We start from the raw sequence: 72,089 nt of genomic DNA on the forward strand, positions 1-72,089 counted from the left end.
CAACAGGGAACACATATTTTAATTCACATTTTATGATAAGGAACAAAAAATGAGAACCATTACATTTCTAACCACCTTTATCAAAAAAAAGTTTAATATTATCTTTGAATTGACCCTACTCAAGTGGGTTGGCCTAGTGGGTATAACTTAAGATTTAGGGATATGCTCTTTTCAGGTTTTAAGTTCAACATTCACTAATCTTAATAAGTTTCTTGACGTCAGTTCATACAGGGCCAAATACCCAAATACTCGATAAAAAAAAAACAACAAAAAAAAAAAAACAGAAGAATTGACCCAACTCAATCATAATCCAATCGAGATGAAACTTCATAGTCCTCCCTCATGCCTCGCAAGCCCAAATATTATCAGTCCTCACCAAATTCAAATTAAAGCAAGGAAAATGCCTGGTAGCTCGAAGCTACCAGGCTCGAAATGGCTCGAGAGGAAGAGGGGGAGAGGGAGAGAGAGAGAAAGAGAGGGAGAGGAGAAAGAGAAGGGAGAGAGAGGAAGAAGGTCGGCGTCGCAGCTCCCCGCCCCGCCGTCGTCGCAGCTCCCGCCGCCGCCTCTACTTCCTCCTCCGTCGCAGCCCTGCCTCCGTCGCAGCCCAGCCTCCCCTCCTCCTCAAACCGGTTTTTATGGCCCCCTCCCCTCCCTCCTCCTCCTCCTCCTCCTCCTCCTCCCTTCTTCTTCTTCTCCCTTCTTCTTCTTCTTCGTTCTGCAAAACCAGGGAAAAAAAAAAAATCCAAAATCGACACCAAAACGACGTCGTTTTGGTGTCGAGCCGCGTTTCGAGCCGCGACATTCGAGCTACATAGCATGATCGTTAAAGCAAGGGCCATTTAAAGCTGTCTACTCTTCCGGAGGAAAAACTTCTCAGAGTATCTTCTTGACATTATTGTTTACATGATTTTTATAAGAGCAATAATACATTTCTTAATTTTGAAATTTTAATTGAGTTTTAATGATATGACAGAGAAAAAAAAAATCAAAATATCACATCAATAGGTGGGACCCACCTCTCAGAGCTCCTTTATTTAAGAGCTCTCTAACATTTTTGTTTTTATAAATAAAAAAAGTGAAATATTATTTATATCTTAATTACTTAATAAAATTAAGGGTGATCATTGATTCAATAATTAAACATTGGCCTAATAATCTTGAGATTATGAGTTCAAGTCTTGGGGCTATCACTTTGTGCATTATATCAAAATGTTAGGTGTGTACTTAATTTTTTCCCTTCCAAACACACATTAATGTATACTGATTGGGCATTATTTTTTAGTTACTTAATAAAATTCAATCAAAATATTTCACTTATAAACTTTTTCACTACGTAATTAACTTGAAATATTATATAAAAAGTAATGTGCAACTTTTATTGTCTTTTTTTAAAACATAAAAAGTTGCACTTCTTATATATATGTAATTATTTTTTATTTTTAAAACTGATTTATAATTTTTCCAAGCTTGAAACCAGGTGGGGCAGAAGACATAGGCCACACCACTCATCAGATTCAATACGCGGTTGGAACCAATGTCTTAGTGGGTGAAGTGGGTCACCCTCCATGACAACGATCAGTAACTGCTAGTCCTCTCAATTTTGGAACATGTTTTCTTTGCTCCCATAATTTGCACTAGTATTCTATAAAAAGTAAATGCTTTTAAAAATGAACTTTTTTACAAGCAAAATGACTCTATAAACATGGAATTTAAATTAATGAATATCTTACTTTTAATAATTGTCACATTATTATGGATCAAAACCCTATATAAATTTTTTTATTTATACAGTACTACTCTTTTTACAAATTAATATTACATTAAATTGTTTCTACTCTACAAACTTGCTATTACATGGTAAAGCGTTCGTTAAAAAAAAGAAGAAAGTTTGTTTTGTCTACCTCTTTCCATGTTCTAAACGCGAAGAACAATATAGAAACAAAAAAATATACAGTATAGAATTTATATACATATATGATAAGAATGCATTTGAATTTGTCATTTTAAAAATAATGTCCATTAAAATGACGTTTAATTATAGAAATGTCATTGCCAAATTATTTTGGTGACAAATTTTATCTAAAGATTTTATACGAATAGCATTTTTCAAATGGAAATTCTTTAATAGAAAAATGAATCAAGCATAGCATTAACATTGCATTAATCTTTTGTATTTTGATTGAATGTGTAACCAACTGAGCTCATACACTCCTATCTAGATGTCTAGGCATCAATTCTTGCTAATTTCTTTTTTTCCATTATGAGACTCTTTGTTGTATTGTATATTTCTTTCTTATTATCAACTCTTTATTATAGGCTGTCATTGTTTTTTAGTGATTGAATTCATATTGTTAAGGGAAAACTACACATAGGTGAGAGTAGGGAAAAAAAATTACTAACAGATGAAAGATGAAAGGGTGCAACTTGCACTCACATAACCTTTCATTTATACCTTACCATAAACACATTTACACCCTTATATATTTATATTTTTTTTTTCCTTCTCCCATTTGTATGTAATTCTCCTGTTATAAATAATCTCCAATAAATAAATAAATAAACTCTTAATAAAGTGTGTATCCCATTCAAAATAAACATAGTCATGTATTGAATTATGTGCACTTTACTGAAATTATTTTGCCTAATTGCATTCACACATTGAACTGTCAATAGTTCTGTCTATCTGTCACTGGCATATGTGGCATAATGACTGTTTAGTTCCTTGCGATGTGGGGTGCAATGTTGTTAATATCAACGCATATTTAGCCTTCATTTGGATTTGGATGTGGGTTGGGTTTTTAATTTTTTGATTATTTTAATATAAGATTAAAAAATTTTATTTGGAATATTTTTTTTTTTTGACTTTTGTAAGAAAAAAAAATGAAATGATTATGGTTTAGATGTAATATTTTATCTTATTTACTTTTTAGTTTATTTTGTCTTCTTATAACTAAAATAGCCAAAAAAAAGCTGATAATTATATTTACACACCATCAAATCTTTTAGTACACATCATTTTCTCAATACACACCACACACATTTTTAATTTTTTAATTTCTTCTTACTTCACACCATCAATTTTCAAAAAATCCTAAATTACCCTCATCTTCTTCAACTCTGCATCCCAAACCCTAACCTAACACTAACCCTAACCATCACCGTTGGCCACCACTTCCTCTCCAACGGCCTATCCTTCTCGTACCAACAAACGCCGGCTGCCACCCTTCCTTAGCCCATCACTTCTGACAACCCCCTTAAGCCTCATTACCTTTCGACGAATCTCCATTACCACTGCTACTCTTCGTTGTTGCCCTCTCTCCCAACCCTGCTGTTCATCGCCATCATTCTCCTCACCACCGCCAACCTTCGTCTCTTGATCCCTAACTACAATCACCGTACCCAACCACCTAGACAATGGCGACTCCATTATCGTGAACAACCAGCTTCCTCATCACTATCGCGATTTATCTCCCCACCTCCTCCATCGCAACCCAACTCTTGTCCACCGCATGTAGAGAGAGAGAGAGAGAGAGAGAGAGAGAAGGCGAGGGTTTTCAGATCTTGGACGAAGGTGCGAGTTGCAGCGGCGACGGCGGAGAAGGGAGGCGTGAGTTGCAGAGACAAAGGCAACAAAGATGAAGGCTGTAAGAAGAAGAAGAAGAAAAGAGAGAGAGAGAGAGAGAGAGAGAGCAGTTGGTGCGACTGGGCTGGGAAAGGTGCTGACGGTGGCTGGTTGATGGTGTGGCTAGATGGGAGTCTGCTGGTGGATTTGATTTTAGGGTTTTTGTCCAAATTGGTAATTTCATTTAAGGACACAATGATAATTAAAAAAAATTAGACAATGATGTGTACTGAGAATAATGATGGTGTGGAAATAGAATTACCCAAAAAAAGCCCATGCCAAACATAGCCTTAGACGTGGTGAAGACGAGATCTCTGTTGGGTGTCTTATATCAATGTCAATTCGGAAAATGTTTGGAACCTCTATAAAGAAAGACCCCCCATGACTCCCATTGATATATTGACCATTGATGTATTTGAATTTTTTTTTTCTATCTCTGATAGTGACATGAATAATCTAGATTATTACTCCCGGAATATTGACACGTGGTGCTCCATAAAATTTTGATTGGTGGAGAAACGCAATGGCTCACGATTTATGTTGGGGATGGGGGAATAACATGGGGCCAACTAATTGGTGATTGGTTTGGAGTATGAACACGTAGTGTTCCGGGAGTATTGAATAATTTCCCATTATTTTGAGGGTTGTGAGGATTGTGTTTTGTGGGGTCTCTATCATTATTTATGTCAATTCTAACCATATTTGCATCCACAATAAAGAGACAACCACACACTTGGAGAGTCTTATTGGAGGTAAATCTTTGCTTTGTTTGTGGGGCAAAATCAAATACATAATTGAAGAAACAGAAGGCAAAGCTGTGTTGTGATTCATTCAGCTAACTTTCTTTCATCATCTGCAATTCCAACCGATCTTTCAATAACACCCCCACTACTATATGCAATGCTGGAGTTAATTGATTGTGACTATCCATTTTCTTATTTCAATTTCAGCTATCGAATTAGTCCTTTGTTATAAATATTGTCATCAAATTAAAACCACACCAATAAATCCAGAAGTATCAAGTCACTATCTTGTGTGGTGTTACTGATTAATTATACAATGCAAACGAAATTACATACACAAGTCTTGTGTATGGAAAATTTCCACACATTTAATTATCTTAGTGCACACACTTAATGAAATATTATTTTAATGGCAATTATACCTTAAATTAAAATGACTATGATGGACATCCACTAGCACCGATAATATTATATGAAAATATTATCTTTACACAATTTAAAAACAAAAAAATTCTTAATATACATCTTTTGAGTAAAAAAAACTAAAACCTAGCTTTTCTATTGTGATCACTTTGCTTGCTACATGATCTATACTCCTCTATTGTTTGCAAAGCAATAATCTCATAACAATTCTCATATTTCTTTAATCTCTAGATTTATACTCTATTAGCGATGAAAATGTTAGTTTTTTCGTATAATTTTTTTTTTCTCCAGTCAGACAACTAGTGTCGAATTATTTCATTATATTTAGACATCAATTGCCGAATTATTTTATTATATTGGACATCAACTGCTGAAATTTTTTTTTATTTTTTTTTCAGAACAAAATTTTTGAACTAATCACTTTTATTCGGAAGTTAAGTTTCGAATTAAATATATAATTTCAAAAAACCAGTGCCAAAATCCCCAAACCAAAAAACATAAAAAAAAAAATTAAAATGGGAGTTTTATGATAATGGAGTGCACAAAGATCTGAAAATGGTAAATGCAATAACAAAATGGTAAATGTAATAACAAAATGGAAAGATGTCTCATTTTCAACAATATTTTAGAGGGTTTTCAATGATATTTTTAATGGAAGTTCAATAGAGTCTTCAATGGAAGATTTTGTCTTCACTTCACTTCATACTGTGATCTTAAATGGTCCTCACGTGGGTCTACAAATCTAAAAGTAAGGTCACTCAACAGGTGTGTGTGGAAATAAGGATCGAGTGGTGTGTGTATAATGATTATGAGTGAAGGGTATAATTGTAATTTTTAGTGTGTAGATTGAGAAAATTAATTAATAATCAAATTAATAAGTGTGTGTATTGAGAGAAGATGTACACTAAGATAATTAAGTGTGTAGAAATAGAATTTTCCGTTGTCTATTACTAACTGTCATAATACCCTATAATATTTACCATTATATCTATTATATAAATAAAAAATTTATACATAATTATATAATTTATTGGAGATCTTTTAATTCAAAACAAAATACTGTTGAATGGCATTGTCACATCATTATCAATTTTTTTGTATAAATTTTACATATGAATAGAACTTTTCTTAGGCCATATTTATTTGAACAAATTGAATAAGGGAGATTGTAATGCAACAGACTATTAGTCCTGGAATAAATAGTCACTAGACTATTAACTGAAAATGATATGTATCCTATGTTTGAAAAAAAAAAATGTTTACAAAAATGAAATGGATAAATGTTATATATTTGAGGCTCAATTTCATCATTTAACTATTTAATCCGAATGTTGGCTAAATTCGCCCATTTCTATTTTCACACTCCGACATGAGATTGAGTTATTCCACATATAGGGTGTGTTTCATTGGGGAAATAAGGAGGAGACTATCCACTCTTGGAATTATAATTCAGGAGAAGCTTTTTACCCGGCGTTTGTTTTTTTTTTTAATCTGCCGAACACAGAGTCCGGCCGGACTCCTTATCCCCCATATGGGGGATTATACTATCCTGGAGGGGGGGGGGGGGAAGGGGGGATTATTTTCATAGAATAATTTATTGTTGGGATTATTTGGTGAAATGACCATTTTGACCCTCTACTATTTAATTATGTATTATATTTAGTAAAATTCAATAAAATTAAAACGTCTCAATTTAAAAATAAAATAATTTTATTTAACTTTTTATTGATGTTTTATTTATTTAATTTTTTTAAATATTTTTTTATAGATATTTTATTGATGTTTGATTTTAAAATTTTGTTTATATTTTATTTAATTTCATTATTTAAATTTTAATAGATGTTTTATTTAATTATCATTATTTTTAAAAATTATTTAAAATTTTAATTAAAAAAATAACATATATTTTTATTGATATTTATTTTATTTAATTTTTTTTAAATTTTTTTATTTAATTGTGTAGAAAATAAAATAAAATAAATTTTTATTTAATCTAGCTAAAAATAACTAAAATATTAAATATATGTTTAATATTGCTATTACTTAGTAAACAATTGAAAAAGGATAAAATAGTCTTTTACTCATTTATCCTATCTAGTCTGTCCAACCAAATATTGGATTCACTAAAAATAATCATTTTCAGACATCTAATCCCATGAAAAAACAAACACAGGATACACATCTAATACAACCAAATAGTTCGAGGGATTCACAGTCCTAGGATTCAAGTCCGATAGATTCTAATCCCCCCTTGTCCAGTGCGTCCAATCAAACACACCCATAGAGGACTATTAGTCTGACCTTCACATTTCTAATAAAATATTGGACTATTTATTTTGTTGTAGATGGAGTCTAATCCCATCAAACAAACATCTCCTTAGTGTAAATGAATAACATATGTAGTGTTTGGTTTACTTTTCAAATCATGATTTGGATGAAATATGTTAACCAAACATATTTTTAAAATACAACTCAAAATTACTCTAAAAACTTATCTCTTCTCTTTCTTTCTTTTTTTTTGAGAGTTTTTTTGATAAATTCACTTTTTAAGAGTTTTATTCCATCCAACCTATATTCTTTTTGACTATTCCATTAGGTCCTATTTGAGATAAGAAGACCAAAATACCCTTTTCATCTACTTATGTTCCATTTAGTTCACATTATTTTCTTATGTTTCAATAAGTCCTATGGATGACATAATTACCAAAATACTCCTAATGTGAATGTTCACACCATCAATGTGAATGTTCATATCACCAATGTGTAGGGGCCCGGCCTATGTCGATCCTCGTGGGTGCCCGAAAAAATTTGAGTCGGGCCGGGACGGGCCCGGCCCGTTGACAATGTGAATATTCACATTGGCATGTTAACATTCACATTAATAGGAGTGTAAAATTGGCCCGCGTCCCGTGGCGGCGCGAAACCCGCCCGCGGCTCGGGGTGGACCCGGTCCGGCCCGTTGACAATGTGAATATTCACATTGACATGTTAACATTCACATTGATAAGAGTACAAAATTAGCCCACGGCTCGGGTCGGGCCCGGCCCGGCCCGGCCCGTTGACAATGTGAATATTCACATTGACATGTTAACATTCACATTGATAGGAGCGTAAAATTAGCCTGCGCCTCGTGGCTGCCCGAAACCCGCCCACGGCCCGTGGATGGGTTGGGGTGGGCTCGGTTCGACCTGTTGACAATGTGAATATTCACATTGACATGTTAACATTCACATTGATAAGAGTATAAAATTGGCCAGCGGCCCAGGGCTGGCCCGACCCGGTCCGTTGATAATGTGAATATTCACATTAACTTATTAACATTCACATTGATAAGAATGTAAAATTGGCCCGCAGCCCGTGGGCGGCCCGAAGCCCGACCGCAGCCCGAGGCGGGCTTGGCCCGACCCGTGACAATGTGAATATTCACATTAACATGTTAACATTAACATTGATAGAAGTGTAAAATTTGCCCGCTGCCCGAAGCTTGCCCGCGGCCCGAGGTAGGCCCAGTCCGGCCCGTTAACAATGTGAATATTCACATGACATGTTAATATGTACATTGATAGGAATGTAGAATTGGCCCGCGGCCTGTGGGCTGCTCGAAGTCGGCCTACGGCCCGGGGCAGGCTCGTTTGGGTCCGAGCCCAGGGCCTAGGCCATCACTTTGAACCCTGGCCCAGCTATCAGCCCGCTTAAGGCCCATTCAAGGCTCGGTCCGAGGCCCAGCCCAGCCCGCCAGAGGCGCAATGTCTTTTTTTGTGAAAAATAATAAAATTCTGGTAGAAAAAATTAAAAAGAATTAAAAAAAAATGGCTAGACCCGCCCAAGCCCGACCTAAGCTCGATCCATTGGCCTGTCCAAAGCCCGAATACCCTTGTGCCAGGGCTAGGGCCTGGGCCTAATTTTTTGGCCCGTGGGCCGGGCCGGATTTTTTCGGACACCCACGAGGCTCGATATGGGCCGGCCCGGGCCTCTACGCATTGATGATATGAACATTCACATTATAGGTATTTTGGTAATTATGTCTCCCATATGACTTATTGAAACATAAGAAAATAATGTGGACTAAATAGAATATAAGTAGATGAAAATGATATTTTAGTCTTCTTACCTCAAATAGGACTTAATGGAATAATCAAAAAGAACGTAGGCTGCCCGAAGCCCGCCTGTGGCTCGGGAAAGGCTCGTTTGGGCCCAAGCTCGAGCCTAGTCCGAGACCCTAGGCCAGGGCCTGGGCATCACTTTGAAGCCCGGCCCGGCCCATCGGCCCGATTAAGGCCCATTCAAGGCTCGGTCCGAGGCCCTGCCCGCGCCGAGGCCTAGTGTCTTTTTTTGTAGAAAATAATAAAATTTTGGTAAAAAGAATTAAAAAAAAATGGCCAGGCCCGCCTAAGCCCGACCCAAGCCTAAGGCTAGGCCCAGGCCCATTGGCCCGACCCGAGGCTCAACCCACCGGCTCGGGCTCGGACCCAAACGAGCCTGCCCCGGGCCGTGGACAGGCTTCAGGCAGCTCACGGGCCACGGGCCAATTCTACATTCCTATCAATGTGCAAGTTAACATGTCAATGTGAATATTCACATTGTCAACGGGCCGGGCCGGGCCTACCCGGGGCCGTGGGCAAGCTTCGGGCAGCGAGTAAATTTTACACTCTTATCAATGTTAATGTTAACATGTCAATGTGAATATTCACAATGTCACAGGTCAGGCTGCGGTCGGGCTTCGGGCCGTCCACGGGCTGCGGGCCAATTTTACACTCTTATCAATGTGAATGTTAACATATCAATGTGAATATTCACATTGTCAACGGGCCGGGTCGGGCCCGCCCTGGGCCGCTGGCCAATTTTATACTCTTATCAATGTGAATGTTAAAATGTCAATGTGAATATTCACATTGTTAACAAGCTGGGTCGGGCCGGCCACGGGCCGTGGGCAAGTTTCAGGCAGCCACGGGGCGTGGGCTAATTTTACACTCCTATCAATGTGAATGTTAACATGTCAATGTGAACATTTACATTGTCAACGGGCCGAGCCAGGCCCGCCCCAGGTCGCGGGAGGGCTTTTGGCCGCCCATGGGCCGCGGGCCAATTTTATACTCTTATCAATGTGAATGTTAACATGTCAATGTGAATATTCACATTGTCAACGGGCCGGACCGGGACTGCTCCGGGCCGTCCATGGGCTGCCGGCGGGTTTCGCGCCGCGACGGGACGCGGGCTAATTTTACACTCCTATTAATGTGAATGTTAACATGCCAATGTGAATATTCACATTGTCAACGGGCTGGGCCCGCCCCAGCTTGCGGGCGGGTTTCGGGCCGCCCACGGCCTAATTTTACATTCCTACCAATGTGAATTTTAAAATATGAATGTTCACATCATAAAATTGCTAACCGTTCAAAAAATATTTATAAGGGTATCAAAATTAAATATAAGGGCATAAGTGTCTAAGAAAATAGTATGAATCAAGAAAAAAAACTTTATGGAATAAAACTATACATACATGGCACTAAATGGGTTAAAAAATTCCTTTATGGACTTCTTGGGTTAAAACACTTCCAAATGGGATTTATCAATAAAAATCCCTTTTATTTATTTATTTTTTTGTATTATTATTAATCAATCACTTTTTTTCTCTCATCTCTCCTCTTTTCGAGAAATTATTGGTTGGTTTTGGAGCATTACTCCACACTATTCATTAGGAGATAAGTGTCCTGTTGTCTTTAGGAGACAACATTGTGGTGGGTTCCACTGATTCAACCAATAACAATCAAGTTGGAGCACCACCTTAGCTTGCCCTAAAAGCAAACAATAATTTTCCCCTCTCTCCTCTCACATTCTCTGATATTTTATATATCGATTAATCCAAAAAAAAAATACAAATCATCCCAAAATTATTTTTAAAACTCATAACCAAACTATATATGTATTTTTTTTTTTCATATCATGATTCAAAAATTCAAAACTCAAAACACAATTTTATACTTAAATCATTATTTTAAAATTAAACCAAATGGACCCTAATATTGCTCTTAATTTTCGAAAATGGTGTGGGTCCACACCATGGTGATAGTAAAATTTGTCATCTTTGCATGCACACAAAATAACTCTTCACACCGAATCACAACTTCAGTGCATACCTTAAATAAATGATCAAATATTCTACATAATGTAAAGTCCATACTACATGAATTAACAAATATTTTACATAATATTTTATTTTATAATTTATTTGAAGTCTCTAGCATTTAAAAATGGTTGAGTTTTTCTCATGTTGAGATTTCAAAGAGAACTTGAGGGACCCATAAGGCCTATTATGAGTTTTGTTTTAATGATTCGAACTATTTATTTTGTAAGGCCCTAAATGTATATCATTCATAAAAAAAATTAGGTCAATCTGATAATCGTAACTTTTTCATTTTACAGCATTTGTCTCTATAAAAATGGATTTCAAAAATATATTTGTCATTTATTTTTTCGGAGACAAATACAATAAAATTAAACAGTTATAATTATTAGATTAAACTAATTTTTTTATGAATAATATACATTGAGGATCCTATAAAATGAATGGTTTGGATTATTGAAACATGACTCGTAATAAGCTCTATAAACCCTTCAAGTTCTCAACATGAGAGAAACTCAACCCTTTTAAAAAAATATTAAAAAAACATTTTAAACAATTTTCAAATAAATTTTACTAATTTAAAAATAATTATTTTTTCACCAATTTTCCAAACAAGATGGACTATTATTGACTTTTTAAATCATGTCATTGGATCTAGCTTTCAAGTGTAATGATAAACAAATAAAAAAGTTAAGCACACGATTTATACGGATCATGTGATTGAATCTTGTTTCCAAGAGTAAAACTTCTTGCATACGTGCAACCCCAGGAGTACACATTATAAGAGTCAGGATCCTCCCCTTGCACTCTCTCTTGGCACTCCGTTCTTGTAGGGTTTTTGGGCTCACTTTTAGGTTTAATTTCGATAATTCGAACCGTCATATTTTAAGATTTATTCAGTATATCATACCTGTAAAAAATTAAATTAATCGGATATCAAAAAGCATGTGTTTAGAAAAATCGAACTAAAAATTATTTTTTTAAAGAATTTAATAAACAGTTTTTCGAACACATACTTTCTGATATCCGATCAACTTGATTTTTTACAGGTATGATATACTAAATAAATCTTAAAATGTGAACGGTTCGGATTATCAAAATTAGGCCTAAAAATGGGTCCGAAGGCTTTGCAAGGAGAGAGTGCAAGGAAAGGATCCCAATTCACATTATAAGGCTTCGGTATATAGGGTTTCAGTTCAAATAGTTACAAAAAAGATAAAATAAAAATCTTAATTTAATAAGATAAAATATTAAATTTAAATTATAATTATTTATTTTTTTTATAAAAGTTGAAAAAGTCAAAAAGTCTATCACAAATAAAAAATTTTAAGTTTAAGCTAAAATAATTTAAAAATTTAAAAATTAACCCACATTTTAAACGAAGGCTAAAAGGTAAAAATTTTTTGGTAGCATAATCGATCAAGCGGGTAATTTTTTCCCGATTACGGACCCCATACTACTCCATAAACTGAAAATTCATAACCCCAATTGCTATGGGAATACCATTTGTTGGCTTATGCCGATTCAAACAGCCTCGATTAATTCTATCTTTCTTAACAGAAAAGTTAAAATTTGTACAAATGAGACACTTCGTTATTTCAAAATTGTCGACAAAACTTTTCAATGATTTTTTTTTTATTTTTGGGACAACTTTCGAATGATTTTTTTTTTTTTAATTTTTATAATTAAAATCTGAACAAAGCTTTCAAAAGGATATAGCAACAGTTAAAACAAAAGGATAAATTAAACTAGTAGTTCATATTTTAGTCCCTATAATTTAAATCGATTTAATTTTAAATCTTACAATACTGAATTAACTTACTAAATTGATCGAGTTTATACTTTTACTTCAAAAATTATAACATATGTGAGAGGGTAATTTTTCGTAAAAATTGGGCCGAGCTATGTGATAGGCTTCGTGGCCCAAAGTGCCAAGGACTTGGTGAAAAGGCCGCAAGGTTACTCCGGCCCAGGAGAGGTATGGTTACTCCGGCCCAGGAGAGACAGGGTTACTCCGGCCGAGGAGAGGCAAAGCTACTCCGGCATAAGAGGGACAAAGTTACTTCGGCACAGTGACTGTAGAGGTACTTCGGTCCGAAAGCAACTTGGAGTTGTGCCGGTCTTGGGGTTATACCGGTCGAAAGTCGCTGGTTCGGTCTAAAACCGTACTATGGGTTCTACATGGAAAGCCGAGATAAGAAAGGGAAGACAAAAGAACCGAACTATGAATGAGTTCGGTCCACTCGGAGGCTTAGTATAGCCAAGTTTTATTTCGGTCAAATGGTGGTTCGGCCATGGAGGAAACCATCCCACTTGGTTTAAGCAGTGGGGGAGGGTGTAAAAGGATAAGCATTATCCTTAGGAGTATGAATCCTAGGAGGACACTGCATGGAGAAATACAAGTCCTACTAGGATTATGCCACTCAAAATCTATAAAAGCTCACAAGCACCACCTTGGAGGAGGTAATTTTTTAACACAATTCTTCCTGAGAACATAGAGCTTTGTCTATTTGTCAAGCTTACTGACTTAGGCATCGGAGAGGTTTCCGGCACACACCCGCCGGCTAGCTCACGTTTGTGTTTTCAGGTGATAAAGCGACGTCGTACGGAGGAGCGTGGACTTGGTCAACAGGATTATACGAGGAGAATTATTTCCTCCCCGTACAATTGGCGCCGTCCGTGGGAAGAACAGACAAGAACAAAAACCTCTTGACTAAGCTTCTCCTTTTTTTCAAATCAATGGCACACATTGAAGAACTACAGCAGTCCGCCATCGACGGGCTAACTCCAGACGGAGGCGCAAGGCGAGAAGGATTACCCTCTGTCCCTCCTATGGCAGATCTGGAGCCCCAACAACATAATTCCAGGAGGAGTGGCAGGGGAAGGCGGAATAGCAGCCCTCGTCGCTCTCAAAGTCCTGACAGGCAAAGGAGGAGGATTGATCCTCAAGCCCTGGAAGATCGCGTGAAGGAACAAGATGAACTAATTCGAAAGATGGCGGCGGACATGGAGGCTTTGAAACGCCAGATGAAGACTAAAGATGTGGCGACAGGAGAGGGGCGCAGGCACAAGATGCCCCCTCGCCACTCAAAAAATCATAGTAGGAATACTACACCCTCCCAAGGAAGGAGCAGAAGCCTCAGGACAGGCGACACTCATTCCTTATCTTCCAGAACTCGTCACTCCAGGTCTGAGAGGACGAGATCCGAAAGATCATAAACTGAAGGAAGCACGTATTGGCCTTCACATTCACACCAAACCAGATCTAGACAAACAGAGCTGCCCAGGTCATCTGACTTACGAACCGTGCTCGAAGAAAAAGCACGAAGCAAGGAGGATGCCAGGGCAAGGGATCCACACCGAGTTTCGGCCTTACAACGGTTGGCTCCTCGGACGCATGGAAGCGTCGAGGTTGGAATGCCAATACCGCGACCGGCCTACGAACCAACGGACAAGGCATTGGCAAGACTACAGACTTCGCCGTTTGTCCCAGCGATCGAAAACGCGCCTCTACCATCAGGCTTCCTTCAGCCGAAATTCAATACATATGAAGGGAAGACGGACCCGTATTCACACCTAAGCCACTTTCGCCAAGTCATGGCTGTGTACAGGCGAAACGAGGCCTTAATGTGCATACTCTTCCCGTCAAGTCTTGGCGACCTAGGCTTGACTTGGTTCGAAAAGCTCCCAGAGGGCAGCATAGCCTCCTGGGCCCAATTGGCAGAAGCGTTCGTAACGAGGTTTCGGACAAATATTAAGACACCGGTGGAGATAGACCAGTTACTCTCCATCGACATGGGTGAGAAAGAGACCCTCAGATCTTACAACAGTCGCTACTGGGAGACATTCAACTAGATTGGAGACTGCCCCACCAATCTAGCCATTGCGCAATATAAAAGAGGCCTACTAGTAGGGAACAGACTGAGGGATTCGATTACCATGACGCCACCCCTCACCATGGAGGCCCTGATGGAAAGAGTGCATCAGCACATCAGGGTAGAAGAGGATGGCGCACGTGCAAAAGCAAAATCTAGTACAACCACAGTACCAGAAAAGAAGACCTCAGCAAAGGTCAATACAGTAGATCGGCAGAATAGAAACGGGCGTGGCAGACGAGATAACGGAGAAGACCCAGACAAAAGATGGTTGAGAATCCGCACTGCCATAACAACGGTGTTCAAAAAGCCAATATATCGGATTCTGAGCGAAATAAAAGATGAGCCTTTCGTCAAGTGGCCAGCCAAGCTAGGGGAAGCTCAGAAAGATTACGACGACAGATCACGGTGCACCTTCCACAAAGAAAAGGGGCACCGAACTGAGAATTGCACACCACTGAGACAGCACTTGGAAGAATTGGTGGCAGCAGGCCACTTGGACAAATACATTGATGGAGGAGCGCAACCGGCCCCCCAAGATCATAATGACCATCCCAACAGAATACCAATCGATGCACCACCTCAAGGCATTATCAATGTAATTCATGGAGTTTTTGAACCTGAGCGCGTATGCGAGCTCAGAGGTTCAATTAAGAAGGCTGAGCACTTTAGGGAAGTATTAAGTGCCCAACCTGCTATCAAGAAGGGGAAAACAGAGGCAACAAACGTCATGTCTTTTTCAGATAAGGACCTGGATCGAATATACTGTCCTCACAATGATGCTCTGGTTGTCACTCTCCGAGTCAAAGATTTTGACGTCAAGCGGATTCTGATTGACCAGGGCAGTTCATGTGAGATCATGTACTACGACACATTTAAACAACTGAAGCTACAAGACAAAGACTTGGTGCCTGCAGTTTCTCCCCTGATTGGATTCAACTCCATGCCAGAATGGCCTGTCGGCAAAATAATTCTTCCAGTCAGAGCAGGGAGTGTAACAAAACAAGTGGAGTTCTGGGTATTGAAGGTCCCCTCCACATACAACATCATCTTGGGCAGAACATGGCTGCATGCCATGCGTTCGGTAGCGTCATCATACCATCAGGTAATGCGGTTCCCCAATGACACCGGTATAATTGAAGAAGTCTATGGCGATCAGATCATGTCAAAACAATGCTTCGCCACAGCGAATGGAAGCCGAGCTGCCAAAGGATACGTTCATTCGGTGGAAGAACCAGAGAGTAATGAACTATTCGCGGACGTCGGCAAAGAGGCTGATCAGAAAGCGGTGGAGGACTTGGTGGAGGTAAAAATAGATGAGAAGAACCCGGATAAGTTCTTCTTGCTTGGCTCATCGTTGTCCAGCACTGAGAGATTAGAGGTCTTGGAATTCTTGACCTCTAATATCGAAGTGTTTGCCTGGACACCTTACGACATGCCAGGCATTGATCCAAACTTCATCAGTCACCAACTCAATGTCCACCCATCCGCCAGACCTGTCATTCAACGCATACGCAGATCGGCACTCCACCACGCCGAAATAGTGGCAGAAGAGGTAGGCAACCTGCTAGAGGCAGGAGCAATAACGGAAGTGCACTACCCAAGATGGATCTCCAACACAGTCGTAGTGCCAAAAAAGAATGGTAAATGGCGTGTCTGCGTCGACTACAAAACAGTCAACAAGGTGTGCCCAAAAGATAACTTTCCTCTACCAATGATAGATCAACTGGTGGACCTAACGGCAGGGCATAACCGACTTAGCTTCCTGGATGCATACAGAGGCTACCACCAGATCGCCATGCATGAACCAGACCAGGAGGTCACATCCTTCACAACACCAAGGGGGTTATATTGCTACAAGGTCATGCCCTTTGGCCTAAAGAACGCAGGGGCGACATTCCAAAGGATGGTCACCAAGATGTTCGAACCATTGTTAGGCAGAACAATGGAGGCTTACATCGACGACATGGTGGTCAAAAGAAAGGATGAGAATGACCATCTTAAAGACCTAGACGAGATGTTCCAGATCCTGAAGAAACACAAGTTGCGCCTCAATGCGTCCAAATGCGCATTCGGAGTTGGATCTGGCAAATTCTTGGGCTTCCTGGTGACCAACCGAGGTATAGAAGCAGACCCCTCTCAGATCAAAGCAATCCAGGAGTTGGAGAGACCAAACTCAGTCAAAGAAGTGCAGCATCTCACTGGTATGGCGGCTGCACTCAACCGGTTCATAAGCAGGTCATCAGACAGACTACGACCATTCTTCCAAGCTTTAAAGGCCAAGTTTGAGTGGGATGAAGAATGCGACCGAGCTCTGGAAAGCTTGAAGGAGTACATGTCTTCCCCACCACTACTTGTTACTCCAGTACTTGGTGAAGAACTCTTTTTGTACCTGGCAGTCTCTCAGCACGCAGTCAGCGCAGTGTTGGTTCGTGCAGAAGGAATACAACACTTGCCCATCTTTTATGCCAGCAAGACATTATTGGGAGCCGAAACAAGGTACTTGCCCCTGGAGAAACTGGCATTAGCATTAATGATGGCATCCAGAAAGTTGGCGCACTACTTTCACGGCCACACCATAGTCGTCCTCACAGCCTTTCCATTAAAAGCTCTGTTCGAAAGGGCGAACTTCAGTGGGCGAATTTTAAAGTGGGCAGTAGAGTTGGGACAATTCGACATCAAGTTCCAATCCAAGACCACAATAAAAGCCCAATCTTTGGCAGACTTCGTCGCAGAGTTTACTCTTGGAAGTCATCATATCTGCCCAGTCGACCTAACTGACACAACCGAACTAGGGACGGAAGTTGACGTCGGAATAACGCAACCCCTAGTGGAAGGCAGTCAACCAAGCACCAAGGCAGACCATACTAAGGACAACAAGGGAGAGACAAACAAAGGCTCACTAGCAGTTCAAACAGAGGACAAAGGACAGACAGCCAACATGGACCTTGAAGAAAACACCATTCTTGACTTCACGACATCATCTGATCCTTCCACTTGCTGGAAACTATTCGTTGGAGAGATGTGGAAGCTCTTTGTGGATGGAGCATCCAACCGACATGGTGCAGGGCTTGGCATAGTCCTCATCTCTCCAGACGGCCTGGTTATAGAGCAAGCAATCAACCTTGGCTTCCCAGCATCCAACAATGAAGCGGAGTATGAGGCGCTTCTCGCAGGACTCAAGTCAGCACACTTCATGAAAGCAACCGAACTAATGGTATACAGTGACTCTCTGTTGGTGGTAAACCAAATTTCTGGCGAATACGAAGTAAAGGACGACAGAATGGCCAAGTACCAAGAGTTAGTCAGAACAGAGATCAAGAAGTTTGATGTGGTAAGGATAGAACAAATTGGCAGGGAGGAAAACAGCCGAGCGGACGAGCTAGCAGGCCTTGCCTCAATGGCAGATACATCAATCCCTCATCCATTACTCATCGACTTCTTACCAAGACCAAGCATAGAAGACCCCGAAGTAGAAGAAGTATGTTGCACAGAATTAGGCCCTTCTTGGATGGATCCCATCATCCTATTCCTAAAAGACGGCATCCTACCAGAAGAGAAAAAAGAAGCCAACAGAATAAGGGCAAAGTCGCAGCGATTTTGGCTATCTCCATCTTTGGCATTATACAAGAAGTCGTTCTCTGGGCCTTACCTCAAGTGCGTTCATCCCAGCAAAGTAGAATCATTCCTGTTCGAAATACACGAAGGGGTGTATGGAAGTCATCAAGGGGGAAGGTCGCTCGCCTACAGGGCTATTTCGCAAGGATATTGGTGGCCATATATGCAAGCAGACTCAGAGAAATATGTGAAGAAGTGTGAAAAATGCCAGAAATTCGCACACCAAATACATCAACCAGCAAGAGAACTCCTACCCTTAACTAGCCTATGGCCTTTCGCAATGTGGGGCTTGGACATAGTAGGACCACTTCCAACAGCACCCGGCGGCAGAAAATTCTTTCTCGCAGCAACAGACTACTTCACAAAGTGGGTGGAAGCAGAAGCATTGGCATCAATCAAAGAAAAAGATGTGAAGAAGTTTGTTTGGCAGAATATCATCACTCGGTTTGGCATACCAAAAGCACTAATCTCAGACAATGGTACTCAGTTCGACGGCAGAATCTTCAGAAGCTTTTGTGAAGAGTACAAGATAGAGTTCTACAATTCCACACCGGCATATCCTCAAGCAAATGGGCAAGCTGAAGCATCAAATAAAGTCGTCTTGGATGGACTAAAGGAAAGGCTAGAGAAAGCAAAAGGCAAGTGGGCAGATGAACTTCCTCACGTCTTATGGGCTTACCGCACCACGCCCCGGCGATCAACTGGAGAAACACCATTCTCCTTAGCTTATGGAATGGAAGCGGTGATCCCACTAGAAGTTGGCCTCCCCACAATTCGAAGCGAAAATTTTGATCCAAACTTAAATGGAGAAGTCATAGCCTTAGAACTCGACCTTGCAGAAGAAAGAAGAGAAAGAGCACTAGTCCACATCGCCTCATACCAACGAGAGTTAATCCGAAAATACAGCAAAAAGGTTCATCCAAGACAATTCAAGATTGGGGATTGGGTACTACGCAAAGTAATGGGAAACACCTTGATCCCAGGAGACGGCAAGTTAGGCCCAAATTGGGAAGGTCCTTATAAGGTGGTTGGGTTAGCCGGCAAAGGGGCATACCACCTAGAAGACAAGGATGGCAAGGCAATCCCTAGGCCATGGAATACAGCCAATCTCAAGTTATTTTACTTTTAGCTTTTCTTCTTCAAACATGTGTAATTTCTTTTTCCTTCAATAAAACAAGCAATTCTTTTTCAGCACAAGTTATTTTTTGTAAGAGTTAAACTTTAGTAAAGATTAAGTATATTGCGAGCATTCTATTCTAAGTTAGCGGGAAAAACTAACTTAGAGGTTGGCTGGATTAAACCAACACCCTTCCTAAGCCCAGGATAAGGATCCAGGCTGCAGGACATTTGGTCGGAATAACCAAATACTATAAGTTAGCTGGAAAAACTAACTTCGATGGTTGGCTGGAATAAACCAACTCTTGTTACTCTTCAGCCGAAGTAAGTGCAAGGCTGAAGAGTGGTTGGCTGGAATAAACCAACTCTTGTTACTCTTCAGCCGAAGTAAGTGCATGGCTGAAGAGTGGTTGGCTGGAATAAACCAACTCTTGTTACTCTTCAGCCGAAGTAAGTGTATGGCTGAAGAGTGGTTGGCTGGAATAAACCAACTCTTGTTACTCTGCAGCCGAAGTAAGTGTATGGCTGAAGAGTGGTTGGCTGGAATAAACCAACTCTTGTTACTCTTCAGCAGAAGTAAGTGCAAGGCTGAAGAGTGGTTGGCTGGAATAAACCAACTCTTGTTACTCTTCAGCCGAAGTAAGTGCATGGCTGAAGAGTGGTTGGCTGGAATAAACCAACTCTTGTTACTCTTCAGCCGAAGTAAGTGTATGGCTGAAGAGTGGTTGGCTGGAATAAACCAACTCTTGTTACTCTTCAGCCGAAGTAAGTGTATGGCTGAAGAGTGGTTGGCTGGAATAAACCAACTCGTGTTACTCTTCAGCCGAAGTAAGTGCATGGCTGAAGAGTGGTTGGCTGGAATAAACCAACACTTTGTACTCCTCAGCCGAAGTAAGTGTATGGCTGAAGAGTGGTTGGCTGGAATAAACCAACTCTTGTTACTCTTCAGCCGAAGTAAGTGTATGGCTGAAGAGTGGTTGGCTGAAATAAACCAACTCATGTTACTCTTCAGCCGAAGTAAGTGCATGGCTGAAGAGTGGTTGGCTGGAATAAACCAACACTTTGTACTCCTCAGCCGAAGTAATCATATCGGCTAAGGAGTGGTTGGCTGGCAAGTATAGTTTAACCATCTAAAACCGAAATAACAGTTGGAGTAACTGAAGCATTACAAAGTACAGGCAAACCCATCAGAACCGGAACAAGAATTGAAGCAAAATTTTTCATTCATTGAAACTATTACAAAGGATGTTCATAGTTCGGTTACAACGACAAACAGCAACAAAGAAAAAATACACAATCAGGAAAAAAGTTCTTTAATTTCGACGTCAAAAGCCGCGTCGCCAGCAACTTGGAGACCGGTTGCAAGAGGAAGTTCACTCTCGGTTGCCAGAATGCTTTCGGCTGGAACCACGGTTTCATTTGGCTGTTCGATAGGTAGGTCATCCACCATGGGCTCCAACCGAAGTGACGGGTCTGCACTTACAACCGGAATGTCTTCGGGAGCAGAGGAGTCATCAGAGTCTGAGTCCTCCAGAAACTCTTGTTGCAAGGCGTCTGCATACTCCGCAAGGGACTTCGGTATAAAGTAAGCTGGAGGGTCGAAGACCTCGGTCTGTTGATCATGACCGAGCTTCTCCATAGCCGCCCTCCAGCCGCACTTAAAGAACATGTCACGACCCAAACCCGGCCCTATGGGTTTAGCACCGTAACCGGCCAGTAATTCGAGATTACCGAAGGCCTGCCTAACAGTAATCCAGTAAAACAGAGTACAGGGCCTGACGGAAGCCAATACAGTAAATAAACAATGTCCAATGAGCTGTGACAGTCTACACATACAAGTACAATCATTCAGAACAGGGATCTAATCCCTAATAAACGGTACAGTAATAGTCTATACAGTCTATACAGTAAACAAAACAGTTACAAGGACAGACGGGGAATATTAAAACACCCCAAAGCCGAAGCTTGAACGGCTTAGAACCTCACAGTGAGGCACAGTGGTTGGCTGACAAAACAAAAGCTTGCCTGACGCTCCTAGCAGCGGTCCAGTGCCTGAACACCTACATATATATATGAGCAGTGAGCTAAAGCCCAGTGAATAACATAATGCGTAAAGAGGTTTAGGATGAATGTCTTTTCAAAATTTAAACAGTTCATTGATTCAGTATGTCGGTCAGTCAGTTTGTGGCTCATATTGATGCCGTAACAGTCATTTAGAAATCATAGTAATCGTACGTGGCACATCCGTTAGCAGTACTAGTAGCAGTGTCAGTACAGTAGCAGTAACGGTAACAATAAAGCAGCAGTAACAGTAACAGTACAGTAGCAGTAACAGTAACAGTAACAGTACAAGCAGTACAGTAACATTTCAGAAAACAGTACAGTTCTTATGGATTCAAGAGGTGTCTCGCACAGACTCTAGAGGTGGCTCACTCTGTAGCACTTAGTTCCGTGCAGCACTTTGCTCCAAGTTTCACAGATTATAACAGTCATATGTGGTACATCCAATAGCTAAACAGTACAGTAGGTCTTAACAGACCAGGTCTTAATAGACCAAACAGTGAATGATGGCCATCATATCAGTAAACAGTAGTGGTTCCAACATGGGAACCGACAGAGATCTCTGTAACAGTAACAGTAAGCAGTAGTTGCTAAGGATGCCACAATACAGTTCAGAATATAGGTCATACATTCATTCATTCAGTTAACAATAACAGTTCAGAAACAGTTCAGTTTAATTGTTCAGAAGATAATCATTTTGAACATATCTTTACACAAATGTTACTCACAGAGTTCTGGGCTATAGTAAGCTAGAGCGTCTCCTCAGAAGTCAACCCTACACAGTCAACAGATCGAACACACACTAAGCTACACAGTTGGGAAAGATAATAACTTAACCCCTAATTTGCCTTGGTGTGCTCTACATCTATATTCTCATTAAGATGTCTTAAACTAGGCCTAGGAATGCCTAGAATGGGATGAGGATGCAAAGATGCACTCAGAAAACATTTTTAGAAAATCAGAGGTCCCGCTCGAGTGTGGATTTCCCCGCTCGAGCGGACATGCTGACAAAGGTCTACGCTCGAGCGTACATTACTCCGCTCGAGCGGACTGTAAAACAGTGCAAGATGCTGGGAGCTCGAATTCCACGCTCGAGCGGCACTTCCCCCGCTCGAGCGGAAGTGCGAAATCTGGAAAACCCAGATTGCACCTCCAAGCTCAAAACCAAGTTCAAAAGCATCAAAACTCGACCTCTTGGGCTAAATTTCCAGAAAACATTTGTAAACTCATAGTTAAACATGATTCAAAACTCAATTTGAGAAATCAAAGCCCAAGGGTGTTTCATTCAATCCCAATTTCAAACCAATTTTCAAGAACAATCCTCAAACATGACATGCATGATCTTAAGTCATTTTCAAAGCTTTAATGCTGTTTCAAAAGAGCTCAAACCTTCAAAACAAGATGAACTCATGGAGTATGACCAAAAGATGGACATGCATGTGACAATTTGCCATGAATTCAACTCAAAATCCAACAATATTAACATGCATGCATGAAATGAGCTTCAAATCATCAACAATGAACCAAAACATGACTTAGTTCTACAATGAAGCGTGAATCATGCAAGAACTAGCTTAGTGGCAACAATAAGAAGATGAGTTTCCTACCTTAGTCTTGTATTCAAGGTCAAGGAGCTCAAATAAGAAATCTACACTTCAATAATTCTTCAACTTCCAAGCAATTCACGAGGTAGAACTCAATCTCTCTCCCTCTCCCTCTCTTGGTCGGTTAAGTACAAGAAATGAGCTGAGCAAATGTTTGATCTAAGTGTAATGAGGCTCAAATATGTTATATTGAGTGGGCCACTAAGTGTGGCAATTTGGTAATTAAGTCCAACTCTTTAATTAGCTTATTTTAATATAATTTAATCATACCTAATCAGTTTTTCAGGTAAATACACCATAAAATCACATTAATCATGACGATCATAAAACATTAATCGGTTTCTAATTCGGCCGCCGATAAGGCCTTCAATTAGCAGTTTAAACATATAAGCATGAACAGATAATCATACAGTCAAACAGATAGAATGCAATTTAACTAACATATATTCAATCAATTCGGTTTCCAATTTCAGTCAGTCAGTTCAGTACTTTTACCAGTCCAATTATCAGTCATAATCAATTCAGTTTAACGGTAATCAGTGTTTATCGGTAAACAGTAACGAGGGTTGTTACAGAACAGCTCCTTCGCGGCGTCGCATTGTTTGACATAGGCGTCTTCTGCCTCCTTGTAACCTCGCTTGTACCCCTCCTTTTCGGCTGCCTCCACGCTCTTTTTTAGTTCGCTTATTTCGGTGTCTTTTCTCTTCTCAAGCTTCACCAACTCCCGCAGATATTTGTCTTTCATAGCGATGGCCGCTTTCTGCCTCTCCGCTTCAGCCGAGCTAACCAGATCGGCAAGTCGACCGTTCTCTGCTTGAAGCTCGGTCATTTTCCTTTCGGCCTCCTCTAGTTCGGCCGCCTTTGCCTCGGCTTCCGCCATTGCTTGCCTTGTGGTTTTTCGGAGTTCTTGGACTTTCTTGTAAGTGATGTTGTTCTTCTGTAAGGCCTGACAAAACAAAGACTTCTCTTAAGCCGAAGTAAAGGTTGGAAAATTCAAACAAGAAAAAATGGACAGTTACTTACCAAAATCATGGACTTGGATGCAGACCGAATGGACTTCATTTCGGTGTTCAATTGCTTTAAGTGGTGCTCCATGTCCTTGGGGAGGCACACACTTTTGGCCAGATTAAAAGCCAATTGGTGATCTTTTTCAGCCACGACCGAGTCAGTAGCTTTGATGTCTCGGTCGTTGAAGGTCAGCAGCGGAGCCCACTTCGGAGATTCAGCTCGGTCAGTTTGCTCCGGTTGGGGGGAAGGTTGAGGACTTTGGGGGATGGATTCAACCTCATCGACAAGTTGCTGTTTGGTCGATGTAGATCGGGCGCGTTTGGAAGGGCGAGATGAAGAAGGCCGTTGAGAAGGGAGGGCCACAACGGCAGGCTGCGCCTCAATAGTTGGTGGTACTTCGGCTCTGGTTGTTGCGGTCAGAAGGGCCCTAACCCTGCTTTTCTTTGCCATCTCTTCTTCAGCAGTTAATGGGACAAGTCATATTTCGGGTAAGGTTGGGTAAGGTTCTGGTGCTTCCTCGAGAAGGAAATCGGTCACTCGAGCCTTCCGACGACCGCTATATCGGTAGGTCGGTTCAAAGTTTAGAAGTTTGGCCCAACTCCTTTCTTTACACCGTAGTGCGGCTCGCAAAATCGCAAGGTTGGGATAGCTGTATAGGGAACGGAGGTGGGCGAAATCTGCAAAAAGAGAAGTGTTAGTTCAGCTAATAGACTAAAAAAATCGAAATAACATACAAGGAAGAAGACCGAAGTTAAATTACCGGGCTCTCCATTTTTCCAATTTATAGGTCGGCCAGGAATTTGGGCTTGAAAATCCTCAAAGTTCCCAGAGACCCAGAAAAAATCATCGTCGTTAAGATCTTTGTCCGGTGTGTTTTTAACTATCTTCTCTCGGCGGCGGCGAATCCTAAGGTAATAGACCCACCCAGCATCTTTTGAGCCGATGGAGTATTGATGGAATATTTCGGCCAGGCCAAGGTTTAATCCGGTTTGGTGGTTCAGTGCGGCTATCCCCATTATAATACGGTATGTATTGGTGGACAGTTGGGTGGGGCATAATCTAGTCTGCCTAAGGAATTCGTAGATCAACGGTTGGACAGGAAACCGTAGTCCGGTTTCTATTATGGATTGAAGGGTAAAAGGGACGAAGCCTTCATTTTCCCAAGGAATAACATCTTTTTTGGCCAACGTCAGATGGACGTCATCAGGAATCTGGTAATCTTTCCTAAATTCGGCCATGCCACCAGGGGTCTCAACTAGATACCTATACTTACCCATCTGATGTATAATTTACTTATAATTTATATCGGTGCAAAAATCGTGCTCAGTAGCTCGGTTGAGCGCACGCAGGAGTGCCTGGGTAACCTAAGTCTGCAAAGTAGAAAACAGAGGGGGTTAAAGCACTGATCATTGGACCGTGCTACAATTTAAAAGCAAGGTATAAGAGCCCTACTTCGGCCTCAAGAAAAACTGGTTCTATCTCGGTTCATCAAAAGGTTTTGTAGCTCGGTTTAAGCAGTTTGCTCGTTAGATCGGTTTATCGTCTAGGGACAGCTTTCTGAGTTCGGTCTAAAAGACTAAGAAAGCTAGTTTGGCCCCAAGGCCTAAATCGGTTGTAGTATGAATAAAGTTACTTCGGTTAAGCCTCTAGGGGCAGCTTTCTGAGTTCGGTTAGGAATTAAGAAAGCTGGCTTGGCCCCAAAGGCTTAGCTCGGTTGAAGACTAAGGTTCTTAGGTCAATGTCTTCAGACTTCGTTCGGTGATCTTATTTCGGCTAAAGTGAATCAGAAGGTTATTTTTTGAAGCTACTGTCATTTCTACAAGTTCTAGTTCGGCTATTGACTGAAGTAATTTACCTATTTGGACAAACAGTACCCTAGATCGGTCGCTACATTATTCTGGATCTAAGGCTAGTTTTTTACAGAAGTTCATACACACATGAACTCTGCTACTATTTCTTCGCGAAAGTATAAAAGCAAAGCAACAAATGGAGAAAAGTGTTTGCAAAAAGCATACAAAACAAAAACAGATGATAAAACAGGCAAAAGAGCAAGAAGGATAGGCTTGCTTACCCGAGTAAGAGAGAAGCTAAGAGATGGAGGCAATGGCAGCAATGGAGGCACGAACACAGCAAGCTCAAAACTCAGGGGCTCAGGAAACAAGGGAGAAGAGAAGGTGAAGAGAATGGGTGAATGGTTCAAAAAAGAGAAGAGTGTTTTGTGAGATAAGAGAGAGAGAAAAGGCGGGAACTGTACAAAATTTCTGTAGGGCGGCGTGACGGTTGGCCACAGCTTATCAGAGCTTGCCACGTGTCACTGGAATGGGAAGCGTTACAGACGCTATGATTGAAGAGACATTTTTGACCGGGCAAAACGGAGCCCGGAGTAAAATTAGCTCGGCTTAAAAGTTCGAGAGTTTTTAGCTCGGCTGGAGAGGCTAAAGTATTTTTAGCTCGGCTGGAAAAGCTTAAAACGACGCCAGTTCGGCTGGTGGACTGGTAATCCCAATCATGCTATGCAGATGGAATTAAGGGGCAATTGAGAGGGTAATTTTTGGTAAAAATTGGGCCGAGCTATGTGATAGGCTTCGTGGCCCAAAGTGCCAAGGACTTGGTGAAAAGGCCGCAAGGTTACTCCGGCCCAGGAGAGGTATGGTTACTCTGGCCCAGGAGAGGTATGGTTACTCCGGCCAGGAGAGACAGGGTTACTCCGGCCGAGGAGAGGCAAAGCTACTCTGGCATAAGAGGGACAAAGTTACTTCGGCACAGTGACTGTAGAGGTACTTCGGTCCGAAAGCAACTTGGAGTTGTGCCGGTCTTGGGGTTATACCGGTCGAAAGTCGCTGGTTCGGTCTAAAACCGTACTATGGGTTCTACATGGAAAGCCGAGATAAGAAAGGGAAGACAAAAGAACCGAACTATGAATGAGTTCGGTCCACTCGGAGGCTTAGTATAGCCAAGTTTTATTTCGGTCAAATGGTGGTTCGGCCATGGAGGAAACCATCCCACTTGGTTTAAGCAGTGGGGGAGGGTGTAAAAGGATAAGCATTATCCTTAGGAGTATGAATCCTAGGAGGACACTGCATGGAAAAATACAAGTCCTACTAGGATTATGCCACTCGAAACCTATAAAAGCTCACAAGCACCACCTTGGAGGAGGTAATTTTTTAACACAATTCTTCCTGAGAACATAGAGCTTTGTCTATTTGTCAAGCTTACTGACTTAGGCATCGGAGAGGTTTCCGGCACACACCCGCCGGTTAGCTCACGTTTGTGTTTTCAGGTGATAAAGCGACGTCGTACGGAGGAGCGTGGACTTGGTCAACAGGATTATACGAGGAGAATTATTTCCTCCCCGTACAATATGATTAGAATTGATCAAGTTTATAATTAAACTTCAAAAATTATGACATATACCGTTTATGTGCATATTTGTCCTTAAAAATACTAACAATTAGAATCAATTATATCAATTTGAGACAAAATCAAAAATTCAAGATCAAAATCAATCTAATTAAAATTACAGCTAACATAAGAGTCGCCTAGCTTTTTAACTAATTTCGTCTGGCTAAATTAATTTCGTTTGGAAAGAACTTTTGATTTTTTTTTATTATTTATTTTTTATTTAGATGGGATGGTTGTGAGAGAAAAAATAAAATAATTATAATTTAAATATAATATTTTATTTTATTAACTTATTTTATTTTATTTTTACTCGTTTAGGCAAAAGAGTTGTTGCCAATCGCCAACAAAATATAATAACAGCACCCTAAAATAAAAGATAATCTTCGTTGTGGGCAACAATATGTTAAATGAAGAATCATAAATCTTTCAGATTTGAAATAATCACCCCCCCCCCCCCCCCCCCCCCCCCCCCCCCCAAAAATAATAGCATTATTGTACATAAAGTAAAAGAACTGCCTTCTCTGTTAAGGGGATGCACCAATAAATCTTAAATTAATAATTTATACACTGTTTAGTCTTAAAAGTTTTTTTATAGACTGAAAGGTCCCATTATAATGTTTCAAACATCAGATTAATTTTTCGAACATTAGATTTTGAACATCAGATTAATGTTTCGAACATTAGCTTTCGAATATCAAATTAATGTTTCGAACATTAAATTGATGTGTAAATGGGACTAAATGGAGCATAAGAAAAATTTTAGGACTAAATGGTTTAACTTTTCAAAAACTATGACTTATGGATAAATTTTTCTTTTTTTAATAAAGAGATAATTTTATTTTGTTGTCGTGTTGGAGAAAAGGCAAAACAAAGCAAGGAGGTTTAGGATATAACATAAAGTTTTCCTGCTCTAGGTGGCCTGTTGGGTCGGTAGACTTTAATAAGTATTGTTTATTCGAGGATTGTTTGGAATGATTTAAATAAGTATATTTTTTGTCTTTTTATAAAAAGATGTGCAGAAAAATAGAGAGGTAATGTGATTAAAAAAAGATAAAAAGATGATGGATTATTTTTGGATTGCCAAACTTGGCCTCAATCTTATTGTTCACTCAAACAATGGGTCTAATGGGGTTTGGAGGCCTCTCCCAAGGGAAAGGGTCCAGGGGCGCCTCTTTTAGGCTAAAAGAGTTGTATTTTTTTGATCATAGTGAAAACCGCAGCAACCGTGGACGTAACCCTATTCTAGGGTGGACCACGTAAATTTGTATGTGTGATTTATTTGATTCATTTTTTCTTCTTTATTTATTATTTCGTGTCTCACCGATCTTGATTAGTAACGATCAATTCCTAACATGGCCAACTACTTTACTATGGCATTGTATTACTATTTCTTATATTAAGGTACCAACATCATTTATAATTAAAAAATTAACACGTTCTTGATGGATAGTATAGTTGATTTACACATTATTGATGATTTTCTTTTTTCTTCTTTTATGTATTTTGTATGTCCATTTCAACTATATTATGTTTAGATCATCAAGATCCATAGATAAAAGATTACACATGGGTAAGTTAGATTGTTTATTTTCAAATCCTAATCCACAAAACACACATAACCAAGAGATTGAACGCTATAATAAACAACTCAAAACACAATTATTATAAACATCACATGATAACAGGGCCAAGATAACACCTGCAACCCTCATACCAGGTCATGGCATAGAAACCAAAGACCCAGTAATCAACCACAAACTGACTCAACACAAACTATAATTATTTAGGGTAGTTTGATCACTTAATAAAATTAAAGACAAACCACAAATTAAAGATGAAAAAAAGCAGAAGACATAGTACAGAGCAAGCCACTCAAAAGTTAAAAGAGGTGGTGGTGCTTCTTGCCATGGGACTCTTCATCTTCTTCCTTGGCATCTTTCTTCTCATGATGCTCATGGAATGCATACCCACCAGATCCAACTGCAGCCACAGCTGCTATCTCTTCCTCTATCTTATGCTTGTGGGCATGCTCTGGGTCTTTCTTTGACTGATGCTTCTCATACTGTAATAATCAGTAAGAAAAAAAATAATTCTTTTCATAATTTTTCTTTACAGAAGAAAAATAATCAAAACATGCTTGGAAAAAAAATTCAAAAACAAGGTAAATACAATATAAACGGCTATATTTATTAGATAAACCAAATGATTCAAACAGAAATATTTTTATTCTGTTATAATATTAAATAATTAAGTGATCTAAAAGTTTGAATAATTAAAAGAAATATATATTATTTTATTATTTATACATATTCACCCATGTGAAAATTATTTAGAAAAGAAAATTAAAATGTTAAATTGGAAATTCCAAGGTTGAAAAATTAATAGTCCCCAATACATTCTTATCACTTCAACTAGCGGTAACCCGTGCTATGCACGGGCAAGTAACAAAAAATGATAAATAATGTTAAACATGTTAAAAATTAACAATTAAATACTATGATATTTATTTAGATGTGTATTGAAATAATATATTTAGTGATCTTACTATATTTAATTAAATAAATTTTAGAAGAAAAAAAAGTTGAACTGAAAATTAAGAGTAAGAGTGGATTCTGTAAATATAAGATATAGATAAAAACAAATTAAGTTTAAATTTGAAGATAAACTATAAATATATATATACATATATATATACATATATACATATATATACGAAAATTGGACAAATCCTAGAAAAATGAGGTAGAGAGAAATTCAGTAATTGAAAAAAAAAAAAAACAAAGTTGAAATTTAAAATTAAAAAATAAGATAAGACAAACTTGAAAAGAAAAATAAAATCTAATATAACTCTAATAACAGAAGAAATGGAGAGGGTAATAATTAAAAAATTAGATAAGAGTGAAATGCCACTTATAATTTTTTAAAATTTGTAAAAAAAATAAAAATAAAATAAAATCGAGGTAGTATGTTAAAAATCATATAAGATTTAAGTGCCACTTATAATTTTTTAAAATTTAAATTTTGTGTAGTTAAAAAATAAGCAATTATGTTATCTTATTATACAAATTTTAACTCTATTTTGTGTCTACTACCTATAATTTAATCAAATTTTGTCTTCTAAAGTTACTTAATTGAAATAAGAAAGAATAAAAAATTATAAGAATATAGAAAGTGAAAATCAGATAAAAATAGAATAAACTTAATTAAAAATCAAAAGCAAGAATCGATCCTGTAAATATAAGATAAAGATTAAAAAAAAAATCAAATGCAAATTTGAAGATAAATTATACAAATATAGAAAGAGAAACTTAAATAAATTGCAAAAGTAAAAGAGAGCAAAAAACATAATATGAGATTTAAAACATGTGCTTCTTTTTACATAAGATGCTAAAAATTTTGCATAATTAGTTAAATCACCCGTTTAATTTCTTTAGAACGTTATTTTTGTTCTCCAATCTTTTTGCCTAATTTCATATTGTCATAGAAGTTAGGTTTTGAGATTTATAAATTTATTTATTTATTTATTTCAAATATCCTTGGGTAAGACATAAATTGATGAAGAAATTTGAATTAGAGTCAAACTCATCTTTTATTTTTAAATATTTTGAAAATCTTTTTTGTTTAAATATTTTGAAAATCTTTTATATCCATGCCATAAGTAATTAAAAAGTGAAATAAAAAATATAAAAAATATAAGAACAAATAGAAAAATAGAATGAGAGAAGAATAGATGTGCCACGTAGGAAAGAGGTTCATGAGATGTTAGGATTGAGAGTTTTGTTTTGACGAAGAAATTTGAATTAGAGTCAAACTCATCTTCTATTTTTAAATATTTTGAAAATCTTTTATCTTTAAATATTTTGAAAATCTTTTATATCCATGCCATAAGTAATTAAAAAGTGAAATAAAAAATATAAAAAAAAGATAAGAAAAAATAGGAAAATAGAATGAGAAAAGAATGAATGTGCCACGTAGGAAAGAGGTTCATGAGATGTTAGGATTGAGAGTTTTGAATTTTTTAAGAGATCACTACATTTGCTTATATATATAATATAGATAGATAGATATAGATTCTCAATATTTTAAATATATTGATTATCCTTTAAACTTTCAAAGAAAAATAAATTTAATTTTTATACTTTTATAATTATATTAAATGAAGACTAGACTTGGTGTTCAAGCATTTGCTTGCTTGACTTTATGCCACATGTCCTTCATTTTTAGATAAAAGGGATAAGACTCAAAAATTCCGTTTGCGAACCGCCGGTATATATTAAACAAAATAACAAATGAATTCCGCTAGTATATATTAAACAAAATAACAAATGAACTTGGTTGGTTTCCAGTTAAAAATTTAACTCAATTACAAGGTTGAAATTTTTTACCCATAACAAACAAAGATATAAGTAAAAATTTATGAAAAGATTCAACTAGACTTTAAAATAATTGGTTAAGGCATTTCATAAACTCTTATCAGTAAGAGCGACAGTTAAAATTTTAATTAGATCACAGCTAATACATGTGCAATTCAGGTAATTAATAATAAAAATAAATAATAAAAAATTTAATATCATAATATATATATTGCTTAAATAATAATTATGTTCTTAATGAAACTCAAGATCTTAACTTCAAAACTTATTTACGATGTATAATAATATTTTTATTTTAATATATATAAAATTACCAAGTCATATGTAAACGAATTTAGGAGTTCACACGTAATAATAGTATAGATAGATGGATACATAAGGGAAGAATAATAATTACCAAGGCAAAAGTGCCAGCAGCAACAGCACCAAGCTCACCAAGGTGCTCACGGTGCTTGTGCTGCTTAACCTCTTTCTCATAATCAGGGGTTTCCTCAGAAAAACGAGGAGGTGCTGTAGTTCCATAAACACCAGTACTCTCACTATACTCACTCCCTCCACCACCGCTTCCATAGGCGTTGGTGGTCTCACCATAGGTGGTCACTTCTTCAACGCCACCGTATCCGGTGGTGGTGCCACCATATCCGGTGGTGGTGTCACCATATCCGGTGGTGGTGCCGGAATAAGGAGCTGAATCGATGGGCTTGTCTTCGTCGTCCTTGTGGTGGTGGAAGTGGTGGTGGTGGTGCTTCTCTTCGGCCATTGTGGTGCTGATCGGAAAAAAGTAGAATCAACGGTGGTGATTTGAATAGGAAGGGGGTGATTTGAAATGTTTTGCGATTTGTTTGTGAAGATGACGGAGTGGTTGGTGCTGTATTTATAAGTGGTGGTGAGATTATGGAATAATGTTTTATGTATTAATTAATATATTAATTAGTATATTAATATATAATGTGATATAATTTAAATTTTTTTTGATATTTATAATTTGTATAATGAATAAGATCAATAATAATATTAATATATTAATTAATACATGTAACATTGATAAATTTAATGCTGTGTTTGGGTGAGGAGGGATTTGAAAATAAAAAGAGATAAGCTATGTGAAATTATATGAAATATAAGTATATTTTATTTAAATTTCACCTAATTTTTTATTTTTTATTTTCAAATTTCTACTCAAATTTTCTAACCAAACCCAACATAAAAATTCATAACTTAGAGGTATGGTGGGTGGCCTTAAATGCTATTGTGGATGGTCACGATTTCGTTATGTTCACGGATGTTTCTCAACTTCCAATAAAGTCTCAATAATCCTCACTCAAGTGAGAAATTAAAAAAGTTTGTAGTAATTCTATCTACAAAAATTTCAAAAAACCTATTGTACTGTACCGAAGTCAAATACAAGATTTCTTATACTAAGGCGGAATTCACATGATATTGAATCCACATGTCAACATATGTTTGGCTTATGTGTTCTTAATATTATTGCACAAATTTTTATTCAATGTGACATACATATGATATTGAATCCACATGTCAACATATGTGTTTGGCTTATGTGTTCTTAATATTACTGCACAAATTTTTACCCAATGTGACATACATATGGAGACTCCACCTCGTGTAAAACTTAATTTTGAAAAATGTTTGGTGGTCCGAAAATATGTGGCTCGAATAGCTCGAAAATGGCAAGACGATGTCGTTTTACATACAAAACGATGTCGTTTTGGTTGTTTCAAGCCATTCGAACCACATATTTTCGGGCCACCAACCATTGCTGCTTATTTTTTTTATTTTTTTTACATTTATGTCTTATTTTGTAAAAAAATTTGTATCTATTAAAAGATTATAAATTTTAGTTAAAAAACAATGATGTTAGTTTATGAATATACTGATCATTTGATTATGACTTACAAGTAGGAGAGTTTGCGGTTTGGTTGTGATTTGTGAACCTTCAATCCGCCATTTATCCAAAACTAAGTAGATTGAAAAAAATTAATTCGCAACTGTTCTCCGGATTGACAGATGGATGCGAATCGGTTTGGCTGTTTATATTTTACAGATTTTCAACATAATAAAACTTGTCTACATAAATTTTTGTTTTTTTTTTTTTTGGATAACTATCCAATCTGTCTTATTAATAATGACTAAAAACATAGATAATAATTTAACAAACCAGTATGTTAACAATGACTGCAAACTAAAGATGTTCGCGGTTCGGTTGCAACCTAGAAGCTTTCAATCCGTCATCTATCCAAAATTAGGCGGACTGGAGAAAATCTATCTGTATCTGTCCGCTTGTCATCACGTATCCGTCCAAAATGTAACAAATGTGTTCGATTTGATCGATTTAGACGGATCAATATATCCGCTAAGTAATCCTACTTACAAGTATTTTTCAAATTCCTAATAGGAACTTTACTAGATGTATAACCTTTTTCAACTTTGAAATTGTTACTGTTAGAATTTACCATCACCTACCACACACTTACCATCACCTACCACACACTCACCTACCACACTCACCTACTCCTCACCTACCACCACCTAACCTACATCTATATAATCAATCAATTGTAACAGAATCATGTATCTATCAATAAATCAATAATACATCAGTTTATTTTACATGGTATCAGAGCAGGTTTAGAACCTAATATTTTCGCTTCACCGGCGGGCGGCAACCTCACCTTAGCCGTCCGCCGGACCTCAACCTATTCTGCTTATTTTCTACACATACCTTCCGCTCTCCACAGCCGTACCTATGCAAGAAGAGAAGCTTCGCTCCATCATTTCCTTCCACGAATCTTCTTCGTGGCTTTCACACATCTCTCCTCTCAATTTCTCAATACCAATCAATTTTGGGTAAGTAACCTTATTAGCCGTCCGCCGGACCTCAACCTATTCTGCTTATTTTCTACACATACCTTCCGCTCTCCACAGCCGTACCTATGCAAGAAGAGAAGCTTCGCTCCATCATTTCCTTCCACGAATCTTCTTCGTGGCTTTCACACATCTCTCCTCTCAATTTCTCAATACCAATCAATTTTGGGTAAGTAACCTTATCAGCCACCAAATCTTTCCCGGCAGTCTTCCCCAATTCTTGCGAGGACTTAGTAACATCGAGTATGTCATCCACAACCTGAAACAACAACCCAATACATCTCGCAAACTTTCTCAGCTTCTCAACTTGTTCATCAGACCCACCTCCCAAAATCGCCCCAAGAACCACAGACCCCTCCAATAAAGCCGCGGTCTTGTGGCGATGAATGAGAGACATGGTGTGGATCATCTCCACCGCGCACACCGCCGGCATCGCCATGGACTGGTGGCCGCCGACGAGCTCGCAGGCGGCGATGCAGAGGACAGGGCGGATCCGCTTGCCGCCGATACTCTTCTTACTTGGGCTTACTACTGCCAGGGAAAGAGCATAGATGAGCTGAGGCAATCTCTGCTCTTCGCAACTCTGGAGCTAAAAACAACACAGCACTAGCTTTTGAAATCTATTTTTCACCTCTGCCCATGAACACCACCGACAGAGAGCACATGCATACACATGCTCACCATTCCACATTTTTGAACTAAATAGTGCTGGTGGGCCCTACCACTAGCCAAACCAATTTATAATCTTGATTTCTCACTTCTTTTCACCGAATTCCACTCAATTTGTCTCCACTTTGCATTTTTCTCTTTTTTTATTTCTTTTGCTTTTTTTTTATCATGCCATCCACCTGAGTTTGTCCCTCTCTCTCCTACGTTTGCTTTCAAATTTAATTATTATTATTATTTTTTTCCTTTCTTTATTTTATTGTCTCAAAAAAAAAAAAAAAATTATATTAATTACATCTCATTTTTCTGCTCAGTCTTGTACCTTCAAACCATTTAGATTTGCACAATACACTCATTTTATTTCTAGCGGGACTTCGCCCTGATCACCATTCTACACCAAAAAAAAAAAAAAAAAAAAAAAAAAAAAAAAAAAAAACAAACAAACAACCACACCTACAGTGGGATTTTTCTTCTCTACTCTGCCGCAGATCTCTTCTTTTTGCCTCCGTCCTGGGCAGTCCTTGACGGTGTTGCCTCCGTCTTTCCCGTGCCACCAAGCAAGTTTCCTACTCCCTGCTCCTCCACTGCAGCATATGGCGGCCCTCCAAATCGGAACATCACGGTGGCCTTCCGCTTCAGCTCCTTGTTTTCTGCCCTTAGCACGCTTATCTCTGCTCGCGCATCCTTATACATGCGTTGGAGCAGAGCCAGTTGGGCGTTCAAATGCTGCACCTCATTTGTCCTACTCTGCAGCCGGTTCGACAAATTTGTAACCGCCGTCATGCTTTCCACACATGCCTTCAAAGTATACTGATTGGCCTCCACATCCGACTGCACTGCCATTCTTTGCTCCACAGACCGCATCGGAAAGTTCAACGGAGTAAACTCCGGGGCGCTTGGTTGAGGTTCCAGTGCCACCGCACCAGTTCTCTCTCTTGTTGACTCGTTGAGGTCGGGAAAGAGGGTGAGCAGTCCACGGGAAGACGAGGACGAGGCCATTTTCTGGGCAACAGAGTGTTACAGAATATCTCTCGCAACAGAGTGTTACAGACTCTCTCTCTCAGCACAACGAAGAGCTTTTCAGACTCTCTCTCTCAGCACAACGAAGTTTTTTTTTCAGAGGTTTTTCGCAGCTTTTCTCTGCCTCAGCCTCAGCCTCAGCCTCCGTCTTATAGCCGAGGCAGCCACGCGCATCGCGCGCCTCTTGCCACTAGCCGACAAACGGGCACGCACGCCAAGGCACCCACGTGCCTCGCCATCATGTCCGGCACACCTTTTGATAAATTGGGCACGCCTTTTGATGGCACGCCTTTTGACAAAATTGGGCACACCTTTTGAGGGTGCAACTTTTTCAACGGTCCGACATGACCCCATAAACTGTCCCGACATTGATTCCGGTTAGCATCTCCAACGGTCCGACATGACCCCATAAACTGTCCCGACATTTGATTCCGGTTAGCTTTTTCAACGGTCCGACATGACCCTATAAACTGTCCCGACATTTGATTCCAGTTAGCATCACCAACGGTCCGACATGACCCTATAAACTGTCCCGCATTGATTCCGGTTAGCATACAGTGTCCTCTACAACGTTATGACACCACCATGCAGTGTCCTCTACACCGTTATGACACCACCATACAGTGTCCTCTACCATGTTATGACACCCCCATCCAGTGTCCTCTACACCGTTATGACACCACCATACAGTGCCTTCACCAATGGTCTGACACGACCATACAGTGTCTCCTATCTTTTTTTTATTTTTATGTATTTTCTTGTTTTGTTCATCTCTCCAAACTCAAGTTGGTTAGTTTCTATCCTCCTTGAGTTTGCGGGGGCTGTTAGAATTTACCATCACCTACCACACACTTACCATCACCTACCACACACTCACCTACCACACTCACCTACTCCTCACCTACCACCACCTAACCTACATCTATATAATCAATCAATTGTAACAGAATCGTGTATCTATCAATAAATCAATAATACATCAGTTTATTTTACAGTTACTATGAACTTATTATTATTAGTTTTTTCAAAACATAATCCAAAATTTTAAAAATTTAGTATCTTGTGGGTTACAATAATAATAAAAAAAATTGATTCACTCATTTTAAATTATAAATACTTTTTAAATTATTTTTTTTTATTGAGACTGTATGTATAATTTATGAGTTATCAAAGTCAACATCCTGAATACGACCTGACCATTTTCCTTAGGAAAATGTTTGGTAGCTCAAATTTTTGTGGCTCAAATGGCTCAAATCTGTCAAAACGACGTCGTTTTACACACAAAATCTGTCAAAACGACGTCGTTTTGACAGATTTGAGCCATTTGAGCCACAAAAATTTGAGCTACCTAGCATTGTCGTTTTCCTTATATCCAAAGGTGATCTACGTAGGATAATGCCAATAATGCTACATTTGTGATACAGTTATACTATAGTAGATCTCTTAAATATTATCTTTATTTTTTTTGTATTTAAATTAATTATCAATTGACAAACAAGCATATTGGATTTTTTTTTTTTTGAATTAATTTATTTGTAAATTCGTGGAGATCCATTCTCCTCAAATTTGACCAAAAAAGGTCTTTCTTCACGATGAGGACTTCTTCCCTTTAGATATCATAGCAAAAATATCAAAAATAAATAAAAACATTATCAATCATAAAAATTTATCTCAAATTTTATTCTGGAATGAGTGTATAATATAAATTTAAAATTAATCAAAAGTGAATCACACTTATAATAAATATAAATTATTAAGTTTTTAAAATATTTTCTAATATTACTAATTGCGAAAAAATAAAACACCAATCACGGAGGGGTGTGTTGTAAATTGGTGTAAAAGGAGGCCCCCCCTGACTTGTGGTCTCCTCCAAATGAATACTGGACGGTGGTTAGAGGGACCCCCACATAAATATGGATAACCTATGGAGTCCAATGCCGCGTGGCTCTCTCTTTGCCGACTATCTTTTATTGTTTTATTTTAACTGCTTTGACAAAGTTGAAAGTAGCATTTAGCTTTAGTTTTTTACATTATTTTTAAAAAATTTAATACAAAAGTAATGGATACTATGTTTAATTGAAGAAATTGCACTCACTTCTTTTGAGATTGAAAAAAATAATTAATTAATTTTATAAGTTTGACATAATTATTTTGATTTCTTTTTTAGTAAGATTAAAATGATCAAAATTAACACAGATAATGAGTAGACACTAGAATAAACAAAATAAATATATGTTTTAATAGAAAAGAGATTATAATATTATCTTTTCATCTCTACCTCTCTTGAAGTATTGTGTGAATTTAAACATCAAGGATGTTGATGTAATTATGTAAAAATTATAAGATTAACTATACTTTTCCTTAACCATAGAGGAAGTAAGGTCATGTTTGTTTGAATGAGACTGGATAAGAAAGATTGTAATCCATTAGACTATTAATCTGAAAATGATTATTCTATTGAATTCAATGTTTGATTAAAATATTATGAAGAAGGGTAAATGCTTAATAGATTATTTTACTCTTTTCAATTGTTTACTAAGTAATAGCAATACTAAATATGTCTTCAGTATTTTAATTATTTTTGGATAGATTAAATAAAAAATTATTTTATTTTATTTTTTAAAAATTAAATAAATTTATTTTTAATTAACTAAATTAAATAAATAAAACATCAATAAAAATTTATGTTATTTTTAAAATAAAATGTTAAATAAATTTATTTTTTTAAATATTAAATATTAAATAATGAAATTAAATAAAAAAATCAATAAAAATTAAATAATGAAATGAAAAAAAAATAACAACAAAAACTTGAAACAAAACATCAATAAAAAATCTATAAAATTTTATTTAAAATATTAAGTAAATAAACATCAATAAAATTAAATTATTTTATTTTTTAATTTAGATTTTTATATTTTATTTTATTTTACTAAATACAATACATAATGATATCAAATACTTGGAGGGCAAATGTGTCATTTTACAACTTAGGGATTGTTTGGGATGACCTAAATAAGTGTACTTTTTGTATATTTACGAAAAGATGTGCAAAAAAGTAGAGAAATGATGTGATAAAAAAAGATAAAAAGATGAATTATTTGAAGTATGCCAAACTTTGCCTTAATCCCACAATTTCTATTCCAGATCCCCTTAGGACACAGTAGTCTAACTAATTCTATCTCACATCCCTTAGGACACAGTAATCCAACATATATGGGATTCATAGTCCTAAGAAATTCCTAATTCAACCTACAAATTCCTAATAGACATTATGGTAGATTGGATATAGAGTCTAATCTCACCCTCAAATCCTTCCAAACAAACTCCCTAGTGTAACCTTATTAGTTGAATTTGAAGAATAAAGATTAAGAACTCTGATTTTGAAACTCTAAAGAGTGTTATAGTGATGTAATAAAGACTGGGGCTCACATCACATATGATGCGTGTATCTATGTTTTTTTTTACCCTCTTATCACATCACTAAAATTTTCTTTAAAGTGTTAAAATTAAAACCCTCTATCTTTATTCTAATTTATAATACCACTTGATCTTGATGTTTGATTTATTAGAATGGACACTGCATAGAATTTCATCTGGTCAAACTGACCGTTAGAAGGTCAAGGTCTCAAAGTCACTATAACAAATCAAACACTATTTTGTAGTTTTTTCTTTATTTGTTTATGAGATTTTAAAAACGCAATTGTAAGGTTGCCCAAAATGGATTTAAATTATAAATAAGATCTCTGTATATGAAATTAATACTGTAACATTAAATATTTTTTAGACTCTATATTGGCGAAACCATCTTGCACTAAAATTGTGTTATATAAGCAAAGGTAACTCAACCATTATGTCACTTAGCCCTGTCTAAGGCTCTTAAAAAAATTTAAATTTTTTTTATTGTTGAAGGCTCTGATTTTTCAAAAGTCTAATGAAATAATAAATCATTTTAATATTTAGTCTAAAATCTTAAAAAATCTTGGGTCGTTACTATATCTAAGATCTTAAAATTAAATGGAATTGGAATATGATACTCAGAGCTATATGTTAGAGAAATATTATAGAATATCTACCAGCCATTACCATTAAATGAAATTAATTACTCATAAGTCTTGTTGACATTTTAAATACACCATTAAGTCCTCAACTGTCCATATTATCCTCACTACATCTACCAACACTATTAAAGGTCCGTTTGGCAAGTTAGTTTCGGGCTATTTTAGCTACAAAAGACAAAATAGGCTATTTTAACCATAACAAACAAAACATCACATCCAACCCATAATTATTACACTCTTCTCTCACAAAAAAAGTCAAAAAAGCCAAAAAGTCAAAAAGCCCTTCCCAAACTAAGCTTCTTAGCCCAGGCTAAAATAGCGAAAAAAGTCAAAAAACCCAAAAGCCAAAAAGCCAACACACTTCCCAAACGAAAGTCTTTCTCTGTTGTCATCAATGGTGCTCGCGTCAACTACCGTCCTTGTCCTCCTCCCTCGTTGCCATCATCGCTCACCCCACACCACTGTCATCCTCTCTTGTTGATTGCCATCGACATCACCGTTGTTGCCACAATCCTCCCTTACCAATCTATTGTCTTTGATGACAAACTTCGTCGATGGCTTCAGATCTAGGAATTTTCAATGCAGATCTACTATCTTCAGCTCTAATTTGGTACTATACATGGTTTCCAATGAGATCAAGACTTTTTAAAGACCACTGTCGCCTCCACTATCATCATTGTCGGCGACCTCAACTACCACTTCTTCCACTTTCACCATTGCTTCCACTGCGCTTTGCCGCAGGGTCTTCTCTCTCTCTCTATGTCTCTCTCTCCCTTCCTCTTTGTGTATTGAGGAAGATCCCAATGATAAATCTGTTTAAACCAGCGATAAATCTGTTTAAGCTAGTAATAAATCAGTGATAAATTCATTTAAACCAGTGATAAATTTGTTTAAACCAATGATAAGCTAGTGATAAATTTGTTTAAACTAGTGATAAATTTGTTTAAACCAGTGGTAAGTTTGCAGTGTAGAGACTAGGGGTAAAAATGAAAAATATTGTTTGATTTTTTTTGAATAAAACCTACTGAGTAATAAAAATCGGTCCATAGGAATGGTACGTAACTCCCATAATATTATAGATAATTGTACAAAAGCCCTGGCCCAATTTAATTTAATTTAATATATATATATATACCAACATCTGATATAAGGCAAATTAATTTGCTATTAAAATATAGGAGAGTCAGTTATAAATTACTAAAGAAAATGAAAAGTTGTGTGAGTCTCTCAACTTTCACAGATTGAAGTATTAAGTAATCACATATAGGTTGGTTAGGTTGGGAAGTTAGCTACAAACCCATATTGTTTAATTTTAAAATTATAATTTGATTGTGAAGTTATATTTTAAATTTTAAATTTTAAATTTTCAAATCATGATTTGAAAAGAAAAAATTTGTTTAGTTATAAGTTTTGAAAATAGTTGTGGGATGATTTGTAATTCTTTTTTTCTTTTAATTGATTGATATATAAAATGTGAGAGAATGTGAGAGAATGTGATAGGAGATAGGAGATAGGAGAGATGTGAAAGAAAAAGTGATTGATTGATAATAATAAATAAATAAAGAGATGAGTTTTGAAAGTAATTTTGATTTGTACTTCAAAAATATGTTTAGTTAACATGTTGTATTTGGCAAGTTGGTTTGTGGTTAAAATAGCCACAAAAGACAAAGCCTCTGTTTGGCAACTTAGGTTTTGGACTTTTTTGACTATTTTAGCCACAAAAGACAAAATAGGTTATTTTAGCCACAAAAAACAAAACATCACATCCAACCCATAATCATTACACTTTTCTCTCACAAAAAAAGTCAAAAAAGTCAAAAAGTCCTTCCCAAACCAAGTTTTTTAGCCTAGGCTAAAATAGTCAAAAAAGTCAAAAAACCAACCCACTTCCCAAGCCAACCCAAAATAGGCTATTTTAGCCCCAACAAACAAAACATCATATCCAATCCATAATCATTACATTCTCTCTTACAAAAAAAGTCAAAAAAGTCAAAAAATTTAAAAAGTCAAAAAGCCAAAAAACTCTTCCCGGACCAAGCTTTTTAACCCAGGCTAAAATAGTCAAAAAAGTTAAAAAGTCAACTCACTTCCCAAACGGAGGCTTAAAAATAAAGTTAAGTTTTGAAAAATAAGCCAAACGTTACCAGTGTGTCAATGACAGTTTTGATATTAAAAAATATTTTAATCGATCTTTTTTTTTTAATTTTAAAATGATAAGTTCTTGATTTAGTCACATCATTTTGTATAATTTTTTCTATTTAAATCCTATTTTGTATATCATTATCAAGTAAATCTTGGGTTAGATGCCATCACCAGCTAATCAGAAACTTCAAATTGTGATAGTAGGCATTACAATTTGTAAGAGGAGCTAATTTGAGCCCATTAAATTATTTAGGCCCAATAGCCCAAGATTGGTGGGCCCGAATTTATTGCAAGTCCAAGAATCGGTGGGCCTAGATTTATTGCCATCAAACGGGCTGAATCGCTCTAAGCCTCGAAAGGGTTCGGATCCACGAACTTAGAGACTTACTCGGGCCCGGACTCGAAAGGGTATTAAGCAAGCCTAGAGATCCGAGGCACTCGGACTCGAAAGGATTCGGACCCACGAATCTAGAGATCCGAAGTACTTGGCTTCGAACGGATTCAGACGCAATCTAGAAGTCGCTCCGTTAATGAGTCCCAGAACACTTGCGGGCTCGGAGCTTTCCGGGATCTACGCACCAGAACCATGGGCGTAATGGAGTTCGAACAAAGGACCCGATCCCGAGGACGGTGAGTGGAGATAAATTCACTCTTCGGTTAAACTAGCCTATACCCGGGTCGAGGTGGCACGACCCCGGGGGGTCCATGAGACTCGGCAATATTTTTGCGGCAGGACGTCCTCTGGGACTACCCCTGACCCTTTGGGATGATTGGGGATCATTGGTTAGGTGTGGCTAAGAAGAAGGGTTCGCCGAGGGATTGATCTCCTCTTCGGGGTTTTCTCATCCTCGGAAAAGTCACCTCCTCGGAGAGGTCACCTCCTCGGAGGGGTCACCTCCTCGGACAAGGTGGTTAGAGAGAATATCCCCCATGTGCCTTGCACATGGGTTCCATCCTACATCATGAGGTGCCTATAAATAGCACCCACCCATAGCTTTACAAGGGATGGATTTTGGAGATTTTTAACTCTTGGGAAAGAACTAATTTCCCTTCTCCATATCGACCTTGAGAGTGAAAGTGGGAGATCAATGGGAGAGCCTTGCCATTATTCTATTCTCTAGCCATTTTGCCTTCTTCTTCACCCAATCTCTTATCTCCATCATCTCCTTTGTTGTTGTGTTCCTAAGTTGAGATCATTGAAGAATCTAAGCCTCTCATCATATTCTAGAGAATTCGAAGTTGTTCTTCAAGGATCTTTGAAGATCTTCGAATTTTCCAACTCCTTTCTTGAACCCTCTCCTACATTTTGGCGACTCTGCTGGGGAGGCGGATTGGTTAATGGTCTCAACGAGATCTGGAATCCACACAACTCCAACAAGGATGGCGGGAGAAGATGAAGTTCACCAACAAGGATCCTCTAATGGTGGTGATGACAGAACCATGGCTCCAGATCAACCACTTTTGCTTGAAGCCATTCAAGGACTTCAGAATACTCAGCAAGAGATTCTTACCACTCTTCAGAATCTCACTCACACCATGTTAGTGATGAGTTCTAACTTTGCACCGGCGCCAAACGGAAATCAAACTGGTGGTGGAGTTATTCCCGCCGGAGCGCAAAATCAAATCCAAGGAGAAGTAGGCCCCAATCAGCCTATGGCTCATGGCAACACGGCCACAGTAACACATGCTCAAACCACAGTAGGCGGCGGCAGTTTGCCCATACCCGGGCTCCATGGCATGCCAAGCCAAGATCCAATGGTGACTAGGGGAGTTTCTGGTGTAATGAATGGTGCTCCGGCGACTGTTGGTGTCCAGGAAAGCATAAGGAGCATGATGGCGCAAAAGGGAGCTCTGCCCGTATCTAATCTTGCCATGCCACCAGTAAATGTTACCCAAGCACCAAGCGGGCCTCCTTTGGTGCCGACAACAAATCTGCAAGCACAACCCGGTATAGCGGCGCCGTGCGGTGGACTCTATGGGCCTCAATTCAATATCCCATCACCAACTGGCTTGTCTATAGGCGTTGATGGCCAGTATCGTCAAATGTCCTCACCAATGATGAATTCGCAGCACCAGAATGACCAAGACGCCCCTAGCTCAGTCTTCGGGTACATAAGCCAAGTCCCGGGAATACCACCATCAAACTCTCTCCCTCAACAGTTTCTCACTCTCGCCGATGTGCAGGCCATGTTCGATCTCGAACGGGGCAAGAGGACCTTACCCTCTTTGCCTGATCCAGACGTCAAGCCGCCTTACCCCATTGAGATGCTGAGTTATCCATACCCTGAGGGGTATACAGTGCCGAAGTTCATCAAGTTCGACGGCAAACAAGGAAATGCCCGAGAACATGTTGTGCGATTCATCGAGACTCTAGGTATTCATGGTTCAAACCACGTCCTCCGACTGAGAGAATTCTCTAAGTCCCTCACCGACCGAGCATATAGTTGGTATGTTAATTTGGCCCCAAACTCTGTCCGAAGTTTGGAGGAAATGGTTAACAAATTCCACTCCAAGTTCTTTCAAGTGGCGGAGAAGGTGACCACACTTACATTGTGTAAAGAGAAGCAACAAGAAAATGAAGACATCCTTGACTACGTCAAAAGGTTTCAGGACAAGGCCGTGGATTGTCATGAAGCAGTTGAGGAGAGTTATCTGGTTCAAATTTGTCTAGAAGGGGCATTGAGCAGGTACAAAATGTTTCTAGTTAACCACAAGCTACCCACCTTCTCGGCATTAATAGAAGCAGCTCGGAACATTAGCATTCCTCAGGCTCAGGAGTCCGGATTCAAAGCCAGTTACAAGACTAGTTTCAAGTCATCTCGTGGACCTATCGTTGCTGCTGCCTCTGCCCCGGATACCCGAAATTCACAAGGAGGAGGTCATAGAGGCCAGAAAAGAAAGCAATATAATGGTGAAAAGGGGAATGTTTCTTATCCATGTGGAATCGAGGAAGTGAAAGCTCTAGTTAAGGAATGGGTGGCTGACGGAGAGCTAAAATTGCCTTATGTTGAAGAAATGCCATCAAAAAAGGACCGTGAGAGCCCTGAATTTTGTGTCTACCATCGTACATTGAAACATCCGACAGAGAAGTGTTGGACTCTCAGGAAAATCTTCAGAGATAAAGTCGAGGCAGACGAATTGAGGTTCAAAAAACGAGAGACTCAAGACATCCGAGAACAACCATATCCTCAACACCGAGACAAGGGCAAGAATGTTGCTATGATAGCCTATGAAGGCCCAATGATCGAGGCTATCGCTAATCTCGATGACGATGACTGTTATCTGGACGACATCCTCGAGCCAGAGGGTGAGCAAGTTTACTATGGAAGTGCTCTCGATCCAGAGGGCAGAACATTTATGACTCATGGCGAAGATCCCTTTGATCCAGAAGGAGGAGAAGAATACTATGGAAGAGGAGGACACCATGTTTATGTGGCATCTTATTTTGAGGAGACCGAGGAGATGGTTAACTACGAGCCTCCAAGAGTGGAAAAAAATCCGGATCACTATGCCAAAACCCTGCAAGACTGTGTAAAGTTCAAGCAGTTCTTTGACCAGCTTGGACTTTTCAGGGAGGCAAGAACGGAAATCACCAAGTCTATCATTAATATAGCCGAGGCACACCATGAGGAATGCATGTCGACTGAGGGGTCTATCCCAAGGAAGGCAAAAGAGCAATCTAGTGCCATTACTTTCGAGGCTGATCGAAAATATCCTTTTTCTCACAATCGCCCGCTTTATGTGACTGTTTTTATTAACGGGGTTGAGTTCAAAAGGGCCTTTCTAGATAGTGGAGCCTCTATCAACATTATGACTCGCGCTACTCTAGAAAAAGCCGGAATCTCTGAAGAACGCATTGTGAAGCAGCCGATAGTCATCACTGGCTTCGGTGGAGAAAGGAGAGTTACTATCGGATGCGTAACAGTTGATTTAGCCGTTGGAGAGATTCGCTCGGCCACCAAGTTCCATATTATCGATTCTGAGGCAAATTATCACATCATTCTAGGGAGGACCTGGATGCATAGATATGGGGCTGTACCATCGAGTTATCATCAGTGTGTTAAGGCTAAATGGGGAAAGAAGACGGTGACAATTCAGGCTACAGAAAGGCCTTTCGAGATCCATGAAGCTCATTATTCTGATGCCATCTACTTCACCGAACTGGCTGTCGAAGAAGTTCCCACTACCTCTAAGCCTCGAGGGATCAAAATTCCTCGTTGGGAGGATATCAAAGATGACAAGGAGCCGATGGCAGAGTCAAGTAAGCGGGCGATGTCCAGACCAGAAAGTCCGCCTATTCCTCGGAAGGTGATGAAAGTCCGAGAATGAGGCAAGATGGTGTACTATTTATGAAGGTGCGGGGAGTCGGTTTCTTCAGTCACCGACTCCGAGTCAAAAGAAGAGCCTCCTGACAATGATATAGTAATAAAGCCTGAAGTGGCTCCAGAATGCATGCAACATGGGCCGAAGCCTCAGCCTAAACAACTTATTGAAGTAGATTTGAGTGATGGACAAGATGCACCGAGGCCGGTATTCGTAAGTTCGAGCCTTAGCCCAGAGAAGCGGGAACAATTGTTAAAGTTGATAAGCCGATACTCAGATGTGTTTGCTTGGTCATATAAGGAAATGCCCGGACTAGATCCTGACCTAGTCTCCCACTATCTTGATGTGTTCCCAAACTCCAAGCCAATTAAGCAAGCTGCTCGAAAGTATCATCCAGATCTCGAAGAGAAGATTAAGGAGGAGATTGAAAAACTTCAACAGGCTGGTTTCATCCGGCCAATACAGTACCCCACGTGGTTAGCAAACATCGTGCCAGTAAAGAAGAAGAATGGCCAAATCAGAGTATGTGTAGACTTTCGAGATTTGAACAAATCTTGCCCGAATGATGAATTCCCTCTTCCTCACATCGACACCCTCGTAGATACTACCTCGGGACACCAGATGTTCTCACTCATGGATGGATTCAGTGGATACAATCAGATTAAGATGGCTGAAGAGGACGCAGAAAAGACTGCTTTTAGAACACCTCTCGAAAACTTCTTCTATACAGTCATGCCTTTCGGACTCAAGAATGCCGGTGCAACTTACCAAAGGGCTATGACTGCAATCTTTCATGACATGATCCATCATGAGGTGGAAGATTATGTTGATGATCTAGTGGTAAAATCCAAGAAAGAAGAAGACCATCTCCGAGACCTTGAGAAGGTATTCAAGAAGTGCCAGAAATTCAAAATGAGGATGAATCTTCTCAAATGTGCTTTCGGGGTGACGGCCGGGAAGTTCCTCGGGTTTCTTGTACATAGGCATGGTATCGAGGCAGATGAAGACAAGGTCAAATCTATCAAAGCAATGCCTCCCCCAAATTCTCAGAAGGAGTTAAAGAAGTTCCTCAGGAAGATGTCTTATATTCGGAGGTTTATCCCATCACTTGCAGAGATCTCTGCCCCTTTCGGCTCATTGTTAAAAGGAGATGCCAAGTTCGAGTGGAACCAGGAGCACCAAAAGGCCTTTGAGAGAATCAAGGCGGCCTTGACCTCGCCTCAGACCATGATAGCCCCGCAGCCCGGGGTGCCTCTAATGTTGTACTTAACTTCAACCCCCAAGTCCATAGGGGCATTATTGGTCCAAGATGTAGATGGAGCAGAATGCCCGGTGTATTACATCAGCCAGAAGATTCGAGGAGCAGAAGTCCGATATACTCCGATAGAGAGACACTGCTTAGCTTTGGTATTCACCGCCCAAAAAGCTCAGACATTACTTCTTAGCACATCAGATTCAGATTATTACTAGGAGTGATCCAATCCGATACCTCATCAGCAGGCCTGCTATAACCGGGAAGGTGGCAAGATGGTTGCTAGCACTGGGTGAATTCGAGATCACATGTGTAGCCCCCAAGGCGATTAAAAGCCAAGCCTTAGCTGACCTCCTTGCTCAAATTCCAAGTGGTGACTATGAACCAGTGAATGAAGAAGTAAGAGGAGAGGTATATGCAGCTATGGCTTCCAAGGAAAGCTTTTGGACATTGAGCTTTAACGGAGCAGCAGCCGGAGGTAAAGGAGGAACCGGGATAGTCCTTACAAGCAAAAATGGGGAAAAGTTATATTTGTCTTATAAACTGGATTTCCATTGTTCGAATAATGAAGCCGAGTATGAGGCTCTTATGTTAGGCTTGATAGCAGCTGAGAAGCACAGTATCAAGAAGATTCGGATTCGGGGGGACTCAAAGTTGATAGTGAAGCAAGTTTCAGGACAGTTCGTCTTAAAGGAGCCTGCCTTGGCCACATATCGAACAACAGTCCGAAGGCTTCTTGACAAATTTCAGAAGGTCAAAATAGAGCATATGCCTTGTTCCGACAACAAGTTTTCAGACGCCCTCGCTACATTAAGGGCAGGAGTTGATATCCCAGAGGAGGAGGCGACAATTATTATCAAGAAGAGAATAGAGCCTTCGATAATACCTGAAAACAAAGGCCTTCCGGAGGACTGGAGAGGAGAAGTCCTCGAACAACTCAGAAGCAAAGTTGGAAAATTGACTATGGCCAAGCTTGCCCAATTCATAATTATTCAAGGTGAACTTTATTTCCGAGGAGGTACCGGATTCCTAGCCTGGTGTGTTGGCCAACAAGAAGCAAGTTTCCGACTACAACAGATCCATGAAAAGTCTTGCGGGGATGTGGATATCAGTCTGTACAGAAAGATCCAAAGACATAGCTATGATGATGCATGATGGCCACAACCCGAGCAGCTGGTGAAAGCTTTCCAAATGATCTTGCAACTCTAGGGGCAAATTTCAACATTCCGTGAAAGAAGTCTACCTATGACATTTACAGTTTGCATTTACTGCATTGTGCATGAAGTTCTATCTTTCTTATGTTATGAAGAAATTTATTTCCTCTATATTATGTATCTCCATTAAAAGTTATTTTCTCTACATTGTATATCTTCATTGTGTTATGTTGCTTGAAACAGTTTTCAATTTTTTGTTGCCCCTCAAAGAAGAAAGAGAAATAGTAGACTCAGTTACCAACCTGAAGGGAGTTTTCTTGACATAATAGAAGTATACTTCCACTCGGACTTCCGAGAGATAGACTTGTTTCTGCTCGGACTTCTGAAGGAGAGCCTTCCGAGGGACAACTCTTGCTCTCATTAGTGCGGGTCTGAAGAACAGCCCTTGATTTCATCAATACGAGCTCTGAGGATCTTTCTTTTCAAAGTAGAGTGGACTCTTACTCGAACTCCCGAGGGATAGCCTTTGCTTCCATTAGCTACCGAAATAGAAGTGCGCATCCACTCGGACTTCCGAGGGATAGCCTTGTTTCTGCTTAGACTTCTGAGGGAGAGCCTTGTCTCCTGCTCGAACTCCCGAGAGATAGCCTTTGCTTCCATTAGCTGCCGAAGTAGAAGTGCGCATCCACTCGGACTCCCGAGGGACAGCCTTGTTTCTGCTCGGACTTCCGAGGGACAGCCTTGTTTCTGCTCGGACTTCTGAGAGACAGTCTTTACTTCTGCTGGTAGAAGCTTGGTAGACTCGGTTATCTTCCAGAGGAATCTTTCTTGCCAAAGTAGGGTGTGTGCTACTTTCGGACTCCCGAGGGACAGTCTTGCTTCTGTTTGGACTTCCGAGGAACAGCCCTTGCTCTCATTAGTGTGGGTTCTAAGGGCCCCGAGGTCGTGGATCTCAATCAAGAATTTATTTTCCTGAAATAGTAAAACCGACAAATGAGATGAGCAATATTGAGTTCAGAATATGATTCAAGCATTATCAGAATGGGGCAACATCAACAAATAATATCGATCTATTTAAGCTACAACAATTTTACTCCTCCGAACAAGTTCATGAAAATGCAACAATCAAGTTCTTGTCTCTTCGGGCCGGTTCCTCTCAAACCGACATAAAGCAACAATGTTCCAACAAAAGTTCGGCATCAACATTTTATTTTCTCTGAGTGTCCACAAAATCAGCACATATCAACATATGTTCTTATTCTCTGTTACAGTAAGTTTATTCTTCCAAGCGAAACATTCACCGAATATGGATATCGAAATTCATTCATCAAATATATAAAGTTCAATATCGGATTTCACTATTCTCGGAGCCACAACAATCAATTATCCGATAAGAAGATATATATACAATATGAGAGACTTATTTCCTCGGATTTCTTTTGCAACAACATTTATTTACTCTACAAATTTCAAGACGAGCAAGCCTAAGAAAATTTTCAGTAGCGGCATCAACAAAACTCGAAGGATTCAAATTATATCTCTCTACACCAATTAATCTTGGAAACATTAATACCCCATCTATACCAGATTTATCAACACAAGATCCAGCTCCAAAACATGAATTTCAAGACTACCTTTTATCATAAGTTCAAGATCCAATCGGAGGGGTTCAACAAATAGCAATATCAATGTGGATATCATCAACAACAACGGCACATTTGTTCCTTTCTCTTCAACAGAGCAAAGTGTCATTTTGTCTACATTCAAACCAAGCTTCTCAGTAAAGTTTCAAATTCCGGAATTACAATATTCAAACATTCAATATTGTGATTTTAGCAACATCAGATTTTGAGTCAACCAAAAGTGCTTCAAGCCTTGTTTCTATTTTAGAACAAGTTCAACAATAGGAGTTCAGAATCCAGATCTGGGGTCGAAATATAAAATTAAAATTATACAAATCCTGTATTATCTACCTCAAGCTGAAATTGCAAATTCTCAGTGTATAAATCAAGTTCTGCAAGCGTCAAAAAAAAAAAAAAAAAAAATCAAGAGAAGAAGATTTTGAGCTTATATTTACAAACCTGAGGCAGAGGAATTTCAGAAGCTTACCCACAGATCCAAAAATATAAGAAGAATGAGAAGAGGGTTTCAGCGAGCACTTGTTAATCTGAAATAACAACACAAAGAGGATGGGCCGATGACCGATGCCGCGTTGAGAGGGCGGCATGGTCGGCATTGGCTAGATCACAATTGAAGACAGTAGGTCAGCGGTGGCACGAGCTGTGCAGTGCTAGGCAAGACCACACACGTCGCGTTGAGTGGGCGGACGTGTATGGTCAGTGTCGGACAATCCGAAGCCGGAGGCAGCAGGCGGTGTGCAAGCGACGAAGTAGTTGGGCAGACCGACGCCGCGTTGAAAGGGCGGGCGTAGTCAGCGTTGGCCAGATCACGGCTGAAGACGGTGCCTGGAAATTGTGACGACGGCCGGCGTACTAACATCGGTGGTCTTCAGTAGTTGCAAAGCAAGCTGGTCACGATTTGGTTTGGCAGCTGAGGAACGTTGAAGAAGAAAGCTGGGTGATCTCAGTTTGGGGGGAAATTGTGCCGAAATGGGTCCTTGGAGTTTGATCTCCTGCAAATAAATTAAAAAAAAAAATCGTTAGTGAGATTGTGCCACTGGGTTGCCGAAGACCAAAAAAAAAAAAAAAAAAAAAAAAAAAAGAAGAAGAAAGTTGGGTCTCTCTTTGTTAAAGAAAGAGAGCACGACAGTGGCGTCTAATATTATAGAAGCAAAGCTTTTCTTGAAAATGAAGAAGCTTGGTCTCTGTTTTAGAGAGAGAGGGACGGCTTATTGTTTAGGGAGCTTGGCGGCTGGAGGCAAAAAAGATGGGAAATGTATTGATTAGGGTTGCCATTCTTCTCTTTAAATAGAATAATAAAAAAAAAAAGGGAGGCGTGATGCTAGATTATTCTCAGAATGTATTATTTATATATATACATATATCTATATGTGGATGGATCCGTTGGGTTGCCTAACCAGAAAAGGAAAGGTGTGGTTTGGGGTAGCCTCTAAAAAAAAAAATTTTCTCTCTCTCTATAACGGTTTGCTAAGATTTGTTTGGCTGCCATAAAATGGGTTCATTCACGTTGCTAGAGAGAGAACATGTTTTGGGTATGTGAAAAAAACAGCACCTGGAGTGAATTTACAAAAAGTTGAAGGGTTATAATCTTTTAGAAAGAAAAAAAAAAGAAGCTTGCTTGGTTTATGGCCTCTCAAGCCAATATACTCTCTCTCTCTCTCTCTCTATATATATATATATATTTATTTATATAATGTGACATCGAATATGCTTCCTGGAGAATCTACAAAGTTGAATTTGTGTACATTGAGTGAAGGCAAGTTAAGTTTGACTATGAAAAAAAAAAAATGCAGGTCTTTTATCTCTTTAAGAATAAAAAAAATGATTGATGATAAGTGGAAAAATATTTTCTTAGATGTTAAAAAAAAAAAAAAAAAAAAAGAGTTATAAAAAAAAAAAAAAAAAAAGTTATTTACTTATTTATTTTTTTTATGTTACTTGTCGATTTTATCTGTAAATTACGGTGAATTTTCATCTTTATCTTTAGACTCTATCAAGACTAATATTCTCGAAGACATAATGTGAAGCATGACTGACAAGGTGAAATTATGCATGTCCGAGAAAATTACAATTTCTCATACACGCAAGGGGCAAATGTAAGAGGAGCTAATTTGAGCCCATTAAATTATTTAGGCCCAATAGCCCAAGATTGGTGGGCCCGAATTTATTGCAAGTCCAAGAATCGGTGGGCCTAGATTTATTGCCATCAAACGGGCTGAATCGCTCTAAGCCTCGAAAGGGTTCGGATCCACGAACTTAGAGACTTACTCGGGCCCGGACTCGAAAGGGTATTAAGCAAGCCTAGAGATCCGAGGCACTCGGACTCGAAAGGATTCGGACCCACGAATCTAGAGATCCGAAGTACTTGGCTTCGAACGGATTCAGACGCAATCTAGAAGTCGCTCCGTTAATGAGTCCCAGAACACTTGCGGGCTCGGAGCTTTCCGGGATCTACGCACCAGAACCATGGGCGTAATGGAGTTCGAACAAAGGACCCGATCCCGAGGACGGTGAGCGGAGATAAATTCACTCTTCGGTTAAACTAGCCTATACCCGGGTCGAGGTGGCACGACCCCGGGGGGTCCATGAGACTCGGCAATATTTTTGCGGCAGGACGTCCTCTGGGACTACCCCTGACCCTTTGGGATGATTGGGGATCATTGGTTAGGTGTGGCTAAGAAGAAGGGTTCGCCGAGGGATTGATCTCCTCTTCGGGGTTTTCTCATCCTCGGAAAAGTCACCTCCTCGGAGAGGTCACCTCCTCGGAGGGGTCACCTCCTCGGACAAGGTGGTTAGAGAGAATATCCCCCATGTGCCTTGCACATGGGTTCCATCCTACATCATGAGGTGCCTATAAATAGCACCCACCCATAGCTTTACAAGGGATGGATTTTGGAGATTTTTAACTCTTGGGAAAGAACTAATTTCCCTTCTCCATTATCGACCTTGAGAGTGAAAGTGGGAGATCAATGGGAGAGCCTTGCCATTATTCTATTCTCTAGCCATTTTGCCTTCTTCTTCACCCAATCTCTTATCTCCATCATCTCCTTTGTTGTTGTGTTCCTAAGTTGAGATCATTGAAGAATCTAAGCCTCTCATCATATTCTAGAGAATTCGAAGTTGTTCTTCAAGGATCTTTGAAGATCTTCGAATTTTCCAACTCCTTTCTTTTAGGCCCAATAGCCCAAGATTGGTGGGCCCGAATTTATTGCAAGTCCAAGAATCGGTGGGCCTAGATTTATTGCCATCAAACGGGCTGAATCGCTCTAAGCCTCGAAAGGGTTCGGATCCACGAACTTAGAGACTTACTCGGGCCCGGACTCGAAAGGGTATTAAGCAAGCCTAGAGATCCGAGGCACTCGGACTCGAAAGGATTCGGACCCACGAATCTAGAGATCCGAAGTACTTGGCTTCGAACAGATTCAGACACAATCTAGAAGTCGCTCCGTTAATGAGTCCCAGAACACTTGCGGGCTCGGAGCTTTCCGGGATCTACGCACCAGAACCATGGGCGTAATGGAGTTCGAACAAAGGACCCGATCCCGAGGACGGTGAGTGGGGATAAATTCACTCTTCGGTTAAACTAGCCTATACCCGGGTCGAGGTGGCACGACCCCGGGGGATCCATGAGACTCGGCAATATTTTTGCGGCAGGACGTCCTCTGGGACTACCCCTGACCCTTTGGGATGATTGGGGATCATTGGTTAGGTGTGGCTAAGAAGAAGGGTTCGCCGAGGGATTGATCTCCTCTTCGGGGTTTTCTCATCCTCGGAAAAGTCACCTCCTCGGAGAGGTCACCTCCTCGAGGGGTCACCTCCTCGGACAAGGTGGTTAGAGAGAATATCCCCCATGTGCCTTGCACATGGGTTCCATCCTACATCATGAGGTGCCTATAAATAGCACCCACCCATAGCTTTACAAGGGATGGATTTTGGAGATTTTTAACTCTTGGGAAAGAACTAATTTCCCTTCTCCATTATCGACCTTGAGAGTGAAAGTGGGAGATCAATGGGAGAGCCTTGCCATTATTCTATTCTCTAGCCATTTTGCCTTCTTCTTCACCCAATCTCTTATCTCCATCATCTCCTTTGTTGTTGTGTTCCTAAGTTGAGATCATTGAAGAATCTAAGCCTCTCATCATATTCTAGAGAATTCGAAGTTGTTCTTCAAGGATCTTTGAAGATCTTCGAATTTTCCAACTCCTTTCTTGAACCCTCTCCTACACAATTGAATGGAAGATAAGAGATATCCATCCATCTAATTTCATTTGTAATTTTCTATTATTTGATGACATCAAATGACTCCAAAACTCCAATATAATCATGGCACACCACGTTATCCAAGCTATTTGAACACGCAATAATCATTTTCATGGTATTTGGAACAAATGAGAGAGAAAGAAAAATAAAAAAGAAACATAGAAAGAGGGTAGGGAGAGATATGAAAGAGTGAATTATAAAGTAAATTATATATTTTGAGAGACTCGATGTCAATTGTCTAGCGAACCATTTATAACTTATATTTTTACATTAAAACTCTATGTATATTATGCAGAGAGAAGAAAAAAAATGCAAGAAGAGGGGCAATTTTATAAAATTGTTCATAACTATTTGAAATAGTTACATTGGTTCAGATACGGTGAAAGGTTAAAAAAATATATATATGAAATATAAGTTAAATGGCCTTTAAAAAAATATTCTCATTTTTTTTTTCTTTCACCAATCTATATCCAAATTTACAATTCAAATACCATCTCAGCAAACAGAAACTCACGAATATACAATTATTGAGTAATTATACACGGACAAAAAAAAAAAAAATTATGATAAAATGTTTTTCAAGTCTAAATACCATCTTCGTAAAATGAAAAGACAGTAAACTCACTTCAAAATTAAGATTATGTTTAGATTATAGATATATGAAATAATTTTTTCTTCATAAATACATTTTTTTAAAAATTCATAATTTAATCACAACCTAAAATAATTAGCGAGACTTGTTATCGTTCCGTGTTTCTTTCGTTCGCATGGTGTACTCACTCATGGAATGCGTACCCACAAGCTCCAACTGCAATTTCTTCATCTTTCTTGTGCTTGTCGGCATGCTCATAATAGATGTGGACTAATTATTAACTTATTTAATTCGTTGCTCAAGATCAATCAAGAAATTTCAACAACAAAAAAATTGTTTTTTTATAAGTCTCAATTTTTTAAAGGCTTAATAATATTTGGTCTATTTTTGATATTTAATTTAATGTCTTAAAACTAAGAGCATCCCCACCAGTCTCAACAAATTTTGAATCAAATTATTACCCAAAATTTATTTTTGTTATTTTATCTAGTCACCTTTTTAATACTCACTGCATCAAAATTCTCTATTCTAACTCAATCTTATTAAAATATTAATTTCTTATTGTATTTGTTATTCTTTATTTTTTTTTATTAAATTGATGAGATGTTACCCAAACAATTCTTAAAAAATGCACCAAAAAAAAAAAATGCCATTGACCGGCCGGTTGACCGATTAGGCTAATTTTGGGCATTTTTGCTACAGGCACTCACAGGACATCTGATAGGATATTTGGGAGGACATCCGGGTGAACGACCGGCTTAAAGATTTTGGCCCAGTTTTGCTCTAGAAAATATAATAAAAAATCATATAATTAATAAATAGTGACTCAACAAAGTTAGTGAGGTACTGTAACAAATTTAACAAAAAGTTAATTTGGAAAAAATTTGTTGAGACTGATGGAAAACAAATTTGATGTTGATGCTCTCTACAATAGCTTCAAAGCTATTGTAGAGAGTCTGATGCGGATGCTCTAAGATCTCTTTCTTTGCCTCGTGTTTCCCAGCAATGTTACTTACTCAAAAAATTATTCAAAATTTCAAAAATAATATTATACATAATCTCATTTTTTATTTAGGTTTGTTATGTTTTCTATCTCTAAACTAGGGTAAAATTGTCTATTTAATCCCTAAATTATCGATTAAATCTATTTAGTCCGTAAATTATATAAATCAAGGTCTATTTAGTCCATAAACTATCGATTGAATCTATTAAGACCCTAAAATATTAAATTCAAGCCTATTTAGTACATAAAAGGATTACAAAAATAAAATATATGATCATACGTATTATCAATTAGTAAAAGATCCTCCCTATTAAGATTTTATTACAAAAAAAATTCTTTTAAACTTTTATTTTGTCTTTAAAAGATATTTTATTTTGTTGTGTATTTCAATTAATATTAGAGTCTGATTTTTCAGTCTTGCCAATAAATTATATAAATATTAGATATACTGAAAAAGTATAATTAGATAATTTAAATAATGAAACCTCTCTACAAATAGTAATAGAATAAAATAATAAATTAATTAAGTAATAAAAGAATTTAGCAAAAAGCTTAAAACAATCGATTTGAAATTATAAACGAAATACGACATATAATATTAGATAAAAGTATGCGCATATCCATTGTAGAAGATCATTAAGAAAATACAATAGATAATTACGCATATCTTATAAAGAAAATTCAATATATGGACACTTTTCAAAAACAAAATAAAATTTAAGATTTCTTTTTAAAATAAAATTTTAACTAAATAGGATCTTTTATTAATTTATAATATTTATGGGCTTATATTTTATTTTTGTAATATTTTTAGAGACTAAATAAGTTTGAATTAAATATTTTAGGGATTTAATGGATTCAATTGATAGTTTAGCGACTAAATAAATTTTGATTTATATACTTTAGGGACCTAATAGACACAATCGATAGTTCATGGACTAAATAGATAATTTGATGATAGTTTAGGAGTATAATGTAAAATAAACCTTATTTTATTTTATTTTTTACTTTTAAATAGAAAGTAATAACGTAAAAATAAATCCACATAAGACTAGAGTTGTGCAAAATACCGTCCAATCCGTTAAAATCGTACCGATCTGCATTAATTCGCACCGCTTGCTAACCTCAAATTAAGCTTTAAAATTTATAATCTGCCTTTAAAACTATTCTGTTCTGCTCCGCTATAGATAATACATGCATATTTCTTAACTTTTAATGAAATATTAAAGTAAAAATGAGTATGAGAGAGATTTAAGATGTGAAATTTGTTACAAATCAGTAGTTATATATTAGTTTGTATTATATATACGAAAAATATTATGCAAATTAGTGTTATATATTATGTAAATATTTGATAATTTATTAGAATATTTTTCAATCCGTCAATCCGCTCAAATCTGCCCAAATCGTAATTTGCCAATTCGCTAATGCACCGATTTATTATTTATTTTATAATTTTACTCTCAAACCGTCCGAATCGTACTGCGTAGACACCTACATAAGACTTACTCACTTATGTTTAAATATGAGATAAATAAGTAAGAAATATAATTGATCCAACAAAAAAAATAAGAAATATGATAATATGCGGTATTTTTCAAATTTAAAATCTATGAACAAAATCCACTTTTTTTTATTTTTTTATTTTTAAGATAGTGGAACAACACTTTAGTTGTGACTGTACAACAAAAATTTGAATCTACACGGTTAATTCAAATTTTAGATACCAGATGTGCTACAGACCCCATGACTCCATTCATTTGAGAGAGATGTGTTACAGACCCCCATGACCCCATTCATCTGTGAGAGAGAAAGAGAGAGAGAGATCAGAGAGAGTGAGGGAAAAAAAACAAAAAACATAAAAAAAAAAAAAAAAAAATACATAATGAGTGGTCACCAATCAATTGAGGGTCATGACGTTTCAAACATTAAGTATTTTAACTTCTTAAGTTTTAGTTATCCATGTAATCTGAATTTGAAAAGCACCCCTTGAGATGCTTTTGAAATCAACTTTTTTCCTCACATTTAAGTTACAATAAGTTATAAGTTGTTACCTTATAAATTACACTAAACACACCATTTCAACTTAAATTAAGCTAAAAATTAAAATAAATTATTTTTAAACTACACCAAACACTCCCATAGCATTTTTACTTTCATTACCGGTTAAAGTTCCTAAAGTGTGAAAAACAACCATAAAGATAAAGAATTAAAGCACAAAAATAACCAAAGAAGAAAAGTTGCGATTTGTCGTTGTTAGAATTTACCATACTATATCATCACCTACCACCTCCACTCAACTCACCTACCACACACACTCACCTACTCCCCAATCCTCTCCTATATAATTAGTACCTCACCATCTGTAATTTACACAACAATCTTGTATCTATCAATCAATAATATACATTAATTTTAACATGGTATCAGAGCAAGGTTAAGAAGCTAATAATTCTGCTTCACCGGCGGGCGGCAGCCTCGCCTTGGCCGCCCGCCGGACCTCTACACATGCCTTCTCTCTCTTTCACTCTGTTCTCGAACAGGTTCTGTGCATTTGAAATTCACGATTCAATCAATATCAGCAAGTTGGTCAAGGATCTCAGCTTGGATTCTTGTACGCGGAATTCCATCCAAAATGAAGCCAGTTTCACCCCTGGAGTAACCTTCTTCCAACTTCTTTGACAACAGACCAAAAATTCTATCTTCTGGAACAAGCACTCCCCTTCCACGTACCGCTCCCTCCGAGTCCTCGATCGCCCGGTACGGTTCGCCCTCGTACTCTTCGTAGTCGTACTGGATCGCGGCCGCCGATCCGTAAGCTCGGCAGCCGGTGGTGATCCCCAGACAACGCATCGGCCACCACCGAGTCCGAATACTGTGCTGCCAACGGAGCCCTGCTACGCCACGCCCTCACGCCCGTCTTCGTCCACCACCGCCAGCCCATCAGCAGTCCTAGGCAAGAATGGTTGCTTCGTCGAAGGCGTACTCCACCTCCCCAGCAACTCTCCCGTCAAGCCGAAACCAGAACACCGGCGTCGGAAGGCACGCCACAGCCCAGAGTTACACCAACGGGCAGCGTTGGCGACGGTATGTAGGCTCGGCCGGAATGAGCACGCGGCAGTGGCCATCTCGGCCGGCCAGTGGCAATGGATGTTGCTGTCTCTCTCTCTCTTCCTTACAAATCCATCTATATCAAATACATCTGAGACGGCGCAAGTGAGGCCAGTCAAAGGGTGAGGAGCTTTGGGAGGAGCAGGCTGAGGCGTTGGAAGCCACTAAAACCTCTCCACAAATGCCCCACGTGCTGGATTGTTAAGCTCTCTGTTTTGTTTGAAGCTTTGGCACAGAGAGAGAGTGTGTGCGTGTTCACCCCAGACCCACTATCCCTCTCTCTCTCTCTGGTATATTCCCTCTCTCTCTCTTTTTGTCCCCCACCATCATTGTTTCCACCACTCACTTTAATTCTATCCATAACAGACCCACTATCCCCACTCTCTCTCCTCCCTTTTGCATCCACCGTCCAAAATTCCCTTGTTTCCACTTCCTTTATTTTATATATATCTATATATATCTCTTAAAAAAAAAAAAAAAAAATATATATATATATATATATATATATATATATCTCTCCTCATCAAAAGAGACCAAGTCCACACCACTCGCACGGGCTCTATCAGCTGGGGCATATGGATCATGCGAAATTACATGCATACCAACGCCTTTTCAACACCAACCATATTTTATTCATAGTCGGGGATCAATCCCGATCAGAATTTTACAGCAAAAAAAAAAAAAAAAAAAAAAAAAAATCAAATAAAATAAAATACAATAAAAAAAAAAAAAAAAAAAAAAAAAACGCAATTCCAACACCCACAACAACGGCTTTGTTTTCTTTTCTGCAGACGGCCCCACACCGACATCCCTTCTCTACTCTGCCGCCGGTCTCTTCTTCTTGCCTCCGTCTTGGACAGTCCTTGCCGGTGCTGCCTCCGTGTTTCCCACGCCACCGAGCACATTTACTCCCTGCTCCTCCACTGCCGCATATGGCGGCCCTCCAAAACGGAACATCACGGTGGCCTTCCGCTTCAGTTCCTTGTTTTCTGCCCTTAGCACGCTTATCTCTGCTCGCGCATCCTTATACATGCGTTGGAGCAGAGCCAGCTGGGAGTTTACATGCTGCACCTCATTTGTCCTACTCTGCAGCCGGTTCGACAAATTTGTGACCGCCGTCATGCTTTCCACACATGCCTTCAGAGTATACTGATTGGCCTCCACATCTGACAGCACTGCCATTCTTTGCTCCACAGACCGCATCGGAAAGTTCAACGGAGTAAACTCCGGGGCGCTTGGTTGAGTTTCCAGTGCCACCGCACCAGTTCTCTCTCTTGTTGACTCGTTGAGGTCGGGAAAGAGGGTGAGCAGTCCACGGGAAGACGAAGACGAAGCCATTTTTCTGGGCACCAGAGTGTTACACAGTATCTCTCTCAGCAAACTCTCTCAGAAAACAGAGTGTTACAAAATCTCTCTCAGAACTCTCTCTCAGCATATCTCTCGCAGGTGTTTTTGCCTCCGCCTCAGCCTCCGTCTTATAGCCGAGGCAGCCACGCGCATCGCGCGCCTCTTGACGCCAGACAAACGGGCACGCCAACCAAGGCACTCACGTGCCTCGCTATGATGAATCCGGCACACCTTTTGATAAAGTGGGCACGCCTTTTGATGGCACGCCTTTTGATAAAATTGGGCACACCTTTTGAGGGTGCAACTTTCACCAACGGTCCGACATGACCCTATAAACTGTCCCGACATTGATTCCGGTTAGCATCTTCAACGGTCCGACATGACCCCATAAACTGTCCCGACATTGATTCCGGTTAGCTTTTCCAGTGTCCTCTACAACGTTATGACACCACCATCCAGTGTCCTCTACCACGTTATGGCACCACCTTTCAGAGTCTTCACCAACGGTCTGACACGACCATACAGTGTCCCCTATCTTTTTTTTATTATTTTTTATGTATTTTCTTGTTTTGTAAACTCTCTCCAAACTCAAGTTGGTTAGTTCCTATCCTCCTTGAGTTTGCGGGGGGCTGTTAGAATTTACCATACTATATCATCACCTACCACCTCCACTCAACTCACCTACCACACACACTCACCTACTCCCCAATCCTCTCCTATATAATTAGTACCTCACCATCTGTAATTTACACAACAATCTTGTATCTATCAATCAATAATATACATTAATTTTAACAGTCGTCTTGAGAATCCATTCCTTGGCATTTGTAATCTACATGGATTTGATGATTTTGTTTTGCTGAGTAAAGAAAAGGAAATGGTGTCTCTCTCCAATACTCTTTTTTTTTTAAGTTGTGTTTAATTTATAAATTTGGAAAAAAATATTTAAAAAGAAAAGAATAAAAAAGTATGTGAAATATAGGTAAAATATGAATTAAATACTGATAGAAAACTTTGCGGAACATAAATTAAAAACCATTAAGGATTCAATTCTATACATGAAAATTATATGAATTTTTACTATAAAAAATAAGTAAATACATATTTTGATCCATGATAGAATGAAATCCTCTTGCAAGAAAGAGAAACCTTGAATGGAAGACCTTGATCTTTAAGTTCTTTACTTGTCTAAGATCTTTAAATCACTTTTCTCTCTCTAGGTGATGGGAGCCTTCTTATGGTGACAACTTGAGTTTTGATGGAGAGTGTGGTTTGGGACCTTACACTATTTATACTAGTATTCTTTCTATCAAAAAATCCATTCATTCAATGAATTTCATTAAATATATTAATGTATCTTATACATTCATGATGCATAATGCATCTTCTATATTAATGAATTCATTAGATAGATTAATGTATCTTATATATTCATAATAGATACATAATGCATCGCTAGGATTCATTCATAATGAATCCATCACATTCAATGCGCATCTCTAGGATTCATTCATAATGAATCCATCACAATGTGCATCTCTAAGATTCATTCATAATGAATCCATCACATCAATGTATTAGCATTAGTCTTTTATACATTATATATATAGGTACATTCATCAATAATTAGTCACCATCTAATTCCTGTACATGTATCTTACTTAATGAGATGAATCTAATATGATCATGCATAAGCCACCATATTCAAGAAAAATTCTTACAAATACAGTTTAGGATAATGTTATGATATACATTCTTCAAAAGGTGTGTAATTTTTTTAAAAAAATATTACATATGGTGTGCACCCATTTGAGTAACATTTATATTTTTCAAAAAAAATGTAACATTTTGCACAATATGATCCATTTTTTCAAAATTTTAATTTCATCAATATTATCAATTTTTAATATAAACTGCCAAGTTTCGAACAATCCATTTAAATAATTAATGGAATGATAATAAATAAGCATTACATTTCACTTTAGTCCCAAAAAAATTCAAAAACAACCCCCCCCACCACACATACACACAGGCGCACATGTAAAAATAATAATAAATTTTAAAAAAAACCAACAAAAACAAAAATGAAGGAATGCGGTTTGTGATGGTCTAACCAAATGAATACTGGCTTGTTAGTGCGTCCCTACATAAATGAAGCTTCTTATCTTTTCTGTTTTTTTTTCTTTATCTTTCACTTCATCTAAATGAAAAGTTCAATGTCACCCTCCCCACTTATGTATTTCCATTGTTTTGTTTCGTGTGGTATAATTTTATTTTATTTTTAATTCTTTGGTTTGAAACCTGTCTGTTTGATATAGTTTCCTTAGCCAAACACTTCTTTATGGCGAGTTTGGTTATGATAAAATAAAAGTATTGAAAAATACAAAATATATATATATATATTTTCTTGAGATTGTCTAGCATAAGAGTGGTAAAAAATGTAAGAAAATTAAATTTACTTCTCCCTTTACAAGACTCGTTGCGGTTAACAATAGATTTAGAATATGACCGTTGGACGCGTTTAAAATTATGTTTGGTTTATGTGATTTGGATAGGAATTTAGGAGTATTTTGAGAAATTAGTAAAAAGTTAATTTTTAATTTTTTACTCATTTTGAGTCACATCATTTCTTACATAACTTACCCACTAAAAGACAAAATATGCTAAAAAAGTTAAAAAGTCAATTTTTCACCAACTTCTTAAAACATTGCTTAAAAAGGAAAAAAAAATATGTATGAAATGTGATTATATTTTATTTATATTTTACTTACATTTTATTTATTTTTTTCTCTTATTAAATTTCTATCAAAATTTATAAAGCAAACACAATCTAAATTATTATTATTATTATTATTATTATTATTATTATTACTAATATATTTTTTCTATTTTATGGATTTCTCTTTCCAATTTGACTCTCTCACGAACTAACATTATATATAAATTTGCCACCACGTCTACACAAATCTTGAATAAGTCATTTTAATAAATTAAAAATGTTGTGATGGCACAAGGATTGCTTTTACATTTGCTAAAATTAGTAGTGAATGCGTTGATTGTTCGCGGTTTAGTTGGAGTCAGAGAATTTTTAATTTGTCATTCATCTGTCAGATGGGTGGATTAAAAAAATTAATTCACATCCGTCCGTCGAATTGACGGATGCGAATTGAGCGGATTGACAGATTACTGGATGGATACAAATCAATTTAGCGGTTTAAATTTTATAAATTTTGAACATAATACAATAATTTGTCAATATTTTTTTTGGATAATAATCCAACTTAACATAAGCAAAAGATTATCAAGTAAATTGTCAAATACTAATAATAAATACATATAAGAAAATCAGGCATTATCAAAACTATTTTATTACTTTTTTTTATTCAAAAACTATTTAATTTGATTTTTTTAAAATAACAAAATTAAACGCAATATTTTTCATACAAAAATACCAAATATCAACCATTGCCATTTGATAAAAGGATTTCTAAATTGAAAACACATTAGAATATCTAAACTCTTTTCCAATTGAAAAAACAAAAATAGAATATTTAAACAAATTAAAAACACAAAATCTTACAAATTACTAGGAGTACTTGCGGTTTGACAGGGAAATTCAAACCCGTTATCCGTCTAAAATTAGACAGACTGAAAAAAATAATCTACAATTATTTGCTCGTTATCATGCATTCATATAAAATGCGATAGATTAATTCGATTCCACCGACCGATTTAAACGGATTAAAATATCCACTGCCCACCTGTATGAAAGCCAACAGACAATGCCATTCACAATGCAAATCACTTTTGATTCCTCTATTTTAATGGCAAGTGACACATTCAAAGTTGAATCCAATTTTCCAAGAAAAGTTTTAAGTGTTACTGCCCATTTTGCTATCCTTCTTGTTAATCCTTGATGCAACAAGGACTTCAGTGGGTGCTCTGTTAGGACCATAATCTTGTGTGCCTGAAAGTAATGGCTCAATTTCTTTGAAGCCATTACCAAGGCTAGCATTAATTTCTCCAGTGGTAGGTATCTTGTTTCTGCGTCGGCCAAAGTTTTACTTACATAATAAACAGCCTTTTGTTCTCCTTTTTCTTCTCGGATTAGCACTGCACTGACTGCGTGTTCAGAGACTGCTAAGTATAAAAACAATTCCTCCCCTGGAACTGGGTTAGAAAGGACCGGGGCTGTGGTTAAGTACTTTTTTAGGTCGGCTAAGGCAGTTTCACATTCTTCTGTCCATAGGAAGTCTGTGACTTTTTTCACCAGGTTAAAGAAGGGTCTGCACTTGTCTGAGCTTCTGCTGATGAATCTGTTTAGGGCTGCGGCCCTTCCAGTAAGCACTTGAACTTGTTTTGCCAATGTCGGACTCTGTAGTTCCAGGATGGCCTTGATTTGGTCTGGGCTGGCCTCAATGCCCTTTCTTGTTACCAGATATCCTAAAAATTTACCTGACCCAACTCCAAAGGCACACTTCGAGGCGTTGAGTCGGAGCCGATATCTTTTGAGTATGTCAAAGACCTCTTTTAGGTCGGCAAGATGACCTTCTGATTTCTTGGTCTTTACGACCATATCATCGATGTAAACTTCTACCGTTTTGCCAATCAGGTGTTTAAACATCTTTGTCACTAATCTCTGATAGGTTGCTCCTGCGTTTTTCAGCCCAAAAGGCATTACCTTGTAACAGTACAGGCCTTTCGGGGTGATGAACGCGGTCTTCTCCTCATCTGGAGGGTACATAGCAATCTGGTGGTACCCTCTGTATGCATCTAAAAAACTCATCCTTTCATGTCCCGAAGTGGCGTCTACCAGTTGGTCGATTTTGGGCAGAGAAAAGCTGTCTTTGGGGCAAGCTTTGTTGAGGCTGGTAAAGTCTACACAAACCCTCCACTTGCCATTCTTCTTTTTTACTACTACTGTGTTGGACAGCCATGTTGGGTACTGAACTTCTCGGATGGCCCTGGCTTCAAGGAGTCTGTCTACCTCTTCCTCTACTGCTTCGACGTGCATCAACGTCGGCCTTCTGGCTCGTTGAATCACAGGCTTTGCCGATCTGTCGACATTCAGACTGTGGCAAGTGACCTCGGGGTCAATGCCAGGCATTTCATAAGGTGTCCAGGCGAACGCCTCTATGTTTGCCCTTAAAAAATCTTCCAGTTCTTTTTCTTCTTCTCTAGCTAAGCCTGAGCCGAGAAGAAAAAATCGTTCTTCGTCGCCCTCCTGGACGAGGATTTTCTTTAGTGCCTCTTCGCTTTTCTCGGCTAGTTCTTTCCCGATGTCTTCTAGGACTTCCATGTCCTCATCTTCAACTTCTGCTTTCTTTGGCTCCCGTATACTACAGGTGGACTTTATTGCTGCCATGGAGCAATTTTTGGCTTGTAGTTGATCCCCTCTGACTTCTTCAATCCCATGCTCTGTTGGGAACCGGAGTAGTTGATGCAACGTCGAGGGAACTGCCCCCATTGCATGCAACCACGGCCTTCCCAAGATGATGTTGTATGGTGAGGGCGTGTTAATTACCAGGAATTCCGTCCTGATCTTCTTAGTGCCGGCTTGTACTTCTAAGCTTGTTGCACCCAGTGGCCATGTCGGTGTTCCATTAAAGCCGACCATCGGGCCGCTTGATTGTTCTAGGTCATCGGGGTGAAGGCCTAGCTCTTTGTAACATCTGACATACATGATGTCACAGGAGCTGCCTTGATCTATTAGGATGCGTTTTACTTGGCACTCCCCAACCTGGAGGGATACTACCAAGGCATCATTATGCGGATGTTGGACCAGTTCTAAGTCGGCTTCAGTAAAGGCTATCATTGGCCCTTGGCATTCTCCTGGCCGATGTCTCTTTTCCCCGACTTGGTAGATATGCTGTAAATGTCTTACCCTCTGGGTTTCTCCTCTGACTTCGTTTTCGTTGACCCTTGAGTGGATCACATTAACCACCCTCGGTTCTCCTGCTTGTGGTAGCTGTGCTGGGGGAGGGGGTGCTGCTGGTGCTTGAGGCAACCTTGCCTGCTCTTCCCTTGTTCTGGCCTCATCGACCAGGTCCCTCAGAAGGCCTTGTCTTACCAAGTCCTCCAAGTGTGCTTTTAAGGCTCTGCAACCTTGAGTTGGATGCCCTTCTTCATTGTGGTAGGCACAACGTCTACCAACGTTCCTTCCCATGAATTCCCCCGGTGCTCTTGCCGGAGCCCTGAAATAAGGTTGATTTCGAATTCGATCTAAGATTTTATGGATTGGGATTCGGAATACCGTTGTTACCGCCTGTTTATTTCTTAATTCTATTTCTTGTTTGGTCGGCCCATTGTTGACTCGGCCTCGCTTTGGCGAGCCGTTTCCCTTTTCTTGTTTCACCTCTTTGTTTCCCGATGTATCTTCTTCGGCCCTGGCGTATTTCTCAATTCTTGCCATGAGTTCTTCCATGCTTTTTGGCAATGTTTTTGCCAAAGACTTCCGTAGTGGGCGTTCAGGCCGTTCTTGAAAGACACGACTGCTACTTCCTGGTTGCATTCGGGTATTCGGTTGAACACCTCGTAGTACCTCTTCGCATAGGCCCTAAGGCCTTCTTCCTTGGTGATTCTTAGAGCCATCAAAGCATCAACCCTCAGGGGTTGCAGCTTGTTGGTCACGAACCTGGCCACAAACATCTCGGCCAAGCCTTCCCATGTCTTTATGCTTCCTTTTGGTAACTTATGGAACCAATCAGATGCAATTTCCCCAAAGGATGAGGGAAATACTTTGCAGAGCAACGGCTCGTTCCCGCTATATAATGCCATTGAATTTAGGTATAGCCCAACATGAAAGTTTGGATCTGACTTACCATCATAGATTTGAAACCTCGGCATACTGAATCTCTTGGGCGGTTCGAATTTGTCCAGTTCCACCGAGAAGGCTGTCTTCGGTTTTACTGGGGAGTTTACCTCGGCTTCAGCAATCTGCTGCCTCCTTTTGAGGTAGTCCCTCAGGTCTTCTTTGCTCCTCCCTGGAGCTCGGCTGTCTTTGGATTTTAGTCTTTTTGGTACACTGCTTTCGGCCTCGTGGTGGGTCCGTTTGGATCTTTCTTCATGGGTTGTGTCAAAATGGAGTACTTGCCCCTGAACATGTCGATGTTCTTTGGGGTGTGGATTCTTCATGTGGTGTGTCCTTCGGGACTCTTCTTGCCTCGGCTTTTCCCGTCCGACTTCCCTAGAAGGCCGGTGAGAATGCCTTCCGCTCCTGGTATGCTGAGGGACCTCGGGGATTGTTTTTCTTCCACCTTTCTGGGTGTTGGTCGCTGGCATCGGCGTATCTTGCAGCGGGTATGGTGGCTGCATAACGTTATTCTGCATCATGAAGTTGACGACTGACTGAAGGTCCGACAACTTGTTCGCCAGTTCTTTCACCTCCTCATCCCTTCGTAGGCACCTGTTCCTCCATACCTGGAGGTTATCTTCATTGTAGTACTTTCCTTGGTTTGTCTTTTTTGTCGTGTCGCCTTCTGGGATGTCGTCGTTCCCTCTGTGACCCTGGTCACGGGCTTCTGTATTGTGGTTGTCTCCTTCAATGTCAAGATCAATTGGTCTGCCACTCCCAGTGGGAGCGTCATCCCCAGTTTTTTCCTGTTGTCCGTTACTGGCCATCTATTCTTCCTTCGTTCCCACAGACGGCGCCAAATTGTGTGGGTGATTTTCCGACCACATTGCCCGCTTAGTAATCAGCTGGGGAGCACAGGCAGAATAGATGGCTTTAGCAACCTGTAACAGAAAGAAAAAGCTCCGGCGGTGGTTCTTCCACCCGGGGGCACTCCGACGATCAAGTCAGTATATCTCTCAAAGATAATCAAGTGCTAAACTGAATACTCAAAACATAAATTGCATACCTTAGACCCACGGGGGTGCCTCTCTTTTATAATATACTCACTCCAAGTCCACTTGAATTATGACTTCTATGTACTCCAATTTTAGTGCTTACATTGGACTCTTTAGGAGATAAAGATAAACTCCCTAAGAGCTTTATCCTTATCTTAGTTAAGTCCCCTCTTTGTCTTAGGACTCTTGTCCCTTATCTCGGATTCCGATATCTTCGGAGATAACCTCGGCTTCTCCGAGATTATCTCGGCTTAACTACCAGGGCACGTGGTACCTCGGCTGACACGTCGGCGTCACCATGCCACGTGTTGGTATTCAGAAAATACATCCCCACAATTATAAATCAGTTGAAAGACCAAAAAATAATTATAAAATTATAAGAAAATTTATCACTTCAATTATTAAAGTTGAATTTTTTTTTCCATTAAGTTGTACTAAGTGTGTTTAGTTTCAGTTTTCTGAATTCAATTTTTTAGAATTGAATTTTTTTTTTATTTTCATGTGTTTTTGTTTTTAGTGAATATTTTTAAAATTTTAAGTAAATTTTTTTACTTTTTTAAATACACCTTACTTAGGCCTCGTTCTGGAATAGGCTAATTTAGTAACTTTTTGGCTATTTAGCTAAAATATGAGCTAAAAAAAACTAGTATGTTTGGGATGACTTTTTAACTTTTTACGAAAAGATGTACAAAAAGTAGAGAGAAAAGAGAATCTTAGACTTTTTGGTATGAGTTGTTGCTTTTTGGCTAATTTAGTAACTTTTTGACTTTTTAGCTAAAAAGTTCGGTTGCCAAACGAGGCCTTAGATGTATCTAAATAGTAAAATATTTGAGAAAAAATATTTTTAAAAATTAATAAATGTACAAAAATATAAAAAATGTACTGAATTTTTATATTTTTTTTTGTATTTTTGGTATTTAGTAAATTTTTTAAATATTTTTTCACAAATATTATATTTTTTAAATGTATTTATGGTAAGTGTGTCTAAAAATTAAAAAAATTACTTAAAATATTAAAACAATTAAGTGAAAATAAAAAAATATGAAAAGTGAAAAAATAGGGCTGTGTTTGGTTGTATTTTCTAAATATATTTCTACCCCTTTATTTGCGTTTGACGTTTGTTTAAGGTTTTCAAAAGTTATTTCCACATTCAATTTTAAAAACTTTGTCTGAGATGGGAAAATTTGGGCTAACCAGACGTTTCACTGGTCGTCCGGTCGGTTGACCGGAACAATATTTTTTTTTTTGTGCAATTGACACATATTAATTTTTATATATTCAATAAAAAATATTTTCTGAATTTTTAAAAAAAAAATTATGAGTTTTGAATAGAATTTTGAGTTATATGTTTGGTTATGAGTTGTAAGTTTTTATATCAAATATCATATGTCACATTAAAAATTTCCTACTTAATTCAAAACTATTTTTAAAACTCATTCACCAAACAAATTTTTCACACTCAAATCATAATTCTAAAACTCACAAACTCAAAATACAATTCCTATTCTCAAATCATATTGAAAAAATTTTGCCAAACACTATCTAAATTTTTCAAAAAGTAAGTACTGAAAACTGAAATAAATTTTTTTTTTTTTAATCTTTCAATTAAAGAGTGATAATAATTAAATATTTTCATCATAATCAAGGGTAAAGAAGAGATAAGTGATGAATGATTGGTCGTGGGGCCCAAAATCAAGTTGCATGGCAGTTGGGAAATGGGCAGTGTTTGGAGGATTTTAAACATTCACTACGTTCAATTTTTTAATATTCTTTATTAAGTTATTTAGAATTATAATTTGTTCTCAATATATTTTAATTTTTTCTTAAATTCTCCTCGACGATAACATTATAGTTTGTCAGTTATAGAAAAAAAAATAATAAATGAAGGTTTAGACCCGTTTGTTTGGGGTTATAGGGAGGGGATTGGAATTGGTAGTGAAGTTGGACTATTATATGGGGTGTTTGTTTTTGAGAGATGGGGAGGGAACTACTAATCCCTTGGTATTAGTAAATGTATTAGTAAAGGCCTTGAAAATGGGATTGGTAAGGAGGAGATAGAGATGGTATTAGAAAAATAGTGAGGGGATTAGAAATTTTTTTATTTTTTATATATTGGGAATTTTTTAAAAATATTAATGTTTAATTTTTTATATTTTTTTATTTATTTTATTATTTTATATAAAAATAATTTAACAATTCCTCACTATCAATCCCCTTACTAACAATTCCCTCACTATAAATCTCTTCCATTCTATCTCTGAAAACAAACGGGCTTTAATGTAATGAATCTTATCAAGTCTTTCATGGAAGGCATATGGGAGAGGCCAAACTGAACCCAACCAATCTATTTTAAATGGGACAAATTTTCTGTTAACTCTTTGTAACGGTGGGTGGTTCGGAACAGGTCAAAACTGTCACGTTGAATGATTGATTCGTCAATAATTATTTTAAAGATAAATTACAAATACACTTTTTGTAAACTCTTTGTAATGGTGGATGGTTCGGAACAGGTCAAAACTGCCACGTTGAATTGTTGATTCATCAATAATTATTTTAAAGATAAATTACAAATACACATTTTGAAATTTAATTAAAATATGAATTATTTTTGTAATTTTAAAAATTATATTTCACCTTTTAAGATTTTTAATTTCGTAACAAATTGTCCTTTTTATTAATAAATCATGAAGTCAATTAACAGTTTTTAATGACATTAAAAATATATTTTAATTAATAATTTAAATAATTTTATTATTGTATTGTAGAAAAATTATGAATTTCATTTTTTTAATTAATTATGTTAAATAAGAATTCT

At 38.4% G+C, this 72,089-nt stretch overlaps 2 protein-coding genes across 2 annotated transcripts; both read right to left on the minus strand.

Moving 5' to 3' along the window:
- Positions 1-29,236: 29,236 nt before the first annotated feature.
- On the minus strand, positions 29,237-33,182 carry LOC114270998 (uncharacterized). Its single transcript, XM_028212611.2, has 2 exons — positions 32,367-33,182; positions 29,237-29,658 (listed from the first exon to the last, which is right to left on the minus strand). The coding sequence occupies exons 1-2, from the start codon at positions 32,727-32,729 to the stop codon at positions 29,476-29,478; spliced, it is 546 nt and encodes a 181-aa protein (XP_028068412.2). The 5' UTR covers positions 32,730-33,182; the 3' UTR covers positions 29,237-29,475.
- A 1,692-nt stretch (positions 33,183-34,874) lies between these two features.
- Positions 34,875-51,225, minus strand: LOC145793500 (geranylgeranyl pyrophosphate synthase, chloroplastic-like). The gene is made up of 2 exons (XM_082876343.1): positions 51,058-51,225; positions 34,875-35,444 (listed from the first exon to the last, which is right to left on the minus strand). The coding sequence occupies exons 1-2, from the start codon at positions 51,223-51,225 to the stop codon at positions 34,890-34,892; spliced, it is 723 nt and encodes a 240-aa protein (XP_082732469.1). The 3' UTR covers positions 34,875-34,889.
- Between the last annotated feature and the right edge of the window lie 20,864 nt (positions 51,226-72,089).

Source organism: Camellia sinensis, chromosome 6 (assembly GCF_055761805.1).
Source record: "Camellia sinensis isolate YWXY chromosome 6, ASM5576180v1, whole genome shotgun sequence".
In the NCBI taxonomy this organism is placed as follows: domain Eukaryota; kingdom Viridiplantae; phylum Streptophyta; class Magnoliopsida; order Ericales; family Theaceae; genus Camellia; species Camellia sinensis.

What these genes read in the sequence shown, in the direction of transcription:
- LOC114270998 (XM_028212611.2), bottom strand. Translation starts at nt 32,729, where the DNA reads ATGGCCGAAGAGAAGCACCACCACCACCACTTCCACCACCACAAGGAC. An exon ending in CTGCTGGCACTTTTGCCTTG is followed by an intron (nt 29,659 to 32,366) that starts GTAATTATTATT and finishes TGATTATTACAG; the next exon opens with TATGAGAAGCATCAGTCAAA.
- LOC145793500 (XM_082876343.1), bottom strand. Translation starts at nt 51,225, where the DNA reads ATGACACTTTGCTCTGTTGAAGAGAAAGGAACAAATGTGCCGTTGTTG. An exon ending in ATCTTGTGTTGATAAATCTG is followed by an intron (nt 35,445 to 51,057) that starts GTATAGATGGGG and finishes TGTTGTTTTTAG; the next exon opens with CTCCAGAGTTGCGAAGAGCA.